General features: G+C 34.9%; 5 protein-coding genes across 5 annotated transcripts; 2 read left to right on the top strand and 3 right to left on the bottom strand.

Annotated features, from left to right (window-relative positions):
• Nucleotides 1-24,288: 24,288 nt before the first annotated feature.
• On the bottom strand, nucleotides 24,289-25,512 carry LOC133039739 (protein FAR1-RELATED SEQUENCE 5-like). The gene has a single exon (XM_061118671.1). It carries the CDS (start codon nucleotides 25,510-25,512, stop codon nucleotides 24,289-24,291), a length of 1,224 nt encoding a protein of 407 aa, XP_060974654.1.
• A 7,780-nt stretch (nucleotides 25,513-33,292) lies between these two features.
• Nucleotides 33,293-33,860, top strand: LOC133029222 (uncharacterized). Its single transcript, XM_061101708.1, has 2 exons — nucleotides 33,293-33,497; nucleotides 33,595-33,860. Exons 1-2 carry the CDS (start codon nucleotides 33,330-33,332, stop codon nucleotides 33,796-33,798), a joined length of 372 nt encoding a protein of 123 aa, XP_060957691.1. The 5' UTR covers nucleotides 33,293-33,329; the 3' UTR covers nucleotides 33,799-33,860.
• A 672-nt stretch (nucleotides 33,861-34,532) lies between these two features.
• On the bottom strand, nucleotides 34,533-35,720 carry LOC115696589 (uncharacterized). Its single transcript, XM_061101707.1, has 3 exons — nucleotides 35,429-35,720; nucleotides 35,178-35,354; nucleotides 34,533-35,022 (listed from the first exon to the last, which is right to left on the bottom strand). The coding sequence occupies exons 1-3, from the start codon at nucleotides 35,570-35,572 to the stop codon at nucleotides 34,756-34,758; spliced, it is 588 nt and encodes a 195-aa protein (XP_060957690.1). The 5' UTR covers nucleotides 35,573-35,720; the 3' UTR covers nucleotides 34,533-34,755.
• A 1,749-nt stretch (nucleotides 35,721-37,469) lies between these two features.
• LOC115717551 (uncharacterized) lies at nucleotides 37,470-38,476 on the bottom strand. The gene is made up of 3 exons (XM_030646538.2): nucleotides 38,318-38,476; nucleotides 38,169-38,223; nucleotides 37,470-38,042 (listed from the first exon to the last, which is right to left on the bottom strand). The coding sequence occupies exons 1-3, from the start codon at nucleotides 38,413-38,415 to the stop codon at nucleotides 37,854-37,856; spliced, it is 342 nt and encodes a 113-aa protein (XP_030502398.2). The 5' UTR covers nucleotides 38,416-38,476; the 3' UTR covers nucleotides 37,470-37,853.
• A 23,481-nt stretch (nucleotides 38,477-61,957) lies between these two features.
• On the top strand, nucleotides 61,958-68,926 carry LOC115697167 (probable phospholipid-transporting ATPase 4). The gene is made up of 11 exons (XM_030624080.2): nucleotides 61,958-62,401; nucleotides 63,692-65,160; nucleotides 65,235-65,345; nucleotides 65,473-65,749; nucleotides 66,069-66,157; nucleotides 66,278-66,362; nucleotides 66,639-66,848; nucleotides 67,116-67,241; nucleotides 67,570-67,668; nucleotides 67,766-67,957; nucleotides 68,101-68,926. The coding sequence occupies exons 1-11, from the start codon at nucleotides 61,958-61,960 to the stop codon at nucleotides 68,779-68,781; spliced, it is 3,783 nt and encodes a 1,260-aa protein (XP_030479940.1). The 3' UTR covers nucleotides 68,782-68,926.
• The last annotated feature ends 3,163 nt before the right edge of the window (nucleotides 68,927-72,089 follow it).

Raw genomic sequence — 72,089 nt, 5'->3', positions numbered from 1 at the left:
ATGTTAGTTATGAATTATTAGTTTACGATGATGTATTTGAATTCAGAATGTATTTTATATGTTATATATGAAATTTTATAGTTTTACATGTTTTGTGCCCGACAATATTAGAATGCACTGTTTGGCTATTAGAATCACATCTTAGTTTTTTTAGTATAGCAGGCAATATAGTTAAACATTGGGAATGTCAGGAAAAGTCGAGATTTTAGTATTGACAAAAATACCCCTAAGTGATTTTATGACTAGTTAGTTATAGGAAGGGCAAAATAGTTATTTTGCCTAAGTTAATGGTTTGTCCTTTAGTGGACTTTAGTGGGATTAATATGATGATTCTTAGATTGATCTTAATTTAATAAAACTCATTTAATTTCATTTCATTTTACAAAAGACAAAAGTTAGAAAAAAAAAAACAAAGGAAACTCTCTCTCTCTCTCTCTCTCTCTCTCTCTCTCTCTCTCTCTCTCTCTCTCTCTCTCTCTCTCTCTCTCTCTCTCTCTCTCTCTCTCTCTCTCTCTCTCTCTCTCTCTCTCTCTCTCTCTCTCTCTCTCTCCCTAGGGCAGCAAGGGTTTGATGTTTTTTTTCAGCAATTTTAGTGATTTCCAGCAAGTTCTAAGTAGATTCAAGCTCAAGGGGCCTGTAATTCGCCGAGCAGTTGTTCCACTCAAGTTGACCGGCACACCTGAATTCAAAAACAATGTAAGATTAGTGTAATGTAATGCATATGTATTTACATGTTTAGCATATGTAATTTATGCCTGTTAGAGTATATTGATAGCAGTAATAGTATACATAGAGCTGTACTGATTATTGATAAATGTATGTTGGCTGAAATACTGATCGATGATGTCACATCAATATAGCTAGAGTATGACTGGCATATTGAGTATAGGCTGACATTATGGTCGATAGTATTGTCATATAAACGTTCTAGACTCAGTACCGGGTGGGACACAAGGATAGGGTTATGGTTGGGTGTATTGGCGCCTGATTATAACCCAGGATGTTATTATGTTTTATGTTATGCTTTTCTTACTGAGTCAGTTGACTCACAATTTTTATTTCCATGTGTAGGTAAGGGCAAGGCTAAGGCTGAACAGGGCTTACGATCTTTGGGACATCAGGGCTTTTGCTGCATAGTCACTAGGCGACTGACTATTCTATATGCATAGTTAAACTTTTGTTAATATTTTTTTGTAAACAGAATCCAAAAAATTTATATGTATGTTATTTTATATTTTTAATTAAATAAGCAAAGTTTTAATTAATCGCGATTTTAGATAACCTCGTTGGTTAGCAATGAGCTGCACAATACGTTAAAAATCACGCTAACATGCCTAAAATAGTTAGGGTTATACAGTTAATATTTTATTCTGTTTTTTATGGTCTCTTTGGAATCAAAAGAACAATTATCTTCATCATCACAATGTTATTCCAACTTTTGACATCTTTGATTGGTGTGTTAGTTATTTTTTTAAAATATTTGGATGCACCACAATACAACCACCATCCAAGTGCATCAGATCCTTTGCAAAATAGGTCTTTGGAGGCTTCTCTGGAGGGTACTTTGTAGGTTTTCATTGATGCTGCCATTGATCATCATAGTAGAAAACATAGCTTTGGCATTGTTGTCTTGGATGGGTTAGATAGGGTTAAAGTTGGGATATCTAAGCCTTGTGTTAGAAATGTTCCTGTTGTCATAGCTGAAGCAAAGGAAGTTCTTCATGCTATTCAATGGATTCAATTACTTCACCTTCCAGTGGATGTTTTAAAAACTGATTGTATAACTATTGTTGACAAACTTAATTCTTGTAATTGGAATGATAGTCCACTGGATGATATTTTACTTAGTATCAAAAACTTGTTATCTTTTCATCCTAGTCTTAAAACTGTTCATGTGTACAGGGATTCTAATCAGTTGGCTCATAAGGTTGCTAATCAGTTTAGTCTATTGAAGCACAAGTTTTTCCTTAAAAACATGTATTTTGAAAGTAATTAATTCTCTAATCAAACTCAAATTTTGTCAAAATATTCTTAAAAAGGAAATTAGAAGGAAATTGTATTTCTCTTGAGCACTCTCTCTTTCTCTCTTTCGGCTGAGACAAAACCAAAGTAAGGATCAGTTTTTCCTTCCAATTCTCTGAATTTAAGCTAGGGATTCAAGGAGGAGCAATCAAAGGTAACCCTAGAACTATAGTGTTATGTTTTGAAGCTTTAAAAGTTTAGTTTGAACTTGTAATTTTGAGATTTAGTGGCTGTTAGGTTTAGGCTTGCTTAGGGTTCGAATCATAGGGTTCAATTGAGTAGGTTAGCTTCTTGTTGCTGGTTTTGATGGTTGGATTAAGTTTTATGCAACTTTGAGCTTTGAGTTCAAAGCTTTGAACTTTAATGGCATAAATTGATTTGGTGTGTTTTTCTGTGAAATACTGGCTGGGTTTTATTGTTTATGCATTGAATAGGAGCTCTGGAAGGTTTCATGGCAATTGGTGAAGAATTAAGCAAGGAATGAATGGCTTTGGGAAATCTGGTGCAAACCGGCTAGCCGATTTGCAGGGCCACAAAAACCGGCTAGCCGATTTCGGCAGGGTTCCTCGGGCCTTTCATTTTCTCAATTTTTGCCTTTTCGATGCCTCGGTTGGGTGTTTCCCCATTTCCAGAGTTAGAATAACCCATTAAGAGTATAGCGGAACCTAGGGTTTTGGTTTTGAGTTTTCCGGGATTAGGGTTATAATCATGTAACTTACCCGGTTTCAAATGTGATTAGGCCATCCATCTAGCACAAGATTTCCGTTCAGGTCAGCCAGCACGTTTGAATTCAGAAAACAGGTAAGAACTGATTATAACGTGTGATATAAATATCTGGGTGTATGTATATGTATGATATATATACATGCTATGTGTATCATTGTATATGTTTGGGTGATATCATAGCGACACAACCATTGTGTCGGTTCAGCAGTACAGGCATCGTACTGGTTAAGAGTGTTACTCACCCTCGAAAGTATTATTTGGTACTATCATATCGACAAAACCATTGTGTCGGTTCAGCAGTACAGGCATCATACTGGTTAAGAGTGATATCATGGCCAATTATACTTTTGGATGTTATTGATGCTATCATAGCGGCACGAACATAGTGTCGGTCCTACAACACGATTATAGTGCTGGTAGGAGTGATATCATGGTCAATAGCACAAGCAGTTAGAACGTTCATGCTCATCTGTTAAGCCCTGTAAATAGTTGTATGGGCGCCTATTTACAGGTCAGAAATTATATGATATGTTATATGCATTTCTTACTGAGTCTGTCGACTCACAGTTCTGCTTCCATGTGTAGGTAAAGGAAAGGCGAAGGCTGAATAGAGGTGAACTTGAGCTCGGGTGGGATTGTACATGTCAAAGCAGCGCGACCTGGAGTGTTCGGTCTCGGGACATCTGGGGATTTGTATTTTGGTAGTCGCTGTGCGACCTGTAATAAATGTATATTTTGAAAAGTTAATTTTACAAAGTTTGAAAATGGGATCCTGATGTAAGTAAATATTTTATTATATTATAAAGTTTAATAATTAATATAAAAGTTTTAATTTGACACGTTTTTCGAGAAAATTCTTTGATTAGCAAAGATTGCACTGTAATTGAAAAAGCACTATAGCGTGCCTTAGCATTAAGGCGTTACAATTTCGGTATCAGAGCCACCAGGTTTGTCTACCGAAGCTTGCTAAGACATGTACAATCTTCATCAGAGAAAGCTCGGTTTACGGTTCAGTAAGCTCGTACTTGTTTAGTATTTTAAATAATTACGAATGTGAAAGCATGTTAGGAAGCATATTAGATTATAATTATTTATGTTAAGTGCATTGCCTTAAAATCCGTAAGTGCGGTAGTAAGTATGTAAATAGGCCGTTGCCTGGCCAGGTTGACTTACTAACTGACAGGTTAGTCTTATAGAATGGACACCTAGTGCAATATGGAGAGTCAAAGTAAAGTGGCCAGGGCTAGTAACGGTTGGAGAGAATGGAGTCCAAGTTGTCCCTGTAACCAAGGTAAAAGCCCTTGGAGGGCTTCCAACGGGAGTGATGGTTATCCGTCACAGGTTCCGTTGGATTTGGAGCAAAGGTTTGCAAAAATGGAAGGTGTGATTCAACGACATGAAGAAGAGATTCAGAGGTTGAAACAACAAAGGTCTTCTGTAGTATCTTTATCACATATGCCAATCATTTTTGATTCGGTATTACCAGCGAAGCATGGAATGGCTGGTAATCAAGTGGAACCATTGCATGGAAAGATTTGGATCCATGAACCTTCAGACTTTCAGGGAAGTTCAAATATGAAGAATGCTTCTTAGGCTGAAAGCCCTGAGGAAATTATTATGAGACCTCAGGAGATTATGGTAGAGGGTCAGAATATTACCTACCTGAATCCAGATTATGGTGGAAGTGGTAGGAGCTCCATGATTGAGCGGAAGAGGAAACCTACGTCATCAGTGGTGGGTTTAAGAGAGAACAAGCGGTTACGAAGGTTTCAAGGCAAAGGAGGACGCCGGGGTTATTCTTACCCCGAGTGCCCACGTTGCATGAAACACTATCCCGGAGAATGCAACCGAAAAGTATGTTTTCAATGTGGCAAGGTTGGGCATTTTAAGAAAGATTGCCCACAGGTGGAGAAAGAAGAACAAGAGCAGGAAGTGATATTTGTTCCTAATCCGGTGTATGCTAATGCTTAAGTTGATGATGCAGCAAGCCCTTCTGTAGTGGCAGGTTAGCTCCCTGTAAACGACTTCTTTTATATCGTGTTGTTTGATTCGGGAGCTGCACGTTCATATGTAGTTATGAGAATAATTCATTTTTGGGTAGGCCTTGGGATATTTTAGAAAGAGGGTTTGGAACCCTAATGCCTAGCGGGCAATTGGTTATCTTTAATAGGCACATTAGGTCTATGCCGGTTAAAATCAAGGGAAGGGAGTTGGGTGCTAACTTTATAAAATTGGAATTAACTGAGTTTGATATTATACTGGGAATGGATTTTCTGTCCAAGTATTCGGCCAGTATAGACTGTAAGCGGAGAATGGTGATTTTTCAGCCGATAGGTGAGGATCCATTTCTTTATATTCGATCACTTCAGGGGTCTCGGATCCCAGTTATTTTTGTACTAAGGGCTAGAGATTTACTACACAGTGGAGGTGTAGGATTTTTAGCGGTGGTAATTGACTCCAGCAGACCTGAAACATTTGGGTCTGAGGTAGTCAGAGGGGTAAAAGATTTTCTCGACGTGATTCCTGAGGAGTTGTCGGGATTGCCGCCACATCGAGAAATTGATTTTGTAATTGAATTGGCACCTGGAGTCGAACCTGTTTCTAAAACTCCATATAGAATGGCTCCAGCAGAACTCAAGGAGTTTAAGTTACAACTTCAGGGGATGCTTGACATTGGGTTTATCCGACCCAGTGCATCGCCCTGGGGAGCTCCGGTTCTGTTTGTGAAAAAGAAAGATGGTTCCCTCAGAATGTGTATTGATTATCGGGAACTAAACAAATTGATGATTAAGAACAAGTACCCGTTGCCCAGAATCGACAATCTGTTCGATCAGCTTCGGGGAAAGACAGTTTTTGGACGATTGATTTACGATCTGGTTATCAACAATTTAGAATTCGAGAGAAGGACATACCGAAGACTGCTTTTAGAACCAGATATGGGCACTATGAGTTTCTGGTAATGTCATTTGAATTGACTAATGCTCATGCGGCCTTTATGGATCTCATGAATAATGCATTCAAGGATTTCCTCGACAACTGCGTTATAGTGTTTGTCGATGACATCCTTGTATACTCTCGATCTGAAGAGGAGCACGAGCATCATCTTCGAATGGTATTGCAGCGACTTAAGGATCACAAGTTGTATGCAAAATTCAAAAAGTGTGAATTCTGGTTGTCTGAGGTGTCCTTTCTGGGTCATATTGTTGGGAAGAATGGAATTATGGTTGATCCAAACAAGGTAGAATCAGTGAAGAATTGGCCGAGGCCAAAGTCGACGGAAGTTTGAAGTTTTCTCGATTTAGCAGGGTATTATCGATGTTTTGTCGAAGGATTTTCTAAAATTTCTATGCCCCTAACCGAATTGACCAAGAAAAATCAGAGAGTTGTGTGGTCAGTGTGAAGCAAGTTTTCAGGAGTTGAAGCAACGTTTGATAACAGCTCCGGTGTTAGCTTTGTCATCAGATCAAGAGAAATTCGTAGTTTATTGTGATGCATCCAGACAGGGTCTGGGATGTGTTCTGATGCAAGCTGACAGAGTCATAGCTTATGCCTCTCGTCAGCTGAAAGATTATGAACAGCGTTATCCAACTCATGATTTAGAGCTTGTTGTTGTGGTTTTTGCTTTAAAGATATGGCGACATTATCTTTACGGTGAAAAGTGCGAGATCTATACTGATGATAAAAGTCTCAAATACTTTTTCACCCAGAAGGATTTGAATATGAGGCAGAGGAGGTGGTTAGAATTGGTTAAGGACTACAATTGTGAATTCTGTATCACCCCGGGAAAGCCAATGTTGTGGCCGATGCTTTAAGCAGAAAAGGTCTCGGGCAGGTTTATACCACGGTTTTGATAGCCCCTCAAGTAGCCTCTGAAATGGTTAGTGCAGGGATTGAGTTCGTGATTGGGAAATTGCATAATTTCACACTCCAATCTGATCTATTGGAGAGAATCAGAAAGGCACAACTAGAAGATCCTGAGCTAGTTAAAGTTCGAGATGAGGTAATGGCTGGTCGGCCTAAAGACTTTTTAGTCTCGAATAGTGGAATGTTGTTATACAAAGCTCGAGTTTGTGTTCCTAATGTTGATAAGCTTAAGAAAGAGATACTGGATGAAGCTCATACCACACCTTATTCATTGCATCCGGGAACCACCAAAATGTATCAAGATTTAAAACCCTACTACTGGTAGTATGGGATGAAAAGAGATGTGGTGGACTACGTGTCCAAGTGTCTAACCTGCCAGCAAATCAAGGTTGAGCATCAGAGGCCGGCAGGGTTACTGCAACATTTGGTCCTTCCTGAATGGAAGTGGGAGAACATTGCAATGGATTTCGTAACTGGATTATCTAGAACTACGGGAATGTATGATTCAATATGGGTCATAGTGGATAGATTCACAAAATCAGTTCACTTTCTACCAGTGAAAGTTACTTATTCAGTGGATCAGTATGTTGAATTGTATGTAAAGGAGATAGTTTGTCTCCATGGAGCCCCTAAATCTATTGTGTCAGATAGGGATCCAAGTTTACATCGAAATTTTAGGTGAGTCTTCAGAAGGCTATGAGTACCAAGTTAAAGTTTAGCACAGCCTTTCACCCTCAGACTGATGGTCAGTCAGAAAGAACAATCTAGATATTGGAAGACTTAGTACGAGCCTGTGTCATGGACTTTGAGGATTCATGGAGTAAGTACTTGCCTTTAATTGAATTCTCCTACAACAATAGCTACCAGAGTACAATAGGGATGGCTCCCTATGAGATGTTATATGGTAGAAAATGTCGTTCTCCTATTCATTGGGACGAGACGGGAGAAAGGAAGTACTTGGGTCCAGAGTTAGTGCAGAGGACCAATGAGGCAATTGATAAGATCAAGGCTCGGATGCTTGCAGCTCAAAGCAGGCAGAAAAGTTATGCTGATCCGAAGCGCGGAGATGTTACATTTCAGGCAGGGGAACATGTTTTCCTACGGGTTTCACTAATGAACGGCATTAGGTGCTTTGGGAAGAAGGGTAAGTTAAGCCCTAAGTTCGTTGGGCCATTTCAGATACTCGAGAAGGTCGGGCAGGTAGCTTATATGCTAGCCCTATCACCAGCGTTATCGGCTAATCAGGACGTATTTCACATTTCTATGTTGAGGAAATACGTGTCAAACCCGACTCATATCTTGAGTTATGAATCCCTTGAACTACAATCAGACTTGTCCTATGAAGAGCAACCTGTACAGATTCTAGATAAGAAAGAAAAAGTTCTTTGGAAAAAGACTATTGCTCCGGTTAAGGTGCTCTGGAGGAACAGCAAGGTGGAGGAAGCCACCTGGGAGTTTGAGTCTGATATGAGGACTCAACATCCAGAGCTATTCAGATTAGATTTCGAGGACGAAATCCTTTTAACGGGGGGATAATTGTAATGACCGCTTTAGTAATTTGGATTAGTAAAGGCAATTAGCACTAATTTTTATTATTTTATTATTATTTGTGAATTTATTTAATTGTGGACCCCAATATTTAAAAATGAATATTAGATTTATAATTTCTCAATTCCGGAGATTTTATTAAACTCTAAGGGTATTATTTAGCTTATATGTGAAATATGTTATTTTTGTAATTTTTGCTCGGCGACAACGGAAAATGCGATGGATGGCTAGATTGATCACATGGGTAAGTTTAGAACCTTATTTCTTAGTGGGAAATATTTTAGAGAAAATAAATTATCGGGGTTGAGCGGGGTTATGGAAATTGACCATTTTACTCCTAGCTTTTGAAAAACCTTAGTATTGGACTAAAGGGCATTTTAGTCATTTCCTTGGTGGGAGTTAGGTGGCTGCCTTAGTATGTGACACCTAGCTATGTTTTGGGCAGCAAGGATTAATCAAAATCCTTTTCCCAATTTAGGAAAATCAAAAAGAAAAAAAAAAGAAAAGAAAAAGGAAATTAGAAGGAAATTGTATTTCTCTTGAGCACTCTCTCTTTCTCTCTTTCGGCTGAGACAAAACCAAAGCAAGGATCAGTTTTTCCTTCCAATTCTCTGAATTTAAGCTAGGGATTCAAGGAGGAGCAATCAAAGGTAACCCTAGAACTATAGTGTTATGTTTTGCAGCTTTAAAAGTTTAGTTTGAACTTGTAATTTTGAGATTTAGTGGCTGTTAGGTTTAGGCTTGCTTAGGGTTCGAATCATAGGGTTCAATTGAGTTGGTTTTAGCTTCTTGTGGCTGGTTTTGATGGTTGGATTAAGTTTTATGCAACTTTGAGCTTTGAGTTCAAAGCTTTGAACTTTAATGGCATAAATTGATTTGGTGTGTTTTTCTGTGAAATACTGGCTGGGTTTTATTGTTTATGCATTGAATAGGAGCTCTGGAAGGTTTCATGGCAATTGGTGAAGAATTGAGCAAGGAATGAATGGCTTTGGGAAACCTGGTGCAAACCGGCTAGCCGGTTTGCAGGGCCACAAAAACCGGCTAGCCGGTTTTGGCAGGGTTCCCCGGGCCTTTCATTTTCTCAATTTTTACCTTTTCGATGCCTCGGTTGGGTGTTTCCCCATTTCCAGAGTTAGAATAACCCATTAAGAGCATAGCAGAACCTAGGGTTTTAGTTTTGAGTTTCTCGGGATTAGGATTTTAATCATGTAACTTACCCGGTTTCAAATGTGATTAGGGCATCCATCTAGCACAAGATTTCTGTTCAAGTCAGCCAGCACGTTTGAATTCAAAAAACAGGTAAGAACTGATTATAACGTGTGACATAAATATCTGGGTGTATGTATATGTATGATATATATGCATACTGTGTGTATCATTGTATATGTTTGGGTGATATCATAGCGACACAAGCATTGTGTCGGTTCAGCAGTACAGGCATCGTACTGGTTAAGAGTGATATCATGGCCAATTATACTTTTGGATGTCATTGATGCTATCATAGCGGCACGAACATAGTGCCGATCCTACAACAGGATTATAGTGCTGGTAGGAGTGATATCATGGTCAATAGCACAAGCAGTTAGAACGTTCATGCTCATCTGTTAAGCCCTGTAAATAGGTGTGTGGGCGCCTATTTACAGGTCGGAAATTATATGATATGTTTTATGCATTTCTTACTGAGTCTGTCGACTCACAGTTCTGCTTCCATGTGTAGGTAAAGGAAAGGCGAAGGCTGAACAGAGGTGAACTTGAGCTCGGGTGGGATTGTACATGTCAAAGCAGCGCGAGTGTTTGGTCTCGGGACATCTGGGGATTTGTATTTTGGTAGTCGTTGTGCGACCTGTAATAAATGTATATTTTGAAAAGTTAATTTTATAAAGTTTGAAAACGGGATCCCGATATGTAAATATTTTATTATATTATAAAGTTTAATAATTAATATAAAAGTTTTAATTTGACACGTTTTTCGAGAAAATTCTTTGATTAGCAAAGATTGCACTGTAATTGAAAAAGCACTGTAACGTGCCTTAACATTAGGGCGTTACAAAATTAGTGTAGATAATTTGGTATAAGTAGCTTGATGTTAATAAAGGAAAGTTAATATGTTCTTATGAAACTTCCTCTTCAAAATAGTCCAATATATAAAAGGCTAATTAGGATTTTTGCCCCCTGAACTTTGACATGTACCAAATCATGCCCCCTGAACTTTTAAGGTCGTTAAAAATGTCCCCTGAACTATTGAGATTGTTGGATTTAAGGACTTTTGTCTAATTTCATTCAATTTTACTACTTCAGTGATTGTTTATATACTAAATCATGCTCCCCGGACTTTGATATCTATCAAATCATGCCCCTCGAACTTTGACATGTACTAAATCATGGCCCTTAGACTTTCATCCATGTTAGATTTTTTTACTAAAATTGGAAAAAAGTCCTTAAATCTAACAATCTTAATAGTTCAAGGGGCATTTTCAACGATCTTAAAAGTTCAGGGGGCATGATTTGGTACATGTAAAAGTTCAGGGGACAAAATTCTAATTAGCCTATATAAAATGATGCTATAGATGACTAGAAGGTGTAAGATAAAAATGAGAGATTCCTTCCCGCACTCAACAAAATAGGAATTTTGCAAAATATGCTTTGACAAAAGGTAAATGTACCGGTTATATTAAAGAGAGATGAGGCAATGAAAATTTATTAACATTATTTATATAATTATGGATTGGGTCTATTTTTTTTTTTTTTTTGGGAATAATAACATAAGACACTATTTTTTGTAAAATATTTACATTTTTACGGTCAAAAGAATGTTTTTTTTACATTTTTATAGTTTTCCAAAAAATAACACGAAAACAACATAAAATCAACAAGAAAACTACATAAAAGTAACATGAAAATAACAATAAAAAATAACATACAGACAGGGGCGGAGCCAGGCCCTAATTATTAGGGGGGCCAACTATTAATTTTTATTTGAAAAAATTTATCAGTTTAGACATCTAAAAAAGTCTTTTAGTACATTTTTTTTTCATAATCTCATACTTTGTAGTTTTCTCGTACTGACTTGTAATTTTTCAAAATTTTTGTATAGTTTACGATACCAAAAAATAAAGTTTAAATAATTACTACCACACAAATTAGAAAAATAGTCACGTGTATAACAAAAAAATTTCTTTATTTTCGGCACTATAAATAATTAAGAGTTTTCTAAGAATTTACAGATGATTCTAATTAAATATAACCTAAATAATCTTGAAAATAATTTGGACTTAAAAATTCTCTTGGATACAAAAACAAATTAAGAGTATACCAAAATAGTTTAGAAGATGTAATATAGAATTACCAAATAATTTGTGTAACATGTAATAACTAATAAATATAAAAAAAAAAATACTTTATTTAACATATAGTACACCTCTTAAATGGTCGTTTTGGTATATCACTATCTATTTTGGTATATCAAAGAAATTTTTTTATTCTATTTTGTTTTTATGTTAGTGTATGTTTGTAATTATTTAGGGACACTTGTAAAAAAAATAAAAATTCAAATTACAATGCTATAAAGAAGATTAGAATATTTTGTTGCACTTATATTTTTTTTCTTTTATATGCGTAGTAATCAGTTGCTTAAACTTTATTTTTAGTATTGTAGAGTATTCAAAAAATTTTAAAAATTTATTGGTAATCTTAAATAAGTACAATGTACACAATTATAAAAAAAAAAAAAAAAAAAAAAAAAAAACTTCGTTTGTAATATAATAGAAATTACAGAATAAATTTTTAATTTTGATAAAAAATATATAACTTAATTGATTTATTTTTAATTTAATAAATTAAATATTTAATTATATATTTTAATAGAAAAATACTAATATTTATATTAATTATATTTGTATAAATATATATTTATCGCATCAAAAAGTAATAATAAGTTACTAAATATACGTGTATATATATAATCTCATTTTATTATATATATCTAAATATATATATATAGGCAGCCGATTTTGTGCCCAAATGTGCAAAACACGGATTGGAATCCGTGTACGGTAGGTAGGTCCCACGTTAGAATAGTTATAATTTTTAATTATTTAATTAAGTTGGCAACCGGTTATTCTAGGTTTGGTAACCGGTTGTAAATTTGAATTTTTAATTAAAAAATAAAAAGGTACAATTTTATTACTGTTCACGTCAGTTAAAGTAAAAAAAAGTACAACAGCTTTACTGTTCGTGGCAGTTAATTGTACAAATATACTGTAGGCAGTGGGTCCATGTTGTCGGAGTGGGGTTATTTTGGTATTTTACATCATGTATGTAATTTTGGAATTGTAGTTGAGTACAAAATATCACGTACCGAGTACATTAATTGTTTATGCATGCTGTTTAGTAAAATTAGTGTACAAAATATCACGTACCGAGTACAAAATATCATGTACAGAGTACATTCATTTTTGTTTCGTAGTACATTGTTAAGAATAATTTGTTATAAATTATGAAATTATGTGTTGGTATATATTGAGTTTTACGTTGGTGTATTATTTTTATTTTTATTTTATTATTGTGTATAAAAAAAATTAATTACCATGGAAATTTTGACCTTATAAGATTGAATTTTCTTGGGTAAAATAATTTATTTGTTCATTAATTATAAATTTGAGATTTGTTGAGATAAATACCTTAAACACGGCAAACATAACATGAAGTATATAAATGTAGAGTTTTTGAAGCAATAACTAGAGTCATAAACCTTAAAACATCAACGGTTAAAAATAGCTAGTTATATATATGAATGACCATAGTATGATTCTTGTGTGGAGGAAGGCGGTTCAGGGAAATACGCGTTACAGTGTTCATTGAATGAGTCAGTTGTTGGTTGATTGTGTGCTGACTGTTGCCCCTGAGATCCAGTATTCTGTTGACGGTTTGGGCACCGCCGATAATCATGGCCTGATGAGCGACAAATGCGACAATGTCTTGAGTTTCTTGGGATCTGCTCCCCGTTCGGTCCTTCCCTTGGATTTCCCGTACCCTTTGTTCTCACAACTTCAGGTTCTTTAATAATGTTGGGGTTGTTACGATATCTTCCAGGTTGTGGCGTCTGTCCTTCTGGATTGGAACTCATCTCAAATTCTTCCTTGAACATTAGAGTTAGCCGTTCAATCTCTTCCTTTGCACGCGTGTACGAATCCTCTGTTTTTGCTGCATAGAAAGTCAAGTTATAAGTTAATGAGCTGAGAGATCCAAACCTAGCCATCTCATAAATGTGTTGTTGTTCTTGGGCCGGGGGGTTAAAATGTAGGTGGAGATTTGTCTTCGCGGATTTGCTCCATCGCTTCATGAGAAGAGTATTAGGTATTCTTCTAATGTTTAATCTTTTCATTGTAGCCCATAAATGTCTACAAGGGTACCCCTGACTTTCATATAGCATGCAGCTACAGTGTAGTGCTCGTTGGCCTTCACAGTAATGAACTCGGTATCGGACTTCCGGATGCTGAAACTTTCCAATGGTGTATATCTGCCACTCTCCTTCTTGCTCCTGACTTATGACAAAATAATTATTCTCTAAATCAAGCTGCTCAGCAACCTTGTGGTACATAGTTCTTGTGTAGAATTCAGCACACTGGTTGTAGTGTTGGGAATTATTTTACCAGGATCTTAGATCTACTCACAAGTATGTTTATTAACATCCTAAATATGAACTTTCTAAAACGATAAAATAAACACATATAAAGTTAAGAAAACCTTACATTGATGCAGCGGAATAAATGTCTCCTTCCACTCAGATCTCTAACCCTTGATTCCTTTCTGTAGCAGAGTATAATCAAGATCTGAGCCCGAATCTCCTTCTTCTTCAAGCTTTGATCCTTCACAGTCTTCCAATCTATGATTGAGTTACTGCTTACTGTGTGTGGGCACTTACTCTTTCACTAGGGTCACGAAAAAGATGAAGGAAAAGAGGGAGAGAGGTTTCGGCCAAGGTAGAGAGTGAGGGAAGGCTCAGTTTTTCTGAAGAGAGAAATTTCTGTCAGAAAGGCTTATGAAAGCTTGTGTTGTGAATGAGCCATCACTTTCTATTTATAGGCAACTTACTAGGTTTAGGTTTAGAATTATTTGGCATTAAAATAATGAAAATATTAATTTGAAAAAACCTTATAAGTGGCCGGCCATAGGTGTTGTAATGGGCCCCACTTAATTTTGCAATTTTATCAAATTTTATCTCTATTTTCTCAAAAATGCCAATTTTCCAATTCTAACCTTTTAAATGCCAAAACTAATTATTTAATAATTAAAATACATTATTAAATAATATTGTCATTTAATTTAATTATTAATTAGACATATAAAGTCCATTAATAAATAAATAAACCCAGAAAACTCTTTTCCTTACAATTTCACCCCTGAATAGTGAAAATTCATAAAATCAGACATAGTCTAACTTTAGAATTATAATTGATCAATCACGAATCAATTAATGAGTCTTATAAGCAGAATGTTCTCAACTAGAATGGGGACCATGGATCTATATGCTGAGCTTCCAATAAGTGAACCAAATTTACCAAGTAAATTCCTACTTATTAATTCTTCGTTGAATCCACTCTTAGAACTTAGAATTGCACTCTCAGACTTATATAGAGCATATTGTATGTTTCACGATACCAATATACTATCTCATTTAACCATTGTTATAATCTTATTGTGATTTAAAGATCCTCTATATAGATGATTTACATCGAGATGGGATTTCTTTACCGTTCTCACCCCTCAATGTATTTTGCCCCTTAAAACACTTAGCTACCTGTAAATGGTGTTTAGTGATCTAATAATTAGTCAGTTAAACAAGAGCTCATCCATTTACTTCTATTTGCTAAGCTCGAAGGGAATCATCACTTAACTTCTATACACCAGTAGAAGCTATAGATTCCATATTTATGTTCAGCACTCCCACTCAATCATACTATCATGTTCCCAAAATATACGTATCACCCTGACCCAAAAGTAGGCTTAACTAATAAATCAAAGAACATGAATAGCACTCCTGAGTTGAGCCCAAGCATATCAGGATTTAGATTCTTTTCAATCTTAAGATCAACTACTGATATTGACTTGGAAAGATATGTATAACGGTAAGTTTGTAATATCTTAACTTAGTTGCAATATCGGTCCAAATCCAATGTATACTCCATACATTCGAAACTAGTATACTTTGCTAATGTCCTGGAAAGAACATAACACTTACTCCAAGTGTAAGTACACATCATCGCTGATTATCACATTAGTGTAAATCCAATAACACTGATGAAACAGGGACCAAAACTTTTGATTCATATGATCACAATCACATTCCACTGTGTTGACGATACTGTAATTGTGAATAAACATATGATCTGGATTTAACTGATTTTGTGTGTATGAATGTAATAAACTTATTAAACATATTAAACCATTAGCATGTAAAATTCATGCAAACATCAATCACTTCAAATTTCTTATATTGATAACTAATCAGATTGTAAAGGGTTTTATTTAGGGCATAAAACCTAACAAACTCCCACTTGCACTAATATAAAACAAACTGTGCAAATAGGTCAATCTGATGTCTTGATCTTTAGATCAAGTGTAGTATATTTGAATCCACCCAAACTTCTGGAAACAAGTTCATAAATACTCTTATGAAACATCCTTTACTATATGCTTTACTCATCAAGGGATACTGAAATCTTTACTGTTTTAAAAGTACATCTGAATTAACAGAGGACATATCTCTCATATTTTAAAATATGTAATTGAGATAATACAGTGTAGACTTTTCTTCAGTGATATAACTTTCTGGTATTTTCGAATAGACCAAGTTATAGTTCTTCTCTGGTAGAGCTTGAATTATTATACAATAATTCCTCCACCCCCAAAGTAAGCACCATCTTAAGAATTTCGAAATTAGATGGTGTGATACAAAGACAACTGATACACAGTTCCTTAATATCTGACATATAGATCACTTTCATAAATCCTTCTTGAATATCTTCTAATGTTCCCTATTTGATTACATCTCAGATAGCTCCCACTCAATAGCAGATGTCTGGTTAAATAATACTTTTAACCTCTGATTGTTTAGAGAGTTACATAGTTGTGACTTTTGTATTAGTCTGAAACTTTAAGTTAAGACTAAGTCATCAACATAGCAGACTAGTATTTGAAGTGAAAAATACATGCCAGAGATAAAGTAATCAAAATTAAGATACCATCAAATTTTATGAGGATTAAGAATTCTATGTTCAAGTCATTTGAATGGACTGAACTAGAGTTCTTTATCTTATTCTCATAATTCTGATAAGCTATACCTATCCATGTGAATGGTTAGATTTGCTTTTCAGTAGTGTTCTTAAGTACCTATCACAATTATCAACCTAATGAAGATGGGTATAGAACTTTAAAATTCTCCCACTCAATTAAGGTAGTGTGAAACTTTAACAAAGAACTTTCAAAGGTATCAAACTCTTACTTACAACAGTAAAATTGAAATGGAACATACAATCAAGATCAAGAATTTATATTGACAATAGCTGACTCATTATATTACTTCTATGTTTAAACAAGATATGTGTTTCATAGGGAATTGTGGAATAGACTCCACCCCTAAGAATATACATATAGGGTACTATGGATAACCTCCACCCCTAAGTATATAGAGATTATGATCCACCCCTAAAGGTTGTAAAGATCATGATTCTCTAAGTGTGATAGAGTTTATGTGGAGTTGAATACTATCCGCAGTTCATTAGATATAAAAGATCGTTGAACCGCATAGTTTTCTTAACTTTTCTCCACCCCTATCGTATCATAAGATCCTTTTATTAAACAAATTCTTAATAATTGTATGAGAATTAACAATTATGATAAACATAGAAATAATTTCTAGTGTTTATATAATATAACTCTATGAAGAGTTGTAAATATTATAGAATTTGCATCAATAATAAAAACACTTACACATACAAACATATAAATATAATGTGGTAATAATTGATGAAGATAGAATTAAATGAAGCTCAATCTCATAAATTGCAATAGGGAATTTCGAAAAAAAATAAAACTTTATTAAAAAAAATGTATTGCAACAATATGAGATAAACAGGGATAAATATCCCTAACTAAAATTTGAAATCCAAATTGTCTTTAAACTAAAACAATTAATTCAAAAAAATAAATTGAAGAGCTTCATCTTCATCTGGACGATTTCACCCTTGGTCCAGCTTGCTGATCCAACTCAATTGAGTTCAAGTAGCTTGGCCTATAAGAAGAAGAAAACAAATAAACAAAGTTAGTCCGTAATTATAAATCCAATTGGATAATAATTCACTAAAACTCTTAAAGTTTATGAAAGGAAATACCTTGTTTCTTTGCAAGAAGTTTAGGACATTGGGGTTTCCAATGGCCTTTTTCATTGCAGTGGAAACACTTTCCTTTAAGTGTAGCATCACCAGAAGGAGCAGTCTTTTTCATGACTTTTGTTCGCTTCTTGGTGTTCTTCCACTTCTTCTTCGATTTGGGCTTTGAAGCAGAGGCGACATTTGCTTCAGGTTTCATCGTCCCATTACCATTACCAGGATGAGGTTTACTCCCTTTCTTCTTGGGTCCTCCAATCAAATTTTCATAAGTTTGAAGGTCATTGACTAATTCATGAAAGTCAATTTCCTTCTTATTCATGACATAATTTGATGTGTATGGTAGAAATGCTGGAGTCGAGTCGTTCAAGATAAGACTTACTTGAGTAGCACTGTCCATTTCAGCACCATGATCCTGGGCTTCTTGGAAATAACTGGACATGAGGAGAACATGATCACGCACGTTTTGATGAGGTTCCATCCGTGCGTTAATGTACTTCTTAGTCGCGTCAAAGCGTGACTGAAGTGATGCCTTACCGAATAGCTCATTTAACTTCGTCATAACTTCAGCAGCCTTCTCAGTTTTAGAAAACCGAGTTTTGAGGGTGTCAACCATGCTAGAAAGCATAAAGTATAGAGCTTTGTCATTTGCCTTCTGCCAACGCTCATACTTTTCTTTCACAGCTTTGGATGCATTATCCCCGTGCACTTCGTGTGACGGCTCAGTTAAAACAAACAAGGCACTTTCTCCTATGAGAGCAATATTAATGTTCTCATTCCATTTATTAAAGTTAGATCCATTCAGCTTATTTTCAGTCAACAGTGATAACATGGGATTCATTTTGACAAACAGGATACTACAAAATAATAGAAATCAACAAATAGAAATTAATAATGGTTTAACACACAAAATCAATTCAGAAATTATAAGCACATAGCAAGTAGGAATGATATGAGAAAATACTTAAAAAAAAAATCAATCCTAAATAATTTCCAAGGTTTTCAATAAACTGATATCAGTGTCCCGTTTAGGCGAGAGTCAAAGCTATCATCCATTGAATAGAGTTGTCAGCTCATCTAAAATGTTAAACATTCTAGCAACCTTTTATTCGATCAAGATCAGAATCCAGCGTTGTCCCGTTTAGGCGAGAGTCAAGGCTATTCTATCTTATGAGCTTCTACCATTGTTTCGCAATTTGCAAGTCAAATATGGTCGCCACCATTAGGGTGATCTATACCATATAAAACACTTACAAACCACTTATCATGCGAGATTAAACGGTGCGAAATTGCTAATGAACGTTCCTCCATTAGGGAGGATTACTCACTAAAACAAACGCGGTGTAAAACCCACAATGGAGATCGAATATCTTAATAATAATAAAGCTCATTGTTTAAAATGTATTTTCTTATTATTCTAATAAATAAATCTCATTAAATTCTATTTAAGAATTAAAATTCAAAAATAAGAATTTAATATAATATTTATAAAATTATACTAGATGGTGATTGAAATAAAATTAATTATTTCCATCTTAGTAATAATCTTAAATATAAATATTAAGGAAATTAATTTAAGATGAATTAAATAAATAATTAACAACTTAAAAATTTCCTTTGAGAATATATTTATTGAGTTCGAAAATTAAGTATAAAAACTATACAATTTTCGAAAATAATAAAAATAGAAAAGAAATACTTCAAGCAAAAATATCACCTATCTAGATATTCTTTTGACTAGTTAATTCAATTTCTAATAATATATATATTTTAAATTCACTTATTTTAAATTAATCAATTAAATGAAAAAATCATTGACTTGAGTTGGTCCAAGAATTAATTAAAATAAATAATTAATTTACAACTCAATCTATTTTTCAAAAAAAATTCGAAAATATTGCATAATTAAAATGCAAATTTCGAAATTGATTAATAAAATAAAGAAAAAATATATATATATATTGAAAATTATTTAAACTTAAGTTGAAAAATTAAATTTCAACCTAAAAATTAATTTTCTATTTAATTAAGTGTCATGAAAAATCAATAAATATTTAAGTATCATGATGAAAATCAACTTAGATATTTAGATTTTTCAACTTAATTAATTGTATTAAATTCAAGAAATAAATAATTAAGTGTAGAGAAGCCTTAATTATTAATTTCTATTTAATACTAGGAAAAATATACTTAATAAAATTGTACCAAAATTAATTATTTAAATAATTAATTTCACAAAAGTATAATATTTTCCCATTTAAATATTAGAAATAATAAGTAGTCTAGAAATTACTATCTAGAAAATATCTTATTTGACTAAGTATCTTTTCAAAATTTGAAAAATATCTAATTTAAGTTATATAGAAAAAATCTAAAACTTAAATAATTCAAATCTAGATTTAATTAAATATCACAAATTAAGTTGTAACCACTTAATTTGAAGATATCTTTTAAAGTTAATATTTGAAAAGATATTAACAAAAAAAAAATATCTAAGATATTCCATTTCAAGTTAATATTTGAAAAGATATTAACTTAAAAAATATCTTAAGAATCTTTAATAACTAATGCCTAAGATTCCTCAACTTGATTTAAAATTTAAATCAAATATTCAAATTTAAGTTAGTTAAGAAAAATCAGTTGATACAACTAATTTATAACTTAAATAGGAATATTTAATTAAATAAGCTCCAGAAAGAATCTTAGTTAGTTAAAATTCTATATTTAATTAAATACAAGAAAAATACAAATAGTTTATCTAGAAATAATATCTAAACTAAAAGTGTTTTTCTTAAAATTAACTTTAAAATATTAAAATGAAAATAAATTTTCATATATTTTAAAAGTTAATTATGTTGCTAATTCAATTTTATTAGGTCAAACTATTATAATTAACCTAGTACGATTATTCAAATCGAGCAAATGGGCCTTCACAATTGGGGTAGTTCATGTGAGGGGGTGCTGGGTTCAGTATGTCGTACCCACTTCTATGGCACCCAACTCTCACACAAGGCCCAAAAGAGAGGAATTTAACCTTAAAATGAATAACTGTTATTAATTGAATAGGTCCAATAACTAAATGGACCTAAATAAAATCTATCATGGTGTGACATTTTATTTAGCAACAACCTATATGCATCTATATAATAAAATAAACATATAGGCTCACACAGGCACACTTTGGATGGATCCTATCATGTTGCTAGGTCATACACAGATGAAAGAAGATTGTAAAATTTACCTGTTACAAATTATTTACTTGACCAAGGGAGCCATCAGATCATTAGATCTGGCAAAAAGTAACCATGGCTATTTGCAATCAAGTAATAATAGGTTTTTAAAACTTACATACAAGCTAAAAACACATACTCCTGCAACAAGGTTAGCTGGATAGTTGGAAGTAGGATTTATTTAATTTTAAATAAATAATTTCGAAAAATAAATAATTAAATAAAATATTTTAATTAATTTCGAAAAATAAAAATAAAAAAAATTAATTAATTTCGAAAAAATAAAAAAAATATTTAAAATTTCGAAATTATTTTAAAAAAAAATTTAAAATTAAACCTACTATTTGAAAAATTAGGTTTCAACCAACCTAAATATCATTTCAAAATTTGCTAACTATTTTTTTTTAAAAATTAAATGTTATTTTAAAAATAAAAATTAAATAAAAAATAGAAAAGATAAATAAAATATCTTTTCAGATTTTTAAATTTAATTTAAATAAATAAAATAACAAAATTTAAAAGTTAGCAAAATATCTTATATCTATTTAAAATTACATGATTATAAATATCTTATTTTAAATTTAAATAAGGTCAAAATATCTAAAAAGATTTAAAAAATCTTAATAGATAAGATATTTTTAAAATATCTTAAAAGATAAGATATTTTTAAATATCTTAAAAGATATTATAAATATCTTTAAAAGATATTATAAATATCTTAAAAGATAAGATATTTTTAAATATCTTAAAAGATATTATAAATATCTTAAAAGATATTTTAAATATCAAAAAAATATCTGACCTTAAATTTAAAAAAAAATAATCAAATTTAAAAATAAGATAGATTTTTAAGCAAAAAAGATAAATACTAGTTCTATTCAAATTCAAATTACACTAATATCTTGAATTAAATTAAAAAAAAAATTAAATTAATTCAAAATGATAATTAGAATTGAATTAGGAATAGTAATAGTATATATATAAAACCATACAAAAAATTGGAAGTTAATTCCATGAAAAGGTATGAAAAATTGAAGAAAATTGAAAAAATTCGAAACTGTACGGACAGCTCTGCGATCATGTGAAACTATCAAGACAAAATTTCCGATTTTGTCAAATCTTCAAAAAATCATAACTAATTCAAATAAAATCCAAATTGAGTTCTGTAAAAGGCTAACTTGCTTAATTTTTTCCATACTATCCAATAAAAATAATTCCAGAACCGAAATAACAATTATTTTTCACGAAAATTTCATAATCATCAATCAATCATCAAATAACACTCAATACAACATAATACCATCCAAAGAACATACAAACAATCGTTTTAAAGTCCAAATTACATGCAAGTAAATCAATTACCATGGCTCTGAGGCCAGTTGTTGGGAATTATTTTACCAGGATCTTAGATCTACTCACAAGTATGTTTATTAACATCCTAAATATGAACTTTCTAAAACGATAAAATAAACACATATAAAGTTAAGAAAACCTTACATTGATGCAGCGGAATAAATGTCTCCTTCCACTCAGATCTCTAACCCTTGATTCCTTTCTGTAGCAGAGTATAATCAAGATCTGAGCCCGAATCTCCTTCTTCTTCAAGCTTTGATCCTTCACAGTCTTCCAATCTATGATTGAGTTATCGCTTCTTGTGTGTGGGCACTTACTCTTTCACTAGGGTCACGAAAAAGATGAAGGAAAAGAGGGAGAGAGGTTTCGGCCAAGGTAGAGAGTGAGGGAAGGCTCAGTTTTTCTGAAGAGAGAAATTTCTGTCAGAAAGGCTTATGAAAGCTTGTGTTGTGAATGAGCCATCACTTTCTATTTATAGGCAACTTACTAGGTTTAGGTTTAGAATTATTTGGCATTAAAATAATGAAAATATTAATTTGAAAAAACCTTATAAGTGGCCGGCCATAGGTGTTGTAATGGGCCCCACTTAATTTTGCAATTTTATCAAATTTTATCTCTATTTTCTCAAAAATGCCAATTTTCCAATTCTAACCTTTTAAATGCCAAAACTAATTATTTAATAATTAAAATACATTATTAAATAATATTGTCATTTAATTTAATTATTAATTAGACATATAAAGTCCATTAATAAATAAATAAACCCAGAAAACTCTTTTCCTTACAATTTCACCTCTGAATAGTGAAAATTCATAAAATCAGACATAGTCTAACTTTAGAATTATAATTGATCAATCACGAATCAATTAATGAGTCTTATAAGCAGAATGTTCTCAACTAGAATGGGGACCATGGATCTATATGCTGAGCTTCCAATAAGTGAACCAAATTTACCAAGTAAATTCCTACTTATTAATTCTTCGTTGAATCCACTCTTAGAACTTAGAATTGCACTCTCAGACTTATATAGAGCATATTGTATGTTTCACGATACCAATATACTATCTCATTTAACCATTGTTATAATCTTATTGTGATTTAAAGATCCTCTATATAGATGATTTACATCGAGATGGGATTTCTTTACCGTTCTCACCCCTCAATGTATTTTGCCCCTTAAAACACTTAGCTACCTGTAAATGGTGTTTAGTGATCTAATAATTAGTCAGTTAAACAAGAGCTCATCCATTTACTTCTATTTGCTAAGCTCGAAGGGAATCATCACTTAACTTCTATACACCAGTAGAAGCTATAGATTCCATATTTATGTTCAGCACTCCCACTCAATCATACTATCATGTTCCCAAAATATACGTATCACCCTGACCCAAAAGTAGGCTTAACTAATAAATCAAAGAACATGAATAGCACTCCTGAGTTGAGCCCAAGCATATCAGGATTTAGATTCTTTTCAATCTTAAGATCAACTACTGATATTGACTTGGAAAGATATGTATAACGGTAAGTTTGTAATATCTTAACTTAGTTGCAATATCGGTCCAGTCCAATGTATACTCCATACATTCGAAACTAGTATACTTTGCTAATGTCCTGGAAAGAACATAACACTTACTCCAAGTGTAAGTACACATCATCGCTGATTATCACATTAGTGTAAATCCAATAACACTGATGAAACAGGGACCAAAACTTTTGATTCATATGATCACAATCACATTCCACTGTGTTGACGATACTGTAATTGTGAATAAACATATGATCTGGATTTAACTGATTTTGTGTGTATGAATGTAATAAACTTATTAAACATATTAAACCATTAGCATGTAAAATTCATGCAAACATCAATCACTTCAAATTTCTTATATTGATAACTAATCAGATTGTAAAGGGTTTTATTTAGGGCATAAAACCTAACATGTAGTACGTGGTCAAGCATGTAGGATTAGGTGGGTGAGGTCGAGTGCATCTGCTTTTGAAGTCATTTGCAGTCTCGTTGTGTCTGAGCTTTGAGACTGTCATATCTATGGTTGTTACGAATTCACGCAAGCAATAATTCTTCTCTAAAAATTTTTTTAGGGCTGAGTTGATCGATTCGCAACGTTGTGTGGTTCTCATTCCTGCAACGAATGAACCCCTTAAATAAGTTTACGCCATCGTTTTCTTGTGTCGAATGTTGTTTGGCACCATTCATTATCTGTTAGTTGTTGGGTTTCGACGACGTCTAACCATCTTGCTTCGAAATCCTCCTCCTCGTAGTAGTTGTACATTAGATCTTTAAATATTTTCAAGAAGATCGGATCTTTAACCTTTTTGGAAGCATTTGTATTGAGATGCCAAGCACATAGACGGTGTGTAACATCAGGCATGTGTTCCATGATGGCCTGTTTCATGGCCACATCTTGGTCAGTAACTACAACATTTGGCTTCTTATCTCCATGGCATTCGAGAAATTTTTGAAGTAGCCAACGATAGGATGGAAGCTTCTCGTGGAGGAGTAGAGCGAACCCGAAGATGCATGTGTTGAAATGGTGGTTTACGCCAATGAGAACAGTGAGAGGCTTATTGTACTCATTTGTCATGTAGGTGGTATCAAACCCTAGTACATCCCCAAAAGCCACATAGTCGACACGTGAGTTTCCATGCGCCCAAAATAAGTTAGCCAGTCGATTCTCCTCGTCCACCTGATATACAACGAAGAAATTTGGATCCCTCTCTGCGAGACAATCAAGAAATCCCAACGCTCCTTCCGAGTCCGTCTCTATCTTTTCTTCTCGCTTGGCACCAGCAACCCTGTTGTAGACATCTCGAAGTTGACATGGCATTCTCTCGTAACCTCCACTTTGCAAAGCAACATGAGACATTATGTTGGCAGTTTTAATTCCAACTGAGTTCATCGACCTAACTTGGGCAAGCAAGCCATCGGACACTACTCGGTATGATCTCAAAAATTGTACCTCACTTGATGAAGCGAGGTCGTGATTGTGTATTGTGCTGAACTCTTTGCATTTCCAAGTGTTAGACGGTTGTGTGAGTAAAATACGTAATGCTGCCTGACATCCGGTTCTAGTGACATCATGAGGTCTCTTTTTTCTTTGTGTTTCCGTTATTGTGATTCTTTTGTAACCCTCGGAACAACAAACCCACCTGCGCATTACGATGACTCCGTGAGAACGTCGTACATCATCTTTTCTTGTGCCGAAACCCATCCGTTTCGCATACATTTCGTAGAATGCTTCCCATTTTCCCAGTTTGTCGAGACTCTTGCCTAGGACGTCACATATTTGAATCTCATTCACTGGTTTTGTGATGTTTAGCTCTGCTGTTATGCTTTCCCATTCGTAGGTTTGTTCCTCATTCATGTTTCACTTCTTGAGACTCGGCCTCCATATTGTATCTGTTTGAATTAACAAATTAAATGATAAAGTTAATAGGTAAGGAATGGTTTTCGAGAAAGATAAAAAAAAAAAAGGACTTACTGATAAGTAACCAATTGTTCCTTCGACGTTAATGTACTGGAGTGGAGTTACAGTGTTCGATTGTTATTGATATCCAAGAATTAGAGATGAAGAGTAACGGAAAGATAGTGGTGAGTCGATTTAAATTAGATTTTATGAGATTGAATGCCTCAGATTGTAGAGTAATATGGGTTGGTGATCACATTTAAGTGTGTTGGGCTGATATTAATGGGCCTTTCAAATATTGGAAACTCTATTCCACTCTCTTCGTACTTTTGAACAGTAAAATAGTACAATTACATTTACTTTTGAATAAATTAATTGGAAAATAATGTTATTGTATGATTTTTGGGTTTAGATATTTTGTTGAGTTGTATGGGTTGGTGGTAACATTTAAAATTGTTGGGCTTATATGAATGGGCCTTTACCAACCTTTTTTAATGAATTAAACCACTTCGTACGTCAGGAAAAAAGTAATAGTACATTTTTGTATTTGTGGAAAATAAAGATTGAAAAGTAAGGATGTTTTTTTTTGTATGAATTGATGACATTTTTTAGTAGAATGGGTAGTTTCTCCCATTTATATATGTTGGGCATTTATATATGTTGGGCTGATATTAATGGGCCCTTCACCTACATCTTCTTATGAATTAAACCGTCGTTGTACGTTAGAACAGTACCGTAGTACATTAGGTTTTTTGGGAAAACGGGATTGATGAATAATGTTGACATTTGACCATACTACGTACGCCTACACGTGTATTTAACTGTGTAATTCAGAAATTTAACCACCCCTCTTTTGACACATCAGATGTGGCCAATGGAGTACATCCCAATAGAGTACAGCTAACTAAAAAACGTACTATAGGGTTATTCTCCACGACTTATATAACACACTTGAGACGTTTTCCAATCCAGCCTCAAGTTTATAGAGAAATTAACTTGTAATTTAGTTATTAGCATTACATATATCAAGTATGAGTTCAGGTCCACACTGGGTTATTTTCAATGGACCAAATGAAGGTATCTATAGTAGGTACGAAGACGCTGTAAGCAAAAACACTAATTCTGATGCGTCCATAAAAATAATTCGTTATGAATCTTTCATAGAAGCTTTCTCTGCTTTATGTCTACATGGAGAGAGGGGACAATGCTTCAATGGGCAGCAAGTTAGAGAACTTTGCTGTGTTAATGAGTTTCCCTGCATGTGGGATTCTGATGATGATAATGATGAAGAGGCTATCCTTAATTCTGTTTCCTCACTGTTTGATGAGGGTGAATGCTCTGGTGCAAATAAATCACCCGAACAGGACAATGTGAAAGATTCGACTGACAAAGGTGAGGACCGAAATGGAGATGATATAGAAGTTGGGGACAAAGAAGGAGTGGATACTTCTCCAAAAAACAGTAAATGATGCACTGTGTTAGTGTCCAAGTTATGTTATTTTATATTTTGATGCTATAATGTACTATCAGTATTTGTTATGAAATCTGTACTTCGGTTTATTTTGCAGTATTAATGTCACTTTCCCCATTAATTAATTCTGGAATTAAAAGTGAAGTGAATCATTGTGAAATCACAACTGCAAACAGAAAGAAAATAGACTTAAAATAATATAGTAGAGTTACATACAACTATATATATAATGGAGGTAAGTTCTTCAATCTCATTAAATGGCCTAACAAAAAGTTGATAGAACGGCCATATGAGATGAGTTGTAACAAAAGTACACTATATATATATAAAATACCACGATTGAAACCGAACGGATGTTCAATCAAGTTCTATAACTTGAGGGAACTTCCGTTGAGACGGAGGGCTATTGTCTCTGAACGGGGACTTTGGTCGTGAAGGACTTTCTCTTGGAGTAGTGATTGGTGATTCTTGTTTTACATGAAGTGGGTAGTGGGGTATGGACACCTCGGTGTAGTCGAGAATGTCATCCATGATACCCTCTAATTTTTGTCTTGAAGTGTTGGCTTCTTGCATGAAGTGGGCTGTATGGTACAGGTGTTCCGCCAGTTTGTACGACTCCTGCTTGGCCTCCGTGGCTCGTGAATGAGCCTTCCTTATCAGCTTTTCGTGTTCGTGGAGAACAGACTCCAGCCTTGCACAGTTAGGACATCCTGACATGGAGGCTGAACGGAGTCTTGGACTCCGTGACGGTGTACCTACGGGTCTTGTGGAAGAGAAAGGATGCGGTGGGGATTTTGGAGGACTTGTTTCAAAAGGGTTGAAGTTTTGGTAAGAGTCCATTTGATTTAGGAAATAGTAAAACGGGGTTTCAAAATAAATGCTTAGTTTGTATAACCTAACCTTTACTTATATAGTGGTTTGGTGGGTTGATGTACACGTAATTCGGTTCATGTAATTTAATAATGGATTTTTTTTTCCCAATTAAACCATTTAATAGTTAATAAATTTTGACAATGGTAATATCCACTTACGACAATCTCAAAAATCCCAATTTACCCATTTAATAGAAGGAGAAGGTGAATCAAATCCAAACAAAATCTAAGTAATATAAAAAAAGTACTATGTGATGTGACATTTTTCTATTAAAAAAAATAGTACGTACGGTTTTTTGATTTAAATAATAATTTCCAGAATTGAAGTAAAAAAAAAATGTCACATCACCATCTTGAAATAATAAGTACATGGTTTAAATGGTGAAATAAAAAATGTGATATGACATCCACTCATTTCAGTAGTCAATAATTTATTACCATTTCACATCATAATCGTTGTTGGGACCACTACCATAGTTAATTAACTTAGTTTTGTTAATTTTGTTGGGTAATACTATCATAGGGACTACTATCGTATTAAAGCTGACCTAATTCATTTGTCCAAATTTTAATAACAAAAATGTGATATTAGTATATTAGAGCCCAACAAATATGAAATCTCCTTAAGTAATATAGGTAGGTTTCGTGTTTGCATATAGTATCTTAATTAACTCAAATCAGGGAATCCCATGAGATCTGCATGTACTGAGTTTGATTTGACGTTACACTGTGACATCTCTGACGTACGTTATTTAAAGCATATGAAATATTCCATTTAACGTCAGTGAGTACACTGTGGGACGTAGACAGAAAATTAAATAATGATAAGACAACAATTGGTTTTTTTAGTGAGTATGTAGAAATTAAAATTAGAGGAAATAGTCCATACTTGGCTAAGAAGATTACAATATTTGGACAATTTTGAAATAATTCCCAACAATATAAGAACGTGGACTATTAAGAATGGGTAGTAGTCCAAATTTAGTACAACTCCTAAATAGAAAATGGTTGAAACTGTATTAAAATAAGTATTTTACGAATAAATATGTACGAAATTATAGTTTACAGTTGACAACAACTTCTAATTATCTCATTAAATTCAAATATTGAGTAAACATAATTGCACCATACTGTATTTACGGTGTCAAGTACTGTGCACATATATTGATGTACGTTATTTTCAAACTTGAACTTATTGAGATATGGGAGATCCAGCTTCTGCCGTACATTGAAATACGTCCCAAATATATTTGCTAATTAATTTGTGGGAACCACATTACAATTTTTCACATCTTGATTTAAACATTACAGATTTCCAATATTAAAAGTGAACACCCAACTACCATTACCATGAAGATGTTATGAATCCGTGTTGGTAAAATTAATATTAAATATTTTCATTTAAAACCTGATTTGACTAGACTGTACACCCTATCAATCAAGATGACTTTGTCAATGCATTGGAAAAAGGCATTTGGAAAATCCAACCCAAATGGTGATGTGAGTTCAAATTTCAAATGAAATAATATTTAAAAATAATAATTAATAATTTCGAAGGTATTACTAATTACTTGATAGTAATTATATGTCATTATTTCACTAATTTTGTACCATTAATCCGTATAAGGTCACAACATTAGGGTGTACCATCTACTTTGAAAACCCTAGCTCATCCACTTATTTTATTATGGAATTATTTTTTAAAATCTGACATTGCAAGTGTTGTTCATAACTTATTGGAAATAGTGAAACTCAATGGCACATATTGGGTCAACATAGTTCCATTCCAAATAAAATTTAAGTTTACAGTTACAAAGACATACACAATAGAACAGAATTTGTACATAACATAGTTCTATCCCAAAATAAATTAATTAGGATGTTTTTTACACTGAAAAATGTAGGTTGTATTGAGATATACTATAATATCGATACTGTTATCACATGATGCTTTATCTGACTCAAGACTTTAGTTTTCCACCCCGCGTGTGGATTTTGGTCCAGTGTTTGGCGCACCGACGGTTGTATCAAATATGATAACACTCATCCCCCGATGGCCTTGTGGACTGCGGGAGGTTGGGTAGGTTCGGTTGGATGGGATATTTGGCGGCGTCTCAAGTAGTTCCCTCCAGCCTAATCCACCCATCCGAACCCTTCGTCAACATTACCTGAATATACATGTAGTACGTACATAAAATTTCTAAGAATTAATTTGTAATAATATACTATTGAAATAAATAGACAAAAATAGTTGAGTTATTACCTAGATTTATTATGAGATGATTGATTGAATTGCTGAAATTTCCTTAATGCATCTACAACACACGGTTGTAGTGCATACCAATCCTTCTGTTTACACATCTTCACTTCGGTGCAACAACAATACATAATTTATTTTTTCATATATTATCCCTACACATATGTGTACAGGAAGGGAGTGAGTTCTCTAGGAAAGAGAACAATACTAAATTGAGGTGTGAAGGAGTAAGGACAGGTAGAGGGGTATATATAGTACTTGTGGATGTGATTGTGTTGTGTAGTCTTTTCAAAAATTAAAAAAAAAATTAATACAAACTGGAACGGCTAAAGATGGGGTGATATGACACCAATACAAACCTGATTTTGTCAATGCATTGAAAACCGTTACTTCAACATACCCAACCAACTAATAAATTTTCCTTGAAAGACGTAATTTGAACCAACCTATTGACCGGTTTTGTTATGGTTTGGTTCAGTTTGTACGTGTAAGAAATTAGTACAATTTGTGACACGAGTACTTACTGTGTGTCACATTAACCAAAAAACACCGCCAGTAACAGTGTGAGTGCTATGAAAGGTTGACTGCCGCTCATTAGAACACTAGCCCGAGAGGATGTTCAGTGAGTTCGTGATGAGGATAGTGACTCTGCTACACCAATGCTAACCTGAGTACTTACTGTGTGTCACATTAACCAAAAAACACCCCCAGTAACAGTGTGAGTGCTATGAACGGTTGACTGCCGCTCATTAAAACCCTAGCCCGAGAGGATGTTCAGTGAGTTCGTCATGAGGATAGTGACTCTGGTACACCAAGGCTAACTTGAGTACTTACTGTGTGTCACATTAACCAAAAAACACCGCCAGTAACAGTGTGAGTGCTATGAACGGTTGACTGCCGCTCATTAGAACCCTAGCCCGAGAGGATGTTCAGTGAGTTCGTCATGAGGATAGTGACTCCGGTACACGAATGGTGACACGAGTACTTACTGTGTGTCACATTAACAAAAAAACACCGCTAGTAACAGTGTCAGTGCTATGAAAGGTTGACTGCCGCTCATTAGAACCCTAGCCCGAGAGGATGTTCAGTGAGTTCGTCATGAGGATGGTGACTCCGGTACACGAATGGTGACACGAGTACTTACTGTGTGTCACATTAACCAAAAAACACCGCCAGTAACAGTGTGAGTGCTATGAAAGGTTGACTGCCGCTCATTAGAACCCTAGCCCGAGAGGATGTTCAGTGAGTTCGTCATGAGGATAGTGACTCCGGTACACGAATGGTGACACGAGTACTTACTGTGTGTCACATTAACCAAAAAACACCGCCGCAATGATATGAGTGCTATGAACGGTTGGATCGTCGCTCATTAGAACCCTAGCCCGAGAGGATGTTCAGTGAGTTCGTCATGAGGATAGTGACTCCGGTACACGAATGGTGACACGAGTACTTACTGTGTGTCACATTAACCAAAAAACACCGCCAGTAACAGTATGAGTGCTATGAACGGTTGACTGTCGTTCATTAGAACCCTAGCCCGAGAGGATGTTCAGTGAGTTCGTCATGAGGATAGTGACTCCGGTACACGAATGGTGACACGAGTACTTACTGTGTGTCACATTAACCAAAAAACACCGCCAGTAACAGTGTGAGTGCTATGAACGGTTGACTGCCGCTCATTAGAACCCTAGCCCGAGAGGATGTTCAGTGAGTTCGTCATGAGGATAGTGACTCCGGTACACGAATGGTGACACGAGTACTTACTGTGTGTCACATTAACCAAAAAACACCGCCAGTAACAGTGTGAGTGCTATGAAAGGTTGACTGCCGCTCATTAGAACCCTAGCCCGAGAGGATGTTCAGTGAGTTCGTGATGAGGATAGTGACTCTGCTACACCAATGCTAACCTGAGTACTTACTGTGTGTCACATTAACCAAAAAACACCCCCAGTAACAGTGTGAGTGCTATGAACGGTTGACTGCTGCTCATTTAAACCCTAGCCCGAGAGGATGTTCAGTGAGTTCGTCATGAGGATAGTGACTCCGGTACACCAAAGCTAACTTGAGTACTTACTGTGTGTCACATTAAGAAAAAAACACCGCCTGTCTCAGTGTGAGTGCTATGAACGGTTGACTGCCGCTCATTAGAACCCTAGCCCCAGAGGATGTTCAGTGAGTTCGTCCTGAGGATAGTGACTCCGGTACACGAATGGTGACATGAGTACTTACTGTGTGTCAGAGATACTGATAGTAACAGGATGTTCATTGTTACCATAACGATCCCCCCGTGAAAAATTGTAAATTTTTAAAAAATATTCGAACATGTAATTTTCGGCTTCACGACAGAGATACTGATAGTAACACGAAGTTCACTGTAGACAACACTAATTTTTTTTTTATAATAATTATATAATATTAAAAAAAACTAAATAATTATAAAGAAATATTAATCAAGACTTTTATAAATGTATTTGTTTGTATTTTTATATTTTTAAGTGTGGTAATAATATATTCGGGTGTTTGCAGTGTGGGTAGTGTAGTTTTTAACCTTTTTTTTTAACCAATCCATACATGCGGTTTTTCCAATTTCTCAAACCGCACTCGCACCGCGAAACTAAAAATCGCAGAACTCGCACTGCGGAAAATGGGGCGATGCGGTACAGTTTTTTCGATTTGGACTATTACCAATAATTAAACTATCACAAATACAACAAAACTTGAGCAACATTTGTCAAAAATTAAATTTCAATCAACGTAAATTAAAATATTTAATGTTTACTAATATTATTTAATGGATTTAACAAATATTTAGTAGTGAAATATGGGACGTACACTGTTCACTTGATGGACCTTGTCAATTCACACAACACTAAAATATTATTTTAAAAGAAAGGACGGCTTGTGACATGACATGATACGCTTCCCAACGAAACAATCAGCCATGCCCTATTATGTTGTACGAATTAGGTTTTGAAATTGGGGTTTATTTTGGCACCAAGATTGATAATGTTAGAAAATTTTTAAAAAAAATTCATTTTCCCACCACTAACTCATTTGGAACAGCCTATATATAAACAGGTGCCCCCTTTCCTTGTGAGTAACACACATTATCTCCACCATAGTTAGAACAAAAAAAAAATTGTACACCTCACTCACAAATTATAGTACATCGCACATGGTGGCTGGTGGTGGAGAAGACTCATGCGGGTTCGATGGGGGTGGTCCGCCTTGGAGAAATTCACTTCAGGGACACCCCCATTGCTACTGTGGTGATCTAGCTTATGTTTGGACTTCTAGTAGTAGAGCAAATCCTGGTCGTCGATTCTTCGGATGTCCACACTATGTAAGAGTTTTGTCTTTGTAGATTCAAAAGTACTTCTCATTTATGTTTTCTGTACTTAGGCAGCCATGATAAACTAATAGGGTTATTTTCAACTCAGGAGAACGATGAAAGTCGAGGATGTGATTACTTTTGTTGGATCGATAAATCACATGGTAAGAGAAGTACAGATGCTACACCTGGATTGCGAAACCAAATCAAGATTTTGGAAGAAGATAAGAAACGCAATGAGAATGTTATTAGAAAATTAATTTTTATCATTTTTATTTGCCTTTTCATCATTGTCCAACTTATATTGCGTTAAAGATATGGGTTGTCCCAAAATGCAAATGTTTTGTATATCTTATGTTCTCAAAACTTGTTTAACTTAATTGTGTAGAACTTAATAGATGCGTGTGGATGATGACGAAAATTTCATTTGGTATGAAGTACCCACTACGTTCTCAAAATTATATGTTTTGTACATTTCTAATTTCTGTAGCAAATTTCGTCAATGGGTTCAATGTGAAGTTGCAAAATTATATATTATTCACATCTTTGTATTTGTTATGTGAAGTAGCGCAATGAGAATGTTCTATATTCCATATTTTTCCTCATTACTATGTTATGAAAAACCAAATTTAAGGGGGCTATTGTCTATTTACATTTGGTTAGAGTAATGGGAGTTGATATGGTAGGGTTTCAATTTTTTTTTTTAATATGTTCTCAAAACTCAGTTCAAAGTTGAATGAGTACAAAGATTTGGTAACTAACATCAAACAATTAATAAGTGACCTTTGTCGTTATTTGTAATGTTATAGTACATGTGTTTTGAAAAATCGGTTTAAAGTTTAATGACTACAAAGATTTGGTAAGATTAGGCAAGTAACATGATTTCCTTCAAATAATTAAGAAGAAGTCACCTCTTAACCAAAAAAACAAATAAAGAAAATTAAGAAGTCACCTTTGTTTTCGGGTTAAATAATTTCTCTGAAGTACAATCAACTACTTCTGAAGTATGGGTACATTGTAAGAGTTGTTATGGTGTGAGTACAAAGATTTGCTAAGTATGGTTTAATATATTCTCAAAACTAAAATAAACACAAGTCTGTGAACATAATAACCAGTTCCAAACGTCAACTAATAAAAACAGATGTCTAAATCCAAATGCTCCCAAATCCAAACTAAACAACACACAAATAACACAACCTATGCTCCCAAATCCAAACTACACAACACACTAATAACACAACCTATTAATAACACAAGTATTTTTTACACACTATTCACCATATGAAATCTTAGTCTTGCTAGACTGAAACCTAGGGGAGGCTCTTGACGGGGGAAACATGTTTGCATTGCGAGACTTCGCTGTACTGAACCGAGGATCGCGTAGAGACTTTGACGGACTATGCAAAGGGGCCGAGGATGATGCAAATGAGCTGCCTTGTGCAGCCCTACGATCTTCAACCACTTTGGTACGAATTTCATTTTGTTCATCAGTTATGATCCTCGCAGCGATTTCCAAACGTGCCTCAACCGGGTGAAACTGTGCCACAATACAGAAACAAAAACAAAAAATTAGAAAATGTAATTAACTCTAATCAACTTGACAGTAAAACACCGAATAAAATTTAAATTACACAACGTTAATCTCAATCAAACTTGCGTAGTACATTCTGAAATAACTAAACAGTGGTATACCTCATCAACTACTTCTTCCTCATTGGCCACAGCCTCCATGTACTTCATGACGTATACACCGCAATCTCGGTCATTGTCTTGTTGAGGAAGCCCGCGATCTTTCCTGTCAATTCTGAAATCCACGAAAGTCACATTCTTCGACCTATTCTCCTCAAACAAAAGGTCCAACGTCGACAACTGCAAACGTATACAATTAGTTAGATTCAATGAAGAATGAGTTCACATCAAACAATGAAACTTTGCAAGTTTACCATTTCTTTCGTAGCCTCCACACGATACTTCTCATTCATTGCGGTGTGTAGGGAGTCCAGAAATGAGACAACCTTGGACTTCATATTTACTTCGGCACCAAACCAATGTGGTGCACCTTCTAGAGTCAACACCGGCACAAACATCTACAATTGAATAGAGGAACAATAAAGTCAAAAATAAATTGAAATTACAGACCATATAGATATTCGACACTACAATGACCAATATGCATCGCTAACATATCTCAGTTTTCAAAATTACAATTAAGAACGACCATGTGTATATGATGAAGTACCTTGACACATTTTTCCAAGTTGTCTTCGTAAAACACTTTTGACCACTCCCGGTCTTTCGCAATCCTCTTCACATTAAACGAACCGAGAGTTTTTTGCTGCAAAAGCATTGTTCATCTTGTCAAGTAACAGAAATTACAACCAAACTGAATTACAAAATTTAAAATAAGTTGTACAGCAAAGCAATTACCGAGATGCGAGTGGGCATGTACCAAACACGAGGTTGGTCAGGTAATAGACTATCACGTTCGTACTTGTTCATTAGTATAGAAAAACAGTCAATGATCTGCAACAAAATGAAATATGATTTACACATGTACAATAAATGATACATATTTAGTTAATACTTTGACACTTACGGATCCCTCAACTTCTCGCAACGGTCGCAACGATGCCATGCACCTCCTATCCACTTCAAACTTTCGAAATTTCGCAAGCACATATCTGATTCAATTGTAATCAATGTAACTGTTATTAAAAATTTCTACAAGTATATCATAATGAGAAATACGAAAATAACATTTACTTACCCCGGATCTAATGTGTTGCTAAAAATAAACTTGTAAAACCCATATTGGTTACGGGGGATCGCTTCCTTCGTCTTGAAAGGCCCGACAACGGTTCTGCCCGACTCAATGAATTGCTCGTACGCCTTATCGTTGAAGTCATCCTCAATTAAAGGCACATTCTCCGACTGTGTCTTCTTTGATTTGACGAGGGCTTTGCCTTTATTCCAGAAAGATGCCACTTCGACTATATCAAAGTCCTCATCGTCGAAGGTCTTATGTGCGGCACCTTCATCTTCAACGGTATTTTGTAACGTATAGTGAAGGCGTACTTACGTAATCCACCACATTTTCGTCGGATAGACCAACAACATTAGTCTTTGAACGGACAGGGACTTCAACGGGGACTCCTCCACGGCACTCGGCCGCACTCCGCCTTCTTCCCCGTTTCCGCAAAGAAGATCCTCCTCCAACTCTCGGTCAATACCACCTACACCTTCTCCTTTGTCCATAAATTTCAAAGAAAATGATCTCAACTGAGACTTTAACTCATTGGAGAAGTACTCCTTCAACTCGTTGATAGAGCTGACAAAGTGGTCACTGCTCTTTCTTCCTTCCGAGTCGGAGTAGTAGTTGGGCAGTATTACGGGATTCGAAGTGAGCGTTATCTGTTAAACATAACAAATTTAACAAATTTAATTTTTCAAACCCAAAATAATTAATATCAACTGAAATCACATTACCACATTATAACCAAAATTCGATGTACCTTGTCGCTGTTGGGACCCCCATTGTCTTTCACAAATTTGTAAGCGGACTTACATTGTTTACTACCCCAAAAATCAACGGGGAGCACTGTTCGGTCGACATATCCAAAGTTCCACTCCACGTGAGTCAAGTACACCAACTGTCACAAACAAACAATGTATTAGTAATACATTCGACTAATAAATCACAATATTATATTATAAACTGAATAAACACATTTACATAATTGAAAGATAACAAAATCAATGTACCTGGAGGAATAAGGTGCAGCCAGATACATTCTTCGTGGCCTTATTTCGGAATCTGAAAATTGAGTTCATCAGATACCTGAACCCCGCAGTCGCCCAGTTCTTGTGGCGAATGTCCCTGGTAACCCTAAGGGAGTGCAAGTACCCCGAAGTGATATCGACCCCCGTTTTCGGCGCAAGGACTGTCCCTATGACAACCAAAGAAAATTTAATCAGAAATAGGCTGTCTGCCTCAACGCAATCCAACAAAGATTTCTCCAACATTGTCAAGGACACGGTGTACTCGACAACGTTCAATATCTCCTCCAGATATCGAGTGTCACTATCACCCTCGGTGACTACAGGATCCCCTCCGTCGTCCACCCCCATAACATCTCCGAACATCGCGGCAGATAAGTGAATTTTCCTCCCATACAAATCCAGTATGCTAGTGGTTGGGTCAACATGTTTGATTAACCAACTCACTAGTCGGGTGTCAACGTATGGTGCATCCTCTCTGATGAATGATCCAAATCCAGCATTTTGGATCACATCTTTCTGCTCCAGGTTCAGGTTCTTGCAAATCCTGATTAAACGGTTGAAGGAGCATCGACCGTACACAGATGCTTCTTAACTTTCAGGAGCACCCTCTTCCTCATCCACCTCCACTTTCTTCCCCTTGGCATCAGCTGCCTTTGGTTTCCTCCCCCTTGTTTGCACTGCCTTCTTAGCGGGATTAGGGTTAGGGTCATAGCTTCTCCACTCAGACTTCTCCTCGTCGGTGAAACCTTTATATTGCACTTTCAATTTGTCGGTAGCCTGTAATATGAGGCAAACTTACATCAACTACAGAGTACATGGAAAGAATCTTAAAGTACGTCAAACAACCCTAGGTCAATTACAGACAATTGATATAAAAAAATTAAGTAACAGTCGACATCAAACCTCTTTCTCAGTTAATCCCTTCTCAGCTGCTCGAAGGGCTTTGTAGTTCGCATTGCTACATGTGGACATAATTTCAATCAAATATATAATAAAATAAATGTTAAACATCAATCACACGAGTAAACAACTATCCATCATTCAAAACTTACAAGAAATTTCTCCAAGCAACCGCATTATCGTTCGGCTCGGGGGTGACATCCTTCTTTACGGGTTCATTTCCCCCTTTCCTTTTGCGTTTCCCAGCCATGTATGATGAACCTAACCAAATTAAAGATAAACAAATTTAAACAATAAGGACTACATGTTTCAACAAATACACTATATAAAAAAAAATTGACCAAAACACAATGAAAATCGTGCACTGTAATCACCCAAAATCACATCAAATCAACTTAACCATTCGACATTGGAAAAATTCAGATTTCAAACACACATTTCATGCTTCTTGCATGTTACACATTAAAGTACATTAAAATGATGTGAAACTCTTTTCAACTAAATGATTTCCACAACCAAAACAATGAACAAAACAACACTTAACTACTAACTCCCATAACTAAAAAGTGGTACAAACGAGTTGGTACAATCCGTGAGAACCAAGAACATAAAGCACACACATGAATAGACAAAATTCCCCCAAACTTAACCAATCTGGGTACCTTGTACCTCTTAATTCATAATGAACAGAGTACAAAACCAGTTGGAAAACATTTAATATCAGAATTAACAAAACAATGCTTCACTACTAACTGTCATAACCAATTTCCTTAACTTCTCCAATAATTCATATACACAAAAAATCCAAACTGCCATAGTTTTTATCAATAGTGTATCTCATTAACTCATGAATCTTGTGTCTAAACCATCCAATTTTTCAGAACAAATTCATAACAATAGTAAAATCCAAACTACAACTTCTAATTAAAGTACAACAATCACTCACAACAGATAACAAAAAACATCACATTTGGTAAGTAACAATCTGAACCAAAAAATTTAAGACCATAGCTTCTTTACCTAACTCAACACATGACAGCCATCACCATTCCATTGTTTTCCTTACTTTCAAAATTTTTTTTTGGGTCAATATAGGGCAGCCCACGGTAAAACATTTGGGTAAAAAAAATACACACCAAAATGACTAAACACGTGAATCCAAAACACTTTCACAATAAAATTACCAAATTACCAAACAAAATAGATTTTCAAAAAATAATTATTTTCCAGCAACACTATACATACCAATGTATAGTATGCTTTTCTTTCTTTCATTACATTCTTTTCTTAAAATTGTTTCACTGTATTAGGATTGTTAATCCTTCTGTTCATGATTCAAGAATCATGGCAGTGACAATGGTGAAAACAGAGAACGAAATCCAATCTTCAATAACTGAATATATTGACTATTATTGTATATATTCAGAGTACAATAGAAGAGTACTTTATATATTCATTACACACCATAACCAAAACAAATTAAATGCAATCTTCACTAACTGAAAAATAACAACCACTTACAGTGATGAACAATCTCTAACAGACTCTGAACAAAGACCCCTAATACACAGGGAATAAATTAATCCAAAACACTTTCACAATAAAAAAAACAAACAAAAACTGTACACACATTTAACTTCGATTTTCACCACTCTCAGAATAAAAATCCTGTTCACGAAGCAGATTTAAAGCATGTAGAAAAGATTAAAATTACTCAATAAACAAAAAATGGAACACAAAAACAAAATAAAATGCACATACACGGTTGAAGAACAACCCTTCTCTTTACAAAAGTTTAAATCTTTCTTTAACAATGTTAGACAATTTTTCACATCCCCAAACTAAAGAACGAACAAACATGCAAAAGAAGAATAAAGTTGGTACATTCGGAGAAACTTACTTGTACACCGAGGTCGGAGACGGAGAACCAGAAAACGAAGTACAGTAACTCCGAACGTACTGCAGTTTCCTCCCCCAAATTTGAAAATAATTTTAATCACTACAAGAAAATGTGAAGAAGAAGAAGAAGGAACTGTGAAGAAGAAGAAGAAGGAAATGTGAAGAAGAAGAAGAAGAAGAAGAAGAAAAAGAAGAAGAAGAAGGAAATGTGAAGAAGAAGAAGAAGAAGAAGAAGAAGAAGAAGAAGAAGAAGAAGAAGGAAATGTGAAGAAGAAGAAGAACGAAATGTGAAGAAGTGTGAAGAAGAACCAAATGTGCCCTAAATACCCCACGAACCCACTTATTAGTGACTTTTCAAAATTGGTAACTGTCACCCGTACATCAAACGTCACACGTCAATCGTCAATCGGTGTCACTTTTTTAAAAATTAATTAATTTAAAATACATAAAACCAACCGGTTACCATTTTTCCCCCCCTAAATACCCCTACTTTAACCCCAGCCATTAGATCATGCCCCAATTCAATCCAACGGCTACAGTACAATCACGGATTGTATTCCCTGTTTTGGCATAACGGGACCAAATCCTATCCCTATATATATAACACTTAGTTAAAGAAATTAGCTATACATATATATAATGAATTCATTTCTTTAAAAATTTGAGGGGGGGCCAAGGCCATCCCACCTTGTACACAGCCTCTGCCCCTGCATATCGATAACAAAAAAATCAACAATAAATTAACAAAATTACAATATTAAAAAATCGTATTTTCTGTAAATAAAATCAAAAAAATCGTAAAAATATTTAAAATTCCGTGAAATCGTATTTTTGTAAATTTTTTGTTGTTTTTATGTTTTTGTGAAATAATCCATTTTTTCACCTTTTTTGAAGAGTTACACACGTTATGAATAATTTCGTTAGATTTCACAGTTTTTAAAAATAATCTATTAAGTTACAACAAGTTTTATTAAGCCAAAACAAATAAACAAAAAACTTGTTTTGATACTTCTTTGCAAAAAAAAAAATGATATTTGGATTGGAGTTGAGACAATGTTATGATACTTGGATTGGAGTTAACACAATGTGCATAACTTGTAACAAGAGCAATGAGTTGAGTAGACCAAAAGAAGAGCTATTCTTAATTCATATAGTGATTTTCTTTCATTAATTTTTCCCAAATCCCAATGTTAAATATCATATTTCAATCTTCATGTGGGGATGGTCAGCTGCTATTAATTAAAAAAAAATGGTTTTAATATATACTACGGCGTTGGAAAAATCAACATGGCCATAAATTCAGATGGTATCTAACTGCTACTCAATAAATTATGGAGCCCAGCAAATGTAGTAATTGCAGTATATTAATGCTTACAAATAGTAAGTGAAAATTCTCTGGTACGGTGCTCTCTTAACCGAACGGGAAATTTTAATTTTTTTTTTTTTTATGCATATAGTTATTTAGAGTATTGTTATTAGACTATTTCTAATGGGAGATATAAAAATTGTACTATATTTAACACAAAAAGTATTTTTGTGATAAATTTACACTAAATTTTAACTTTATGCTCCAATACACAATTGTAAAATTTAATATCAAATTAATATTTTATTTAAAAAAAATTAATAACTTCGTAATCAATTTTATTATTATTTTAATATGTAAGACAATAAAAAAAATAATATAAATGTTTCATAATTTAATGTGATAGTTAAATATACTAATAAAATAATAAAAATAACATAAATGTAAATGAAAAAGTAGTACATTTATTGTGGTGTAAATTTTACATCATAATTGCCAAATTTGGCACAAAATTTACTATGTGCCAAATTTACATCACTTTTTGGCACACTATTAGAGCATATTTTTTTATTAAATGAGCTATATTTTAGCTTTTCACCACTTATTTACACATTTATTGGATCTGCTCTTAGAGCATCTCCAATGGTAGAACTTTAGAGGATGTTTGGTGAGGTGGACATAATATGTAACAAAATATTGAGATGCTATACCATTAGAGAGAAAAGGATGTCATTCTAGAAATTTGCATGGATGGTATGTTGTAGCATTCATGCTATTCATTTTTTTTTTAATAAAAAATTGAAGCTAAAAATTAAGATATATATTAAATAATAATGTGTGAGGACATAATTATAGCAATTTTAAAGAGTGTTATACATTGGAGTGTTTTTAGAAGTAAGAGTGTTAAAAATAATGTGGATGAGAGATAAAATAAAATATTATATTTTTAGATGATGTGTAAATTTTTAACATCCTTGAAGAATGTTATTTTAGGGGATGCTCAAGTACTAATAGTGTCAAATACCATTTAAAGGTGTTGTTCTACGATTAATTAGCTATTATCCATAAAAGTTATTACAAAAAATTATGAGAATTGTTAAAAAAGCACCACTAGTACCTAGCACCTTTTTTGGTGTCATACTATTATTTGTGTAATTAAGTATCGGGTCTTATATAACTTAAGAAAATAACTTTTAAAGAATATGTTGGGTTTTATGCCCTAAATGAAACTTCATTTCAATGTAATCTCTATCATTCAAATATCAATAAAGAAACAGAAGTATTTTCATCACTTATTGTGCCATTTGGTTCATGTTATCATTTATTTGTTTATTTGATTTATAAATTCATCCAAATCCTTATCACATTTATATTCTTATATATTTTGTCGTCAGCACAGTGAAAAATAATCAAGACTATGTGATTAAATGTATATTCCTAGATTTATTAGTACACAGGGTTTAACTAATATGATAATCTACAACATAGTTTACTTGCACCTTGGATAAGTGCTATGTCCTTTCCACGGCATTGGTTAAAGTAAAGCTTGGGTTGGATGCATGGAGTATGCATCGGAAAGGACCGATATTGAACTTTGAATCAGATATGTTAAACTTATCGAAATATATATTCAATTCAATATCACCTAGTTGATCTTAGATCAAATGATCTTAATCCTGACATTGTTAGGTTCGATCTCAAGAGTATTATACATGTTCTTTGATTTGTTAGTTAAGTCTACTTTTTGGTCAGGGTGATACGTACATTTTGGGAACATGGTAGTGCAATTGAGTGGGAGCGCTAAACATAGATATGGAATCTATAGCTTCTATCAGGGCATAAAAGTGAAATGATGATTTCTTTCGAGCTTAGCTAAACAGAGATAAATGGTTGAGTACTCATTTCAGTGATTATGTTTAGTTCACTGAAATATCATTTATAGGTGGTTAAGTGTTTTAAGGATAAAATACATTGAAGGGTGTAACGGTAATTTAACCCCTATACAATGTAAATCATCTATAGAGGATCAATGATTATTGGGATTATAACAATGGATAACTGATAGCGTATCTATATCGTGGAACATATAAAGTGTTCTATATAACTAAGAGTGCAATTCCAAGTTCTATGGTGGATGCAACATGAATTAATAAGTTAGTGAATTTACTTGGTAAGTTTTGGGTCTGCTTATTGGAAGCTCAGATATATAGGTCCGTGGTCCCCATACTAGTTGAGACAATACTACTTATAAGACTCAGTTAATTGATTTTGATTAATCAATTATAATTCTAAAATTAGACTATGTCTAGTTTATGAATTTTCACTAAGCAAGGGCTTAATTGTGAAGAAAGAGTTTCTAGAGTTAATTTGTTAATTAAGAGACTTTGATAAGTCTAATAATAAATATATTAAATGACTATATTATTTAATAATTAATTTTTAGTTATTAAATAATTAGAATTGGCATTTAAGTGGTTAAATTGAAAAATTGGCATTTTTGAGAAAATAAGATGGAAAAATAAGAAAATGGCAAAATTACAAAGTGGGGCCCAATATCCATACATGGCCGACCACTATGTAGCATATTTACCATTTATTTTTTTCATTATTTTAATGCAAAATAAATCTAACCTAACCCTAGATGGTTTTCTATAAATAGGTAGTGATGGCTTAATGGAAAAGATGATGCATCTCATTCCTTCAGATAAAATTTGAGCCTCCTCCCTAACCCTAGCCAAAATCATACTCTCTCTCTCTTCCTCGATTCTAAACCGAGCCTATAGTGAAAAAGTGAGTGTTCAGACACATCAAGTAGTACTCAATCATAGTATGTAAGGTTGTGAAGAATCCAGTTTCAAGAGAAGGAGATTCGGACTCAAATCTTGGTGATACTCTGCTACAGAAAGGATACAAGGGTTAGAGATCTGAGTGGAAGGAGACATTATATTCCGCTGCAACCACTGTAAGGTTTCTTATACTTTATATGTGTTTATTTCATATCGTTTTAGAAGTTCATATTTAGGATGTTAATAACATACTTGTTAGTAAATCTAAGATCCTGGTAAAATAATTCCAACAGAATATCCACTACTACAAATTTGGGCTTTAGATGCAATTTTTAAGGGCTTTCAGCGTTAGTTTTGGCAAAATTCGCTACCAATGTTGATCCAAATTGATCCAAATGAAGCTATAGAGTTCAAAACAACCGACGCTAAAGTGTACCCTACCGTGTCGGTTATATACAAATAATCGACGCCATATGCACTAATAACCAACATCAAAAGAATACAAATCGACACGAAATCCTTAATAATCAATTTATTTTTCAATTTAAAACCTATTATAAATTTAGAAATTTTATTTATTTAAAGTATATATTTATCAATTTATAATAAATATTATTTAATTTAAAATAAATATTTATTTTTTTTGAAAATTAAATTAAATATTATTTAAATTAATTTATGATTAGCCAATATATTTAAATTAATTTCATAGAAGCAATTAAAAAAAAAAACTAATTATATTACCCCAAATATTTTAAAATTAGTCCAACTGTTAACAAGTTAACCTAAAAAAATAAGCTAGAGAAGAAAAATTCTTATACATTTCAGCATCAATCGTCCAAGCTGTATGTCTTCTTTTCTCCAAACTGTAAAAAGAAGTAAAAATTTATGTTAGTTTATATATATTATTTGTTAATATAATAAATAAGATAATTAATAATTAAAACTTACATCTTTTTTATTGGCTATATAACGGTTATGGTTTGCACGTGCGACGATGTCAATCATGTATTTCAAAACATAAAATTACATTTTTGGTTTTTAGGTTGTCTTGGACAATTTACTAGTAAAATTCATAACCACGCCCCAAGAAACGCATTTGATTCTCCTATAATGTTGGATGCTCTGTTTTAAAAATTATATTGACATTTCAATTCATTAACATAAATATATATAACTTAGTTAATTAAAAGATTTGTTAATTAAATTATTACCTTTTCAACATTGCATTAATTTGTGGGGAAACTTTGTGGCCATGTATATGATCTAAATAGATAATTTTCTCTGGCGCAACGATCTCTAGCATCCAATGCGCACTAAAAAATTATATTGGGGTGTTTGTAAGATAGCGTAAAAATAATTTCAAGTTATAATATAGAAAATAATTTTAAATTATCTCTTAAATAGTGTTTACTCGATATTCCAGGGAATAAAGAACATTTGGTGTTGGTTATTCATCGATAATAAACAATGAGCCAATCCTTGTAATGCATTCTCAAAAGACTCTTCCTTCTCTAAATCGTTGGTACCGTTCACTATGAGGAAGACGTCCTTTGCCGTACTAGCATTTGAGAGGATGTAGAAGACCTCTTACGCTGTCAAGATAGCCAAGGAGACAAAGAAGGCTCTTCCATTGTGAATACAACAGAAGGGACGATGAAGACCTCTAAGGTTAAGACCAAGGATAAAATGGAGACCACACCTATAATCACTCTAAGGTGTGCCCGAGTCGAGGAAAACATCATCTCCATCTTGGGTATATTAATTCGAGAGTTGGTCACATCATCAATTGACCAAAGAACAGTCAACGACTGCTACAACACGTTGTTGACAGTTGCCAAGAAGACCTCCTCTGCTGTAAAGCCAAGCAGATGATGAAGACCTCCTCTACTATAAAACTGAGAAGATGATGGGGACCTCCTCTGCTGTAAGGCTGAGGAGATGATGAAGGCCTCATCCGTTGCAAAGTCGAGGGGATGTTAAAGGCCTCCTCTACTGTAGCCGAGGAGATGATGAAGGCCTCCTATGCTATAAATCTAAGGAGTTGACGAAGGCCTCCTCTACTATCAAATTAAGGAGATTAATAAGAGCACCTTTGCTAAAACACAACCAATGGAATGCTAAAGAACTTCAAGGCTAAAACCTAAGAGAAGACAAAAACTACATCTTTATCAACATAAACACATAGTGTGACAAGAGAGATAACAGCCAAAGATCAAAGTAAGTGTTGATATTCTAATGTTGACACATTTTCGAAGTATCTCAAATAGAAGAAAATCACTCAAAGAGTTATTCAAATTTTATGTTGGAAAGGAAAAGATAAATAATAAGAAAAGATGACTATCTTTTCTCTTCTCCTTTTACACTTAGAATATCAAATTCTACTTTTCAAGAAGGAATAAGAATTCAAAATCCTACTCTCAGTGTGAATGATCAATGAACAGAAACAATTGTCCAAGAATGCCAAAATTGATGCCCACTTGGTAGTTTTGAGAGAAATGGGCTTAGTTTGCGTTATTAGGTCAACCTCACACAAGTGTAAAGTTGACTTGGGGGAAAATATTTACACCAAAAGTAGTCCTAATGATGTGGACATCAATGTTTGGCACGTGACAAGAAAGAAAACATATCGGAGTTGAATAATCCTGAATCATAGCAAGTCGACCTGGGAGGGGTCTGTAGCCCTGCGCCCAGGTTGACTTTGGGAACTCCAAAATGGGCATTTAGATCAAGCCAAGTTATTTCCAACTCTCTATCTGTAAGTATTCTATACCATGAAGACATGAAACATCCAAGTCTAGGCCCCAGGAGCTGAAAATACATGAATTAGCACCTCAAAAATCAACCTGGGCACCTAGGGTTTCACCCAACACCCAAGTTGACAACCCCAACTACGATTTTAATTTTTGGGAACATCTTAGTGCAAATGGTAAAAACTTTACATTGGGACATGAGCTAAACATGCCATAAACATATTTGAGGCATTAGAATCATATTCGAAGAATGTTCATTTTTGATCACCCACACATATTGTCTAAGCACCGTAGCACCCAGGTTGACAATTTGTCAGCCTAAGCCACTTCCAAGTATCAGATAAAAAATCTGTCTTATGCTTCTTGTTCTTCTTTATTAAAAACGGGGAAACAAGTACTTTTAGGGGAGAAAGAACACTTTCTGGGTGTTAGAACAAAGGCCTAGAGCCCAGGTTGACACTTCGGGCTGGCCCAACTCCCAGGTTGACATATTTTCAACTTGGGCCATTTTTGAGGATTTTTTAGAACCTTTCAAGGCATGCATATTATTTATTTTCAACAAAGATTAACATTCAACTATTTTTGGGGACAAAATGAAACTTCCAAAAGGGCTTAAGTTAGACCCAGTGCCCAGGCTGACATATTGTCAGCTTAGGCCATTTCCAATTAGTTTCTCAAAAAAGTGTTCCAAATATTTTTTTATTATCAAAAATAACAATGATAGAAGCAAACTCGAGGAGAAAACCACAAATCGAAAGGCCTGGAAACATAGCCCAACCCCTAGGTTGACTTGGTGCTGGGCCCAGCGCCAAGGTTGACAATGAACCTAGTGCGCTAGTTTCGATCACTCAAATGCCAATTCTGCTCTAAGAATTTTCTTTGGAATGGTTAAAAATAGGGTAGGAGACCTCGTCCTCAGTTTCTAGAATCTTGAAAGTACTAAAACAACATCCCGGAAGCTCTGAATTAAGCACCTAGCGCCTAGGTTGACAAATAGCCTAGTGCGCTTCTGCTTTTTCAATTTTGATTCCGTCTCGACCGTTCGTCCAATTTTTCACAATAATTGAGAACCATTCAGTCAAAAAATTCAAATTCATAACTTCATATTTTCGCATTCTGACAAGGTAATTTACTCGAAAACGGGAAAGTTTTGAGTCTCTTGTGTCCGCAGAACAGCAACATCTCCAAGAACTAATTACCAACTTTACAAGAACACAAATTTAGGCTAAGTGATGTCAAAATATCACTTAGGCATCAAAAAATACATTTTCGACACGTTTTACCACTCACGCAGCATCTAGGTTGACATCACATGTCAAACCTGCATTGGGCCCATAATAGCCTTCAGCAAAATAGTCATAATTCATTCAAATATTGATCTAATCGACGTATATAAGCTTGTGTTTCGTAGCTAATTAAACTATATATCAAGTGATGTCTCACATATCATACGCAATTCTGAAGTTATCAGTTCCAAATTTCATCACCAAGGGAGTTATGAATTGAAGCTACAACTTACTCAGAATGGGTCCCGCTATCATGACCCAGATTTTGAAAATTTGTCATCAACTTGAGAAGTTAATTTTCACTATTAAATCATCATCTTTGGTCAAAAATAGCCAACTTGTACTTTTTCATATTTTCTTGGATTATTTTATTCTTATTTTCAAGGACCTCTTTAAGAAAGTTACTCTAGCTCATTTTTCACATTTTAAAAAGTACCCACAAGGTCAGAATATCTCTCTAGAAACTAGAGCTTTCAAAATTAGCTAATTTCTTGTAATCACTATTAAATCATCATCTTTGGTAAAAAATAGCCAACTTGTACTTTTTCATATTTTTTTAGATTATTTTATTCTTATTTTCAAGGACCTCTTTAAGAAAGCTACTCTAGCTCATTTTTCACATTTTAAAAAGTACCCACAAGGTCAGAATATCTCTCTAGAAACTAGAACTTTCAAAATTAGCTAATTTTCTTGTAATCACGTGAGAAATAAAAACTCAAAGTATAAGTAGTTCTATTACCATCGCGACATCAGGAATGAACTACTATAAATTTGTATGTGTCTCTAAATTATATACTTACATTATTTATTCATCTCGCCAATCTAGCGAGTTGGTATTAGTCATTTTTCAACGTCAACACTACTCATAACATTAGCTATTTATAATGGTATGCTTTGGCTAACTATATATGAAACAACTAATAACAACTAGAGATTGCTAAACTAATGATGTCCTAATATATTTTAAAAAATTAATTCGTTAATAGTACGTTATATCATCATATGTCAAATTTTTCACATTCTAAAAATTGTGTCAAATGTTACACAATCTACACACCATCGGCTTCTGGCCACGGAAGGTCGAATTTAAAACTGTTAGTAAAACTGTCGCATCTGTTGTCGGCAGCACTAAGAGCCCAACGCTAGTCACGTATGCTGACAAAAATGAAAGTCCAGTTACCGAAATAACTCAGCGTACCAATTGACGCAACGGTACCTTCTAACTTCCATAGAAACATAATGAAATATGTTTTGCCTAGAAATATTCCACCTTGCTACCCCACAAAATTTCTCAAATCTTTTGATTTAACGTCCCTTCACAAACTGTTAGATATGAAACTGACAGTAAAGTTTTGCATTAGTTGAGTTTTTTTGGCACTAATACAACTAACGAGCACAAGACTACAAAAATATTTCTTAAACAAACAAAACATCAATAACGCAATATTTTCAATTGCAGTCTTGTTATTAACATTTAATGATAGACTTTAATACATGTTTTTTAATTACTATATTATCATTAATTGTCTTTCAAATATTTATTTTATTCATATTAATGAAATTTTAAATAAACTAAAACAATATATTTAAATAAAAGATATTTTGATAATAATATTGTGAAAAAGATCTTCCAATTAATAATAATTTAGTTTTTCTTTTACTAATTTACTTCACAAAATATAATAATAAACATTGTATCAAATATAAACAAATATATAAGCTTGATGTGGTTTGGATAATTAATAAGAGAAGCCATTATATAAATATATAAATGTATATATGTTTCTTTAAGGCTTAGATAAGCCAATATTTTGACTAGTGATTTGGTTAAATATATATGTATTAGGAATAGATAATAATATGATTTAAATAGGTAATTAATTGATGATAATATCATTTTGCCGTTGCCGACGGTGTTTTATTTGATGTAAACTTCTTTATGCCAACCTTATTTTTGTAGATCATCTCTTAAAATTTGTGTTAAATTTTGCATATATATAAATTTTATTTTATTTTAACAAATTTGTATAATAATTGCTTTAAGAAATTAAATTTTTATTTTATGCATGTTTTATTATACTTCTACATTTTAAATAAAATTTTATTTTGTTTTTTTTTAAAAAAAATAATTAAATTTAGGATTTTAATAATAATATAAAGTATAATAGACTTCTAATTTAATTTGTTGTGCTTATACTAGCTTGTTATGGTATTTTATATTGATCGATAGTACTTTTATCCACTCATATTCACTCTTTTAAGCAGAACATGCTAATATGTAATGTTTAAGGACAACATTTTTTTTTTATTTATAATAAACAAAAATGCAATAAAAGGGCTTTTTTTAAAAAAAAACTTAGCTAATAATAATGGTCTACAAAATAAATTCTTTACTTGTATTTATTGTTTGTTACTGTGAAAAAAATATTGATATTAGGCACTAGTTGTCTAACACTACTATAAGATGACACTTTAAAAATGAGTAGCGATATTCTATAACAATTATTATATTAACTTGTGTGAGACTCGATACTTAATTTTATTAACAGTAATATGACACTTTAAGTGGTGTCAATAATTTTTAGGCTTTTATTTATTAAATTACTTATTTAACCTTTATTTTCTTTTTTCATTAAAATATTTTGTAGTTTAATATAAATTACATTATTTTTATGTGATGTTTTTAGTTTTTAATCACTTCCTATTTATAATTATATATTAGCTAATAATCATGCAACAAATTAATGAATAACTACAATAAAAGTGTTAATAATTTTAATGTTTTTATATTAATTTACAAAAATATCCTTTAACAAATAGTAATTATTTTGTTAATCTTAAATTTTGCATATAGATAAATTTAATTTTACTTATTCATAAAAAAAAAAAAAAATTACTTTAACAAACTTGTGTAATAATTATTTTATGAAATTAATTTTGTATTTTATGCATTAATTATTTCTATACTTCTACATTTTCAATAAAATTTTATTTTGTTTTTTTTTAAAAAAAATAATAAAATTCGGGATTTTGATAATAATAGTATAATAGACTTTTAATTTAATTTGTTGTGCTTATACTAGCTTGCTGATATTTTATATTAGGGTAAATGGCGGCAAAACCCCCAATACTTTCGTTTTGGTTTCATTAAACCCCCACAACCCAAATTTCTGCGAGTAAACCCCCAAAACCACTATTCTGTTAGCAATTTACCCTTTCCGTCCAAATTTAGTTATTAAATGCCAGGTTGGCTTGTCCACGTGGACACAATATACACGTGGCATAATTTTATTGGTCCACGTAAATAATTATATTAAAAAAAATTAAAAAAATAAAATAAAGTTAATTTAAAATTAAAAAATTTTAAATAATTTTTTTTTCTTTCTTTTTTTATTTTTCTTTTCTTTCTTTTTCAATCTCTCTCTCTCTCTCTCTCTCTCTCTCTCTCTCTCTCTCTCTCTCTCTCTCTCTCTCTCTCTCTCTCTCTCTCTAACTCCTTCATCTCTTTCTCTATCTCACCACCACCATTACTCCTCTTGAAAAATATCATCACCACCACCACCATCATCCACCACAGATGCCCACCACCACCACTACCATTCACAGCCACCGAAACCACCACCCACCATCTCTAAAATCACTACAACCTACTGGTGCCAAAACCACCACCACCACCGCCTATTTTCAAATCCAAATCACAAAAAAAAAAAAAAAAATCAAAACAAAACACCACCCCGATATACACATTATATACACAAAACAAACCAATTTAAATAAATCCAAATTCAAGAAATAAACAAACACACATATGTACACAAAATTTCAGTCCAAAAACACAAACCTTAAAACCCTAAATTTATTTCTCCACAACCATTATCTTTCTACAGATCTGAAAAATAAAAATCACAATAATACCCAAAAAATTTATACACAGATCTATTGCAAAGAAAAATTATGAAAAACCCTAAATGAGAGAGAGAGAGAGAGGTATCGATGATCGATACCTAGGTTGGGGTCCTCGTGGCCGGCTCGGTGGTCCTCATCAACGGACGGTTCGGTGGTCCTCGTCGACGGCAACATGACTATTCTGCATCGTCGAGAGAGAGAGAGAGAGAGAAGAGGGATGAGAGAGAGAGAGAGACAGAGAAGAGGGCTGAGAGAGAAAGAAAGAGAAGAGGGCTCGGGGAAGCTTCAGCACGCCGTGCGCCTGGCAGGTGGTCATCGGCGACGGCGCCGACCGCGGGTCTATACCTGTATCGAGAGAGAGAGAGAGAGAGAGAGAGAGAGAGAGAGAGAGAGAGAGAGAGAGAGAGAGAGAGAGAGAGAGAGAGAGAGAGAGAGAGAGAGAGAGAGAGAGAGAGAGAGAGAGAGAGAGACTATGTCTCGAACGAAAAGAAAGAAGAAAAAAAAGGAAAGAAAAAGAAAGAAAAAAAGAGAAAAGAAAGAAAAGAAAAAAAAAGAAAAAGAAAATTTATTTAAAATTTTTTAATTTTAAATTAATTTTATTTTATTTTTTTAATTTTTTAAATATAATTATTTACGTGGACCAATAAAATTGTGCCACGTGTATATTGTGTCCACGTGGACAAGCCAACCTGGCATTTAACAGCTAAATTTGGACGGGAAGGATAAATTGCTAACAGAATAGTGGTTTTGGGGGTTTACCCGCAGAAATTTAGGTTGTGGGGGTTTAATGAAACCAAAACGAAAGTATTAGGGGTTTTGCCGCCATTTACCCTTTATATTAATCGAGAGTATTTTTGTCCACTCATATTCACTCTTTCAAGTAGAATATGTTAATATGTAATGTTTAAGCCTTTCTTTTATTTAGAATAAACAAAAATACAACAAAAGGGCTCCTCTTAAAGAAAATTTAGCTAATAATAGTCCATAGTTGAATCCAAAATAAATTCTTTATTTGCATTATTGTTTTTTACTTTAAAAAAGTATTGCTATTAGGCACTAGTACTGTTTAGTACTATTATAAGATAACGCCTTAAGAATGAGTAGCGATATTCTATAACAATTATTATATTAAATTGTGTGAGAGACTCGATACTCAATTTTGTTAATAGTAATATGATACTCTGAGTGTTACTAAGCATTAGTATTTACTTATAAATTTCTAATAACTCTCAATTTACTATTGATCAAACTATTATTTAGCTCTAGAAAATGAAAAAAAAAAATTGAAGACCATAACACAAAATTAACATGTTATAAATTTTTAAAAATTTATTTAACTATGGGCTCACTTACACCCCAACTAGTAGCCCTATGAATTGCAGAAGCATATAGTACCAAATCTAAATAGTCCAACCATGTGTTGTGTGGTGTAGTGATAGGATTGCTTCGACTCGCATCCACCCTTGCTTGGGTCAAGGGTTCAAAACCTACCCCACCCCCTTTTGAAAGGGCTTATAGGGATTCAAGCAAGACTTGGTCCTTGCCGAAAGTTGTGCCATCTGTGTGATGGGAACCCTTGAGATGACTACCGATGACCCAAATAAAGTAGGCTAAGGTATAATACTTCTATAACTGACACGTGGTCCCCAAAATTGCTAAAAATGTTTGAAAGGGTAGGGATGGGATCTGCACCAAATGATTTTTTTTATTTATCAAAAAAAAAAAAACCTAAATAATAATTAGAGATGGAAATTTATACCGCGGGGATGGGTAACCGCGGGGACCTGCCCCTAATAGGGTGGGGATTCCCCGTCTTGGTGGTTAATGGGGCGGTGGTGGGGGACAATTTCAATACCCGAAGCGGGGATGGGGCGGGGGCGGGGATAATACATTTCGCACCATATCCGACCCCGATATAGATATATATAATTTCTTTTTCATTCTTAACATATATATAGTATATATATCATTGATAATCAAAATTATATATCATATGCTTAAATTATGAAGATATAATGACGATAGTGAATTGATGATCATTGTGGATTACATGTGTAAATATATTTTCTTCTCGATTCTTAATTTTATCTTTGTTTACTTTTTAATTTGTTGGGAGGCTTAAGAGGTATGAGACAATGATCCTATACTTGGGTTATGATTTTTTTTTTTTCAAACTTTAAGACATATTTAGTTTTTATTTTCTACTAGGTTATGCTTTTTATAGGTAGGTTTATCTTTTATCTTCTATGAATTATGAATGCATAAAAAATATTTGTGAGAATATTAGTTTAATTTATTTTTTCAATTATTTTAAATTTTTTTTTTTTCATTTTACCTTAATGGATACCCGATGGGTTCATCATAACTGATGGGTATTCCCCTACCCCGAATCTGTTGGTTATTAGACGGGGATGGGGCGGGGATGAGGGTATAAATAGGTAGCGGGGATAGGGGCGGGGATTGCATTCCCCGTACATTAACCGCCCAATTTCTATCTCTAATAATAATCTAACTAAACCGAATTAAGGAGAAGATCTAATTTTAGCAACAAATCCAATACCACAGTTAAGGCTACAATGTGAATAATTGTGAACTTTCCTGCTTTGAAGATAAGATAAACAATCTATAAAAAACATATACCGAAATAATATATAATTGAGGTAATAAGAATTTAATCAACATTTATAAAATAAATTAAATTGAAAAAAAAAAAGAAAATCAATTGTAATTGTTATAAATATTAATAATTATGTGGATGTCTAAATCTTTTATTTATTATCATTAATTGTAATCAATATTCCTCTTTTTTAGTTTCCCTTTTTTATTTCACTCTTGTATTTGTATAAATAGGAGTTCACCTTATTGGAATAAACAACTCAAAAATTCTCATTCACTTTCTCTTTCTCTCTTTATCTTCTTCTTCTTTCATCTCATCTATTCTATATTATATATATTTTTTTTTTTTTGAAAGAAAGAGTGTTATTAATTCAAATCAAATCAGCTGTTACAGGATCGCTAATAAATCTAGGACAAGCATCTGCCCACATATGACCTCCATTAAAACTAGTAACAGACTTAGCTAGTGCGTGGGCCACACCATTCGCATCACGCGAAATGGCACAACAAGAACCACCACCAACAGCAGCTAAAAGAGAAATAATCTCGTCAACAATTGGTTTAAATAAAAGAATATTATCAGGAAAATTAATCCAAGAACACACCACAGAAGAATCTGTCTCCACACGCGTCAATGAGAACCCCAACTGAGCCACCCGCATCAAACCCTCACGTAAAGCGAGGAGTTCCGCCACCGCCACCTGGAAGTCCCCAATTGTACCCCCTGCCCATGCCGCCCACACAACACCTTCACCATCCCTGACCACCCCCCCGAACCCCGCAAAGCCTCGGCCCGGAGTGACAGCCGCATCAACAGAGAGCACAAATTCACCCATCCCGGGAGGCCACCACCGACCTCTCCTCATCCCACCCCCCCCCATCCCCCCGCGGCCACCCAACCCCACCACCCCCAATCCGAACGCCCCCCTGCCCCGGGTCACCCAACACTCGACCGCCCGCACTCACCCCCACCCCATGAAACTCCTCCAAAGCTTCCAACGCTAGAACATCAATCACCTCTAAACGAGATTGTTTCTTTCCAAACAACACAGAATTTCTGTCATACCACAACCACGACCATACCATAGCCAACAAAGCAAAAGTTTGGTGATCAAGCTCATCAAAGAGATAAGTAAGCAACTCCGCCAAAGACCCAGTCCGCCCATGGTGGAGCAAACGCCAGATCCTAAGCTTCGTCCATAAAGGCCGCAACTCCGAGCAAAAAACCAATGCATGCTCCGGAGTTTCCGACTCCTCACCACATCTCTGACAAAGCGGCTGAACCGGGAGCTTTCGTTTGATAAGCTGGGAATTAGTCGGTAGAGCCCAGTAATACATTCTCCATAAAAAAATTTTGACCTTTTGCGGGACCCGTAAATTCCACATACCATTCCACCAATGTGCCTGATCGACCGAAGAGCCACCATTACTATCCCTCACCAGATCAAGAGCAAGAGCATAACCACTCTTCACCGTATAGCAACCAGTCGGAGAATAGTGCCAGCACCACCAATCTGCACACCGCCCACCCCGCAACGGGATGCCAAGAATGATATCCACATCCATCCTCAAGAAATAATTGGATAGCAGAGTGATATCCCACGCCCCATTGGCACCAATCAAGTCACCAACCATTACATCAACATCAGGCGCAGGCGAAATAGGACGAAACGATCTCGGCCTGGGAAGCCAAGGATCCCGAAACGCATGCACACTCTGACCATCCTCCACACCTTTCCTCAGACCCGATTGCAACAACTCCAGCCCCCACACTAAACTCGACCACAAATGAGACGAACCAGGGCGATCCTTAGCCTCCAGAATGGACACAGTGGGAAAATATTTGTACTTTAACACCCGGGCGGCCAAAGACTCAGGCGATTGGAGCATACGCCAAACTTGTTTAGCAACCATAGCTTGATTAAAAAGCCGAATATCCTTGAAGCCTAATCCCCCCTTTGACTTAGGTTGACAGACACTCTCCCACTTGACCCACGCAATCTTTCTTTTATCATTCTGAGTACCCCACCAAAATTGCAAGATAATGGAACGAAGCTTATCACAAGTGGCCACCGGTAACTGGAATATACTCATCAAATAGTTTGGAACCGCCTGCAGAATAGCTTTGATTAGAATCTCCCTACCACCCGCAGAAAAGAAACTCCTCTTCCAACCTTGCACCCGTTTCTGAACCTTGTCACAAATACTAGCAAAGGTCCGCTTTTTGTTCCTTCCAATAACAGTTGGCAACCCCAAGTACTTATCATGAGTAGCGACTGACCCCAAGCCTAAAATGCCCAATACACTTGCACGATCTGCTGGCAAAACATTCGGACTGAATGTAATAGCAGATTTTTCAAAATTCACTTGCTGGCCAGAAGCATTCTCATAACACTGAAGAATCCGACGAAGAGACTCCGCCTCCCTCCCATTAGCTCTCCCAAAAATTAAACTATCATCAGCAAAGAAAAGATGAGACACCCGAGGCCCAGCCCGAGAGCACCGAAAACCCATCAAATCACCCGCAGCCTCAGCCTGTTGAAGCATGGTAGATAGCGCCTCAGCACAAAATAGAAATAAGTAGGGGGAAAGAGGACACCCCTGCCTTAAACCCCTCGAAGGCACCACACAACCTCTAGGTCTTCCATTTACCAAAAAACTGTACTCCGGCGTAGTAACACAATCCATAATCAGATCCACCCATCGACAAGGAAACCCAAACTTACTCATAATGGCCCGCAAGAAACACCACTCCACTCTATCATACGCCTTACTCATATCTAGCTTCAAAGCCATAAATCCCCGGACACCATTATTCTTCTTAAACAGGGAATGTAGCAGTTCAAATCCCACCATAACATTATCATGAATAGCTCGACCCGGCACAAACGCACTCTGAAATGAAGAGATCAGCGGAGATAAAGTACCTTTCAATCGCAAGGCCACGACCTTCGCCACAATCTTGTACATCACACTGCAGAGACTAATAGGCCGGTATTCCTTAACAAAAGAAGGCTTTGTAATTTTAGGAATCATCACAACATTAGACTTGTTGAACCTCCTCACAGATTGGTGACCATTTAAAATGGCAAGACACACAGCTGACACCCTTGGACCAATAATATCCCAATATTTCTGAAAGAAGATAGCATGAAACCCATCCGGACCCGGAGCCTTCGTAGACCCAATGGATTTGACCGCCGCCCACACATCATCACCCGTAAAAGAAGCATTAAGCATGTCGCACTCTTCCGGAGAAACTCTTGTTTCAATATTAGTAATCCCATCCGCCACTTGCTGCATGGAAGGAGAAGCCGAGGAGAAAATGGTGCCAAAGTATCGTTCAATTTCACTAACAATATCCTCCTCTGTACTCAGTCTACGGCCATCCTCAGTCATAATCTCTACTATAGCATTTTTCTTCTTCCTGCCCGTCGCTTTATTGTGAAAATATTTAGTATTCCTATCACCTAGAGCCAACCACTCCGCCCGCGACCGCAGCTTCCAGTAACACTCCTCACGAGACAAAAGATCATTAAGCTTAGTTTCAAGACGCTTAACCTCATCCATACGAACTAATGGGGCCGAGACACTAAGGAGATCATCCAACTGTTTCTGAGTCTCTCTCACAAGGCGGGGAATCGACCCAAACTTACCCTTATTCCACGCCCCCAACTGATCCGCACACCTACCAAAAATATCAAGAATACAATCTTGATTATCCAATGGTGATGAAACTTCAGAAGCCAACCAAGTCCGCTGAACAATGTCATAACAGTCATCATCTTTCAACCAGTGAGTTTCAAACCGAAAGCATCTTTTCCTATCACCCTGCTGAAGCCGAATAACATTCTCAAGGGCAGCCACCACCGGACGATGATCCGAATGAAGCAAGTCACCATTGATAACTCGAACCGATGGATACAAATTATGCCAATCTTGGTTACAAAAATAACGATCAAGCCGCTCTTGTACATGCGCCCCACCCTGCCTCTTATTTAGCCAAGTAAAGCATTGGCCTTCAAACCCCATATCAACCAAGGAACACTTATCTAGAGCTTGTTGAAAATCAGACATAGCAGAGAAGCTTCTATCAGCGCCCCCTTTCTTCTCATTAATAGAGAGGATTTCATTAAAGTCACCACCACAGACCCAAGGTAGAGTAAACAGATCCTTAAGCCGACACAACAATCGCCAAGATTCAGATCGACAACTTGCCTTAGGATTTCCATAAAAGCCAGTGAAACGCCACAAACTCCTCCCCGGACATTGCACCAAAGCATCAATATGTCCTACCGAATATGATTTAACCGACACCTCCCAATCATCATTCCACATCAATAGCAATCCCCCACTCTTGCCCACACAATCAACATGAAAACTATTTGGAAAATTAACATGTCGTCGAACACCTTCTGCCCAACCACCATAAAGTTTAGTTTCAGATAAGAAAACTAAACTTGGGGAAAACTTACGAACAATCGTTCGTAAGGCAGTCAACGCACCAGGGTTCCCCAATCCCCGGGCGTTCCAACAAAGAAGACTCATTGCGCTGGGCGAGCCTGCTCCGCAGGCCTCGCCAATACAATATTCTCATTCTCAGGAACCATGTCAGATTGCTCCTCCAAACGTCCCTTTTTCACACTAACAGAATTAACATCCATCTCCATCTTGCGCTTCCCACCCCCACCAACCTTAGGACTCACCTTGCATTTGGCATTTGCAACAATGACATGAGACAACTTGGGACTAATAGGAAAAGTGGCCGCCTTAGATACCCCATGAGGGCCACGGCCCTTTACAGAATTAAGACGCTTCCAAGTCTTCGATTTTTGTGCTTGAATTAACGGCTCAAATGTTTGTTGGAGTGCTTGACTAAACGAGAGCTCATCTTGATCCGAATGAACAATCACACCCTTTCCCTTATGGTCTTTAGTGACCTTTAGCACTCGGTGGTCACTCACTTCTCCCACACCATCCACCTTACCACTAGTTGAACCCCCAGCCACATCCGAAGAAAACACCTTTCCCACCTGCTTCTTCCCACTAGCCTTCTCCGCCATCACCGCACCCACAACCGGCTCACTAACCGAAGGTGCAAAAGAAGGCAAGAGCACCTCCTCAGACACCATAAGATCACCACTCAGCCTACCCAACTCAGTCTCAGTCACCTCCGATTGACCCCCAGCAACCATGGGAGCCTTTGCTTTCGTATTGGCCATGGACGCCATTTCCTCATCACGTTCCCTAGCCTCTAAAACTGAGGTAGGAGCTAACTCCTCAGGTGTGGGGCCAGAGTAACGAACACGGCTTCTCTCAACAGCCGAAACAATCTTTGAGGCTTCTCCCATCGTCCTAATCGGCCTATTGGAGGGGGAAGTCTCTCGCTTTTTTTGGTACCTAGTCCGATCACGTGGCGGAGAACTCGGAGCACACATCCACGAACCATACCTCCCACTATCAAAATTAGGATTAACCCCACCAAAGTCCCGCAAAGGACAATCCAATGCCTTATGCCCGATGATTCCACAGTCAAAACAAAAGTCGGGTAAATGTTCGTATTGAAATAGAAGTGAAACCTCATTACCTTGATCATCGATCGCCACAGGCAATCCACGCTTCAGAGGCTCCGTAATGTTAATGCGCACCCTCACTTTCATGGTACCATTAAGAATCTTGATGTCTTCTAACTTTCCAATCCTCTCCCCCCATTCTCTTGCAAAAAGTTCAGTCATACAAGCTAATGGGACATTATTAATCGATATCCAAAATGATGTAAAATCAAAGTTCATCTTAGAAATTTCACCCAGTCCCATTGGTTTCACAAAACAAATCAATTGCTTGTCAATTGTCCATGGACCACCACCATAGACCCTCTGCCGATCCTCCCTACAACCAAAGAAAAAACGAAATACATTCTTGGAGCTCAGTTCTTCCACCTGAAACCGGTGGTGGATCTTCCAAACCCCATTCATAGCCTTCTCAATTCCTTCCCTATTAGCCAGCCTAGGGCCAATCACCTTCCCCACCAAACACAAATCCATCTTCTTCTTCCCTTCTTCAATACCAACCTTATTCAATGAGAGAACAGGGCCATCACCCTCATCAAGAACCAAAACCTCAGAGAGTCTATTCACCAATTCCAAATCCATGGATTGCACAATAAGAATCACAGAAAAACCCAGCAATAATAATCGTGGCTCCAGAAAAAATAAATGACACAGAACCGCAATCAACCCGCCACCCAGAAAAAATAGTCGATCGGCAGAAAATCAATCCCCCCAGAAATCCAACCCGCCGTTCAAGCCAGAAAGTCCACCCACCCCGAATTTCAACCCTCCGTTCAACCCAGAAAATCGCAACACCCAGAAAAAATAATCGTAACACCACCCAGATATACAATCCGCACTGCAACCCAGGAAATCGCAAAAGAAACACAACAGAACCCAGAAAATCGTACCTCAACTCAAGAAATCGCAGAAAAAACGAGCCAGAATCAAGAACACAGACGCCGGAGATCGTCGACTGGACCCTTCCCATGAAGGGACTGCACTTCCCTGTTAGTTTCGTAGCTCCGAAACCATTGGAAGACTTTTTTAATGTTGTAGTTTTATATTATATTATTTTATAGCAGTAATTTATTAAATACAAATTATTATTGTATGAAAAGTATATAATGCGTTATATAACTGGTCTAATAATAGTATAAGGTAAGCTGATTGTTTTGAATTGAAACCATGCACCTTGAAATTCTATATGAGAATATCGTGATTTTACGCGTTCAAATTACTATACATATTACATAATAATGCTTGGCCTGCTTTATTATATGATCGAAGAAAAGTTGAAATAAACCTTCACACATTGGAAGTTTCTCATTCTCTCTTTTTATTGTACGAACTCAAACAAAGCCAGAAAGCCGGATCATATCATGTTATCAATTTTTTATTCTTTAAAAAAGTATATACATATTAAAAAAAGGTACACAAAAAGACAGTACTACATCTAAGCTACTTTATAATTAATTATTATAACTCTCCATATTTTTATTAACGTCCAACAACCATTATTTATTAAACCAATGTATATATATGTGTATAATATTAACAACCCCATTTCTAAAACCGTAGTTTACTCAAACAGTCAACACTCTCATAAAAAACATCAATATATATATATAAGCTAACTTACTTTATAGTGTAATCATTACAATCTGGATCATGATCATATAAAATCATCAATGGCAGGATCATCTTCAACCTTAACCAAGAGAAATAACAACAGTACTAAGAAGATAAAGTGGAGCAAACTCTACTCCTTCTCATCATGCACTAGACCTTTGGCAAAAGAAGAAAACGACAACTCGTTTGTCGGTTTGAGTTGCTGTAATCCGGGGTTTTCGAGGCTAGTCTTCTGCAACGAACCTCAACGGCACAGTGTGAAGCCGTACAAGTACGGTAAAAACGACTTGTCCACGACGAAATACAATGTCGTTAGCTTCCTTCCCAAGGCCTTGTTCGAACAGTTTCGGCGAGTGGCCAATCTCTACTTTCTTTTGGCCGCGGCTCTGTCCCTAACGCCGTTTACTCCGTTTGACGCCGTTAGTTTGATCGCTCCTTTGGTTTTCGTGGTTGGAGTTAGTATGCTCAAAGAGGCTGTCGAAGATTGGCACAGATTCTTACAGGTAATTAATTAATACTTTTATTTTACATTAATTTTACTTTGTAGGTGTCACATTAATATTACCTGAATCAGCAAATTTTAATGATTCAAAGTGGTGTTTTTTTTTGTTGGGGTTCAGATCTTGAGCGTCTATTTAAGATATGAGAGATGCTAAATGGTACCACTGGTGCCTAGCACCCTCCTACGTGTCTATATTGCTATTGGTGCAATTAAGTATCGCGTCCCATATAGTTTAATATAATAATTTTATGGAGTATCGCTAACCAATTGCAAGACGACACATCTAGAAGGTGCTAGGTCCAATAAGAATGCTCTTAAGATATTTGTGAAAATTTCCAGGTGACATTGCTTTTTTTAAACAATTTCTGTAATGAGACATGTATTTTCGACCTGTTTTGAGATTTTCAATGTCATCAAATGAAAATATGTATTAAGATTGTCCCTTTCAAGAGTTCATGAGGGGTTATGCTTGAGCTTTTTTGTAACCAAAATATTTATATTGTATTTATATAAAGAGTTAATTTTGTCTTTTTCCCTTTAAAAATTGGTTTAAATATTTATATAGAATTAATAAAACTCAAAGATACATTTTGATAAAGTGGGGGAAAAAGGTACCCGTTTTTAGTGAAAATAAGGTTTTATAAAAATTAAAAAAAAATTATTGCCTATTATGTGAAAACGGCTTTTTTAAAAAAACTTTTTAATTGGTCTAATGACATAACATTCTACATAATGACATAACATTCTATATTTATCATAACTTGTTCAGGAATTGATCACTAATCAGTACAGCGTTTATCATATTCCTCAGGTCCACATTGTGTTCTTGATTGTATACATTACATATCATTTATACAATAATAGAAATATTTTTTTAGTCCCCTACAATAAGATTACTGGTGTATTCTTTGTGTTTTTAGTATTTGGATAGTTCTAAACTTAATTGTTTTTACATGATGGTGTTAGTTATAGATTTCCTACTAATATTTAGAAATTTTAAATAATTTAGTGCATCGAAATTTAACTGCAAATGATGTTAGAATTTTTTTTTTAGAAAACGACAGATTGTCTGCTATATAACCGATGGTCAATTTTTTTTAGAAGACTACCATGGTAGAAGTTTCCTACAATAAGATTTATGTATATCATATACAAATCTTTGTCTGTTTGTCATTGTATATTATCTAAGCTTTGGTATTAGTGTGACATGTATTGATCCTTATTTATTTATTATTTCAACTTGTATTTAATTTATAAAACGACTGTTTTCCTTTAAATTCTGTCATTGAAGGATATTAATGTGAACTCAAGAGCAGTAGAGGCTCACATTGGAGGAGGTACATTTGTTAACAAAGCATGGAAAGAAGTGAGCGTAGGAGACATTGTTAAAGTAAACAAAGATGAATACTTCCCATGTGATATTCTCTTGTTATCATCAAGCTTTGAGGATGGAATTTGTTATGTAGAGACCATGAACCTTGATGGAGAGACCAATCTCAAAGTCAAAAGATGCTTAGAAGCAACACTATGCTTGGACAAAGACCAAGAATTCAGCCATTTTCGAGCCATGATTCGTTGTGAGGATCCAAATCCTCAACTCTATACTTTTGTTGGGAACTTGGAGTTCAAAAATGAGTCATTTTCCTTGTCCCCTTACCAACTTCTCTTGAGGGATTCGAAGCTTCGAAACACTGATTATATCTATGGTGTTGTGATCTTTACTGGAAAAGACACAAAAGCAGTAAGAAACTCAACCATGGTTCCATCTAAGAGAAGCAAAATTGAGAGAAAGATGGATCATGTTATATATGTTCTGTTTTCATTGCTGCTTTTGATTTCATTGATGACTGCATTTGGTTTTTCTTGGCTTCTGAAGTCTGAGATGGTTAAATGGTGGTACCTTCGTTTAGAACAAGGTCACACTGACATTGATGAACTGCTTTTCAGACCATCAAAGCTTATGGTGTCTGGTTTACTTCAGTTTTTAAGAGCACTCATATTGTATGGCTACTTAATCCCTATTTCTCTTTATGTATCCATTGAAGTTGTTAAAGTTTTACAAGCCATGTTAATCAATAAGGATATGGAGATGTATGATGAAGTGTCTTGCAACTCAGTTCATGCTCGAACTTCTAATTTGAATGAAGAACTAGGCCAAGTAGAAATGATACTTTCTGATAAGACAGGGACTTTGACATGTAATCAGATGGAGTTTAGGAAATGCTCAATTGCAGGAGTTTCATATGGGGGTGATACAAATGAGGTTGATCTTGAAGCATCCAGAAGAATTGAAATTGAGGCTTTTCAGTTTAGTATAGATGATTTTGACACTACAAGAAGCCAAAGATTTGAAAAATTTGACTTCTCAATTGCTGATATTGGAACTGAAATGGAGTTTTTAGGTGGCCAAAAAAAGAGTAATGGAAATCCAAGTAAAGAAAACGCAGGAATGCCTTCTTTATCCAAAGTATCAAATCTCAAGGGTTTCAACTTTTGGGATGATAGAATTATGAACAAAAAATGGATTCATAGCTCCAATATGGATGATGTAACAATGTTCTTCAGAGTCATGGCTTTGTGTCACACAGGAATACCTGTTGAAGATGAAAATAGTAATAGGCTCAAGTATGAGGCTGAGTCACCAGAAGAAGTAGCCTTCCTAATTGCTTCGCAGGAATTCGGATTCCAATTTTTTCAAAGAACTCAATCCATAATACAGCTCAAGGAGTTGGATCCTTCTTCTAGAAAGAAAGTCACTAGGTAAAGATTATCCTCTTACTTTCTTATTTTTGGATTTTATAGTGCCTAGACATTTAATGGAAGGTTAATTTCAGGGAATATAAGCTTTTAAATCTATTGGAGTTCAGTAGTTCAAGGAAGAGAATGTCTGTTATAGTCAGCAATGAAGATGGGAAAATCTTTCTACTTTGCAAAGGTGCAGATAGGTATGCCTTTGCCATTGATGTTAAAAATTTTATATATTTTTGTTTCTTCTCCCTTTTTAATATTTTAGACAAAAGGAAATATTTTGATTTTTAGCCTCTTTAATTTATTTGATATCTTACATTTCAGTATCATCTTTGATAAGCTGGGAGACCATGGTAGGAAATATCAAGAGGAAACAACTATACACCTTTCAAGCTACGCAGAAGATGGTTTTCGAACTCTAGCTTTCGCTTATCGACTACTTGATGTGTCTGAGTATGAAAATTGGAACAAAATATTTACACAAGCAAAGACAACAATCGGTCCTGAAAGAGATGAGTTACTAGAGAAAGCATCTGAAGTGATTGAAAAAGATCTGACTTTGTTAGGAGTTGCTGCTATTGAAGACAAGCTACAGAAAGGGGTAATCTCTTATAAGATGTATATTTTTCTCAAATCTTATATTTCTTTCTAGTATATATTATTCAAATAAATGTATTCGAATGAATTTGTAGAAATTGATCTAAAATATATATGGATTTTAAATTCATGTGAGATTATTAAGGTTATTCTATGAATCAATAAGATAACAGACATGGAATCAGAGATGAGATCTTCTTGAACAACATTATATTTTTATGATAACATAATTTCCCTTCTAAGGACATATATCAATTTTAAACAATGTATGTTATACATAGTTAGGATAAAATGTTCATTTTCTTTTTCTTTATACACATCAGGTTCCAGAATGTATAGATAAACTTGCCCAAGCAGGGATTAAAATATGGCTGCTCACTGGGGATAAGAAGGAAACAGCAATAAATATAGGGTGAGGATAACTTTTAGTTTCAAGTCAAACAGGCTTAATTATTGCAATTTAAAGATGAACTGAAGGTGTTGCTCATTTTTTTGTTTTGTTTCTTGTTTGCTGAATTTCCCATGCTGGCAGATTCGCATGCAGTTTACTTCGACAGGATATGAAACAATTGCATTTGAGTTTGAGCAATGAAACTGAAAGAAATGGCCAATTAAAGGTGAAAATTTGCTTAAGATAATAATCCATCATATGCTTATTTTGCATTGTAATATTTCAATTCTCTTCCAAAGACCTCTCAATGGACTTCTAACATCACAAAATCTTACTTTCTTTCACTTATAATCCTTTGAAAGACCATAGACATTTTTTTGGGTGATATGGTCGGGTTAAAACTATTCTATAAAGAATAACTTTTTGGTATAATATGTGCTTCATTACAGATTCAAATAAATGTGGAGTTGGTGATTACAAATTTTGTCTTTCTAGTTTTCAGGCTATGAAAGAAGACATTTTACACCAACTTGATAGTTTTTATCGAGTCATGGCAAAAGAAAATAATCAATGTTCACCCTTGGCTTTGGTGGTTGATGGAAAAGCTCTTGAGGTTGCTTTGAAAAGTGATGTTAAGCATCATTTCTTACAATTGGCAGTTATGTGTGCCTCTGTCATATGCTGCCGGGTTTCTCCAAAACAGAAAGCTTTGGTATGTCTATGATATTCAATTTTTGTGGTAAAGTAAAAAGATTATGTGGCACTATATCAGAGCTCAGCATAATGCAATTTTAACCTTTCAATGATTTCACTATTTGTTTCAAGTTTAATTGAGTCAAACTTTACATGATATAGATCATATTTCAAGAATTGAGTTGACCTTACAATCTATATTACAAGAAATGATTGCATATTATAAAGCTTAGTTTAATTGAGTTATACTTTATATTTCAAGTTTAATGAGTTGACATTTTTACAGATTACTAGATTAGTAAAGGAACATACTGGAAAGACAATCTTGGCAATTGGTGATGGAGCTAATGATGTTGGTATGATTCAAGAAGCTGATATTGGAGTTGGAATTAGTGGTATGGAAGGAATGCAGGTATGATGATCTTCCTCTAAAGGTGACATTGTTAGTCAATCTTCTTTATCCCATTGTAGTAATTTTCTTCAAGCTATAACATCAACTCGTGTATTTTGAGTACTTGTACTGCAAGGAATATGATGAAGGAACCTAAAATTTTCTTAAAAAAATATTTCTATAATGATATTTCATATTCATATAGATTGTTATCCCTATACTCAAAATGTATAGTATGTTATCATATTCAGCTTTGACCTGCTTGTATTCAATTTCTTTCTGGAATATGATAAATGATATAAGTGATGCATCCTCAAATAATTCCATTTTCATGAAATTTGAATTTCAGGCAGTAATGGCCAGTGACTTCTCATTGCCTCAATTCCGGTTTTTAGGGAGACTAATAATAGTTCATGGTCACTGGTGTTACAAGAGAATTTCCAAAATGGTGAGTTGTTACTATTTCTAATATATCTTCATCAACAACGTCTCTATTTTTCTGGAGTCCTAATATAAATTTAACATCTCTCTCTCTACTAATGCAGATTCTCTATTTCGTATACAAGAACATTGCATTTGGCCTCACTCTCTTCTACTTTGAACTATACACAAGTTTCTCTGGGGAAGTCTTATATGATAATTGGTACATGACATTGTTCAATGTGATCTTGACTTCTTTGCCAGTTATATCATTAGGAGTCCTTGAGCAAGATGTTTCATCAGAAGTCTGCCTTCAGGTAAAGAGAAATTGTCCATTTTCTTCCAAACTTTTAGCTCCCTTATTTCACATCTAAACTTAATGAAGCCATGATTGGACATGAGAATATTATCATACAAGTCTAGTAATGAAGTTTCTATATCTTCTTTATGTACAAAACAGTTTCCAGCTCTTTACCAACAAGGACAAAAGAACATACATTTCACATGGAGTCGAATCATTGGTTGGATTCTAAACGGCGTCGTTTCTTCTCTTGTCATCTTCCTTGCCAACATCTACATCCTCTGTCCGCAAGCCTTTCAAGAGAACGGATTTGTTGCTGATCTCACACACCTAGGTGCCATCACATACACCTGTATAATATGGACAGTAAACTGCCAAATATCTCTCATCATCAGCCACTTCACTTGGATCCAACACCTTTTCATATGGGGAAGTATCTTGTTTTGGTACATTTTCTTGTTTGTGTATGGTGCACTCTCTCCTCCCTACTCGAAAGGAGGATTTCGCCTCTTGGTGGAGTCTCTAGGAACTTCACCATTGTATTGGTTGGTCACATTGCTGGCTGTGGTTGTTTCTCTTCTTCCTTACTTTTTCCACATTGTCATCCAAAGATTGTTCTGTCCCATGGATGATCATGTGCTTCAGGAGATGAAACACTGCAACAAGGATGTTGCTGACAGTGTGATGTGGCAGAGAGAGCAAGACAATTCTAAGAAGTCAACACAGGTCGGGTTTTCGGCAAGAGTTGATGCAAGGATTCGAGATTTTACAAATAACTTACAGCACAAGAAAAAAGTAATATATAAATCAATATTAACAAAAAGCCCTTTTTTCAAATAAGTATATATTTTTGTTGATTCATTTAGGCTAAGGAGTTGACTTATTTAGTGTTTTTTGTTCATTATGTATCCAATGTAATCTTGTTTCAATTAGTTGTTGGCCCCTATGCTTATTTATTTTTAATCCTTTAATCCTTGATTGAAATTTATCTTCCAAATTAGTTGCATATATTAAACTAATATAAGTATACGCTTTTGAGATATATTAAATAAGCTTCATTTTAGGTTGTAAATATTGAAAGCATCATTCTTTAATGATGATCAAGTGGCTCTCATTTATTTGTTTTTTCGAATAATGATGATGATGTTGTGGTATTATTCCTCAAACCCCCCAATAACCAAGATTTGGTTAGTTAGTTAGTTTTTAACTAACTTAACTATCAAAACGGACAACTTGCATATTGGGTCCCTTGGCCTATATAAAGAGAACTACTCCTCTCATTTCATAATAAGTGGAAAAGAAGTCAAACATAAGAGAGTGACACAATACAGAAAGAGAGAGAAGTTAGAGTGAGAAATGGAGAGAGATATCTGAGAAAGAGAGGGCTGGGATTGGAAAATTGTATTGAGCAACATTGTTGATTATGTTAGCTTAGGTTAGTGAGTTGATGAGTGTTGAGGGATTACATCATGGATGACTTGCTGTGATTATTTCCTTGTAGCTCCTGAGATTGATATCTCTTGTTCTCATTATCAATAAAGATTGGTGGCAATGCTTTCAAACTAGAGTATGACCAAGTTCACATTGAACTTAGCATCGGAACCAGTATAAATCTCTGTGTTATTGTGTCTGACAGTCATTTAGATTCATCTGTTGTCATATTTTTCCGGTTTATGTATTTGCTGGTTTTTGTTGTTGATTTATTGTTTTGATTTAACTTTTGTTTGTTTAAGTGTGATCTTGAATCTGGAATTACAGAGGTTAATTCCTATGTATCAAAGCTAAATTTCCTTCAAATCAGAGCTTGGTTCTTCGATCAACAAGGGAGAGTCAAAGATCACTTGCTTCCGCACCAAGAACTCATCAAGAATTCATCAAGGAATTCTACAAGAACACAAATTGAAGGAGAATGTCGATGGCAAGGTTCGAGCTAGAGAAGTTTGATGGATCAATGGATTTCGCACTATAGCGAGAGAGTTTGAAGGGTATACTTGTGCACCAAAATGTGGCAAAGGTACTCAGGGATGAAAAGTTGTTGGCTGAGAAGAAGCCAGAGGAAATTGCAGAGATGGAGGAGATAGGTTACTACACCATCATCGTGTACCTGTCCAATGGAGTTAGAAGAAAGCTAATCCAAGAAAAGACTACAAAAGGATTGTGGAATAAACTAGAGCAGCTGTACATGGCACCATCAATCTCGAGCAAGATTAATCTTCTTGAAAGATTATACTAGTTTAGAATGAATTCTTCTCTTTCCTTAGATGATAATATTAATAAATCTAATGAAATAATTGTTGGTTTAGCTAACATTAATCACAAGGTAGATGAAGAAAGTCAAGCAATCATACTGCTCAGATCATTACTAATGTAATATCAAGAAGTTAAAGCAGCAATCAAGTATGGAAGGGATGTGATCTCGTTGGAGGGTGTTCATGCGACATTAAAAATCAAAGGACTTTGAATTACAACTCGAGAAGGAGACTAGGAAAGACGAAGCCTATCTTGCAAGAGGAAGACGTCCAAAGAGAGGATCATGAAGGAACAACCAGTCACCATCAAGATCGAAGTCAAAGATCAAAGATAATCGACAATGTTATCAATGCGGAAAGATTGGCCACATTAAAAGATTCTGTAGTCAATTGAAGACGCAATCTGGTTTTCGATCCAACTACGATGGCAAGAGATGCAACAAAAACCAGAACCAGTACTCAAAATCTAATGATCATGGAAATCAAAGAAAAGGCTCTACAGCCGTGGCTGAGAGCAATGGGTGGAGTTCAGATGGGATATTATTCTCTATTTCAGAAAATAATAATAGTAAAGAGTGGATCCTTGATTCAGGATGCACTTATCATATGTGTCCCAACTTAGAATCTTTCTTTGATTATCAAGAAACCAATAATGGTGGTAGAGTACTAATGGATAATGATGTTTCTTGCAGGGTTGTTGGAATTGGTAAGGTGGCTATAAGGAAATTCAATGGTGAAGTGAAGATTTTGCATAATGTGAGGCACATTCCAAAATTAAGGAGGAATCTGATATCACTTGGAACCTTGAAACATGAAGGTTATGGCTATAAGTCCTTGAATGGGAGCCTAAGGATCATAAAAAGTTCAATGCTTGTGATGAAAGGAAAGAGAGGACATGGCTTGTATGTACTCGAGGGTGAAACTGTACCTGTGGCCGAGGCAGATACAATAAAAGGCTTAGAAAGTGATATGCAGCTATGGCATTAAAGGCTCGAGCATATGAGTGAACAAGGGATGAGGGAATTGCACAAGAAGGGAGTCATTGAAAATCTTTATACATGTGCATTACCATTCTGTGAGACTTGTGTTTATGGCAAGCAACACAAGATCAAGTTTACAACAGCAACTCACAACACAAAGGGAGTCCTAGAGTATGTGCATGCTGACTTTTGGGGGCCAAGTAGAATCCCAACACATTCAGGTAAACACTAAGTCCTATCTATTGTTGATGATCTTAGTAGATGTGTTTGGACCTATTTACTTGAGACCAAAGATGACGTCTAGAACATTTTAAGATAAGGAAAGCTTTGGTGGAAAACAAAACAAACTTAAAGGTTAAGACACTTAGAACCGATAATGGTCTAGAATTCATCAACATTGAGTTTGATAGGTTTTGTAATGAGCATGGGATAACTAGGCATAGGACAGTTGTAAAAACTCCACAACAGAATGGAGTTGCTGAGCGTATGAATTGAACCCTTTTTAATGAAGTGAGATGTTTACTGTTGGAAATTATTTTACCAGGATCTTAGATCTACTCACAAGTATGTTTATTAACACCCTAAATAAGAACTTTCTAAAACGATAAATTAAACACATATAAAGTTTAAGAAACCTTACATTGGGTGCAGCGGAATTAAATGACTCCTTCCGTTCAGATCTCTAACCCTTGAATCCTTTCTGTAGCAGAGTATTATCAAGATCTGAACCTGGATCTCTTTCTCTGAATCCTTGATGCTGAATCTCCTTTGCTGATGATCTTTCTTCACGATCTTCCTCACTATGATTGAGGTATTGCTTGCTGTGTGTGGGCACTACTCTAATCACTAGGATAGGTTCGAAATATGAAGGAAGAATAGAGAGAGAGAGTGGCGGCTAGAGAAGAGAGAGGAGGCTCAG

This window comes from Cannabis sativa, chromosome 7 (assembly GCF_029168945.1).
Source record: "Cannabis sativa cultivar Pink pepper isolate KNU-18-1 chromosome 7, ASM2916894v1, whole genome shotgun sequence".
NCBI lineage: Eukaryota > Viridiplantae > Streptophyta > Magnoliopsida > Rosales > Cannabaceae > Cannabis > Cannabis sativa.
The sequence above is the reverse complement of the archived record's forward strand: the minus strand, read 5'-3'. Positions and strand labels throughout refer to the sequence as shown.

Excerpts from the sequence above, each read along its gene's own strand:
- LOC133039739 (XM_061118671.1), bottom strand. The coding sequence starts at position 25,512 with ATGAATGAGGAACAAACCTACGAATGGGAAAGCATAACAGCAGAGCTA.
- LOC133029222 (XM_061101708.1), top strand. The coding sequence starts at position 33,330 with ATGGTGGCTGGTGGTGGAGAAGACTCATGCGGGTTCGATGGGGGTGGT. Across the intron at positions 33,498-33,594 it reads TCTTCGGATGTCCACACTAT|GAGAACGATGAAAGTCGAGG; the intron begins GTAAGAGTTTTG and ends TTTTCAACTCAG.
- LOC115717551 (XM_030646538.2), bottom strand. The coding sequence starts at position 38,415 with ATGGCTGGGAAACGCAAAAGGAAAGGGGGAAATGAACCCGTAAAGAAG. Across the intron at positions 38,224-38,317 it reads GTTGCTTGGAGAAATTTCTT|CAATGCGAACTACAAAGCCC; the intron begins GTAAGTTTTGAA and ends GTCCACATGTAG. Across the intron at positions 38,043-38,168 it reads AGGGATTAACTGAGAAAGAG|GCTACCGACAAATTGAAAGT; the intron begins GTTTGATGTCGA and ends CTCATATTACAG.
- LOC115696589 (XM_061101707.1), bottom strand. The coding sequence starts at position 35,572 with ATGTTTGTGCCGGTGTTGACTCTAGAAGGTGCACCACATTGGTTTGGT. Across the intron at positions 35,355-35,428 it reads TGGAGGCTACGAAAGAAATG|TTGTCGACGTTGGACCTTTT; the intron begins GTAAACTTGCAA and ends ATACGTTTGCAG. Across the intron at positions 35,023-35,177 it reads AGGAAGAAGTAGTTGATGAG|TTTCACCCGGTTGAGGCACG; the intron begins GTATACCACTGT and ends ATTGTGGCACAG.
- LOC115697167 (XM_030624080.2), top strand. The coding sequence starts at position 61,958 with ATGGCAGGATCATCTTCAACCTTAACCAAGAGAAATAACAACAGTACT. Across the intron at positions 66,158-66,277 it reads GAAACAGCAATAAATATAGG|ATTCGCATGCAGTTTACTTC; the intron begins GTGAGGATAACT and ends CCATGCTGGCAG. Across the intron at positions 67,669-67,765 it reads ACAAGAGAATTTCCAAAATG|ATTCTCTATTTCGTATACAA; the intron begins GTGAGTTGTTAC and ends CTACTAATGCAG.